Source organism: Notechis scutatus, chromosome Z, assembly GCF_049901735.1.
Source record: "Notechis scutatus isolate UNSWTSFEM ecotype Mainland chromosome Z, rNotScu1.2, whole genome shotgun sequence".
Taxonomy (NCBI): Eukaryota; Metazoa; Chordata; class Lepidosauria; order Squamata; family Elapidae; genus Notechis; species Notechis scutatus.
In genome coordinates this window covers 110,868,074-110,940,162 of record NC_142025.1, presented here as the reverse complement: position 1 = coordinate 110,940,162, position 72,089 = coordinate 110,868,074, and the positions used below count along the sequence as shown (strand labels likewise).

General features: G+C 39.1%; 1 protein-coding gene and 1 pseudogene across 1 annotated transcript; both read left to right on the top strand.

The window, feature by feature from the left end:
- The first annotated feature begins 45,208 nt into the window (after nucleotides 1-45,208).
- Nucleotides 45,209-46,847, top strand: LOC113428641 (vomeronasal type-2 receptor 26-like). Its single transcript, XM_026691191.2, has 3 exons — nucleotides 45,209-45,238; nucleotides 45,723-45,849; nucleotides 45,949-46,847. Exons 1-3 carry the CDS (start codon nucleotides 45,209-45,211, stop codon nucleotides 46,845-46,847), a joined length of 1,056 nt encoding a protein of 351 aa, XP_026546976.1.
- Nucleotides 46,848-66,074: 19,227 nt separating this feature from the next.
- LOC148129119 (vomeronasal type-2 receptor 26-like) lies at nucleotides 66,075-71,732 on the top strand (annotated as a pseudogene).
- Nucleotides 71,733-72,089: the final 357 nt, after the last annotated feature.

Below are 72,089 nucleotides of genomic sequence, written 5' to 3'. Positions count from 1 at the left end.
CTCCTCCATGTTTGCAAAGACAGGTGGGGGTGGGGAATCAGAAAGCTGCTCCTTAAGGAAACACTGCCTAATTCTTAGCAGATGGTCTCGTGAGTATGAAATCTGTAGTGAACTGCAGATAATAATAAGGAATAGAGAAACCATTAGAGAGCATTTCACCAAGGCAGCCGTCATTGGCGCCATCTTGGAAGGATAATGATTTTCTTTTCAGAGCAATAGTAACATTAATTGCTGTGGGATCTGTCATGGCCAGACTATGTCCTGGTGACTGTGAGATTTTCCAATGCTCACCTATTTGAATAGTTCATCCTTGATAACTAATGGACCCACATGGGTTACAGAAGGAGTTGGGAGATATCCTGGAGGTTCTGCTTCAAGGCTCTGTGTGGACATTTGGCCTGAATGGTTTCTGAAAGCAGGCAAGGCCCTGAAGAGGATCACATCTGGGTACCTTTTTCTGATCCATTGGTCCTGAAACTCCCCTTGGTCTACAGAGAAGGTGAAGGTGCTGAAAAGAGCCAAAGGATGGCAGAGTGCCACTGGAGGAAAACTAAGAATGATGTTGCACTGGATGAAATTATCCAATACGATGGGATGTATCATTGATTTCTTCAGGTCTAACCATTTAGTTTTGAATAGTTTTTTAATAATATAAGCTCCTATCCAACCTAGCTGACAACTTTGTTGTCCAAAAGGTAGAGGGTGAAACTAGAGGGGCAGCCATACTGGACTTAATTCTTACAAACAGAGAAGAAGCGTTAGAGGGAGTTGAAACTGCAGGAACCTTGGGTGAGAGTGACCATGTCATACTAGAATTCAACATAACACAAACACAAGCAATAGAACATAAAGACACCAGAGTCTTGGATTTTAAAAGAGCTGATTTTAATAAACTAAGAGAGAACTTGGGAAAAATTCCATGGATGAAAATCCTAAAGGGAAAAACAACTCAAGAATCTTGGAAAACTCTGAAAAGTATGTTTATAGAAGCCCAGATCAGCACAATACCACTGAGAAAGAAAAACAAGAAATCCAGCATGGCTGCACAAAGATCTCTCTGGCAAATTGAAAGAAAAAAAAGGACAAGTACAAAAAAATGCAAAGAAGCATATACAACTAAGACAGAATATCAGCAGATAGCCAGAATCTGCAAAGATGAAGTCAGGATAGCAAAGGCTCAGAACGAACAAAGACTTCCAACAAAAGTCAAAGATAATTTAAAAAGTTTCTTCCAACATATAAATAACAAGAAAAAAAATCAAGGAAACAGACCATCCACTAAAGAGAGAAGACAGCAAGGAAGTAACCAGCAACAGAGAGAAAGCAGAACTGCTTAACTCATTCTTTGTATCAGTCTTCATGCAAAAAGAAACTATAGTTCAACCCAAGAAAAACATAATTGTGAAAGATAGACTGAAAATAAAAGTTAAAATAAGCAAAAAAAATAGTGAGAGAACACCTGTCTGATCTTGATGAACACAAATCACCAAAGCCTGATGGATTACATCCCAGAGATTTAAAGGAGCTGGCAGAGAACCACTGCACCATATCTTTCAAAAATCCTGGAGCACCAGGGAACAACCAGAAGACCGGAAAAGTAAAGTAATAACTAGTAGTCAGCATGAGTTTGTTAAGAATAGATCATGCCAAACCAATCTTATTTCATTCTTCAACAAAGTAACTAAATTAGTAGACCAGAAAAATACTGTGGACATAATATATTTAGATTTCAGCAAGGCATTCGACAAAGTAGACCACGACCCACTTCTTAGTAAGCTAGAAAAAAGTGGAATAGATAGCACCACCACTAGATGGACTTGCAACTGGCTGACAAACCGTACTCAACAAGTAGTCCTTTTTTTTTTAAGTAAAAGTTTTATTGACTTTGACAACAAACAAAAACACATAAAACATAAGACATCAAACATAAAAGCATCATCCTCCTTCATAAATTTACAGACAGTGTATCGGTTGGTTTGCCACTCCTTTTTGTGCATCCATTTCATAGTCACCATTGTAATTATGTTACATAATAACTCATATTATCAATCAACAATTATATATCCTAATATCATTATTAAACAATCATTTGACTATAATTTTATTAATTCATATTTAAACGAGATAACTATAATTTACTTAATTTATTTTATAACAGATCATAAAATCATACCAAGTCTATCTTAATAAAATTTTATAAAGATGTTATCGAAACAAAAGCAAACAAAAAAATGTATATTCATTATTTCCTAGTGTGGCTATTCTGCCTTAGTATTTTTCCATAGAACAAATCCTGCCCAGCACGTATACCTCTCAGGTCAAAATCCACTGAGCTGACAGGAAAGAAGCTGACAGGATTAACTTCAGAAGTCTGTGTCAGCTAAAAGATGTGTATTCAGTATTAAGACATGTTTGCCTGAAAGTATCAGTCACAAAGTTCGTTACTTGTATCACGTAGCCTGGTTTCAATGATTAACTTTGTAACTTCTTTGTCTTCCTGCTATCCCCCTGCACCCCCTTCTTTGATTCAGCACAATAAAAGAGGACAGCGCAAAGCAATCGGGGCCGCCGGGACAATTCCATCTGCCCCAGGCGCGATGTGCTGCCTCACCTGAAGAAATCATTTGTTTCGTGTCTTTTTTTCTTTGTGCTTCGCACTCACCCTTGCTAGGGTTATGCTAAACTTCGCCCTTGCGAGGGCTCCGCTAAACCTCATCCTTGCGAGGGTCTCACTAGATTGCTTTCTGAAAGGGATTCAGCGACAAGCGGAAGATCAAACAACAGACCGGTCGCCGACGCGACAGCTGGGGCTCGTCCGGGATCCCTTGATTCGTCCGGGATCTCTTCGATTTTCTGGTTCCACGGTGTGACTTCTGTCTAGGGGTGCATCGCCTTCACTCCCATTTCTACGCACCTGGCATAGGTTTCAGCGACGTAAGTAATGGGCTCCTCACTTCAAAGTTTCGTCAGGGCAAAGGGACGATCTTTTATAATTTAGTGAAGAAGGCTAATTCCTTTCAGAAAATCAATGGTACCACTGTGTACCCTATTTCGAAAAAATCTTTAAATAAATTTATAATTTACTTTGAGGCACATTGTCCAGCCTATTCATCTGCTGGAACTCTTAGCCATTCTCTCTGGGAAAAATTAGGGAAATATTTACATGAAATTCCCAGAGCTCCCATGGACATACTCATTTCTTGGAGAGCGATAATGGCTGCTATAACAATTGTTTATCCTCCTTCTAGTCTTCCTGAAACATCTTTTTCCCCTGTTTCCTCTGATTCCCCTTCTTCTCATTCAAACACTACTAAGCCTCTTGCGGCTCATCTTGATACAATTTCTTCCTTACCACCTCCATATCCTGACATTTCTTTCCCTCCTCCTTCCGCTCCTTCTTCTCTTTCTGATCCTTCTACGATGAAACCTGTGGGAGGTATTATAACTAATCTTCTGTCATCATCTCTGCCTTTAGAAACAGAAGATCCTTCTGCTTATCCTATGACTATCATCCCTGGAGCAGCAGGAGGCAATGTTCATAGCAACATTGAGTTTAAAGTTTTAAAAAATATAAAAGATGCAGTTACAACTTATGGATTACATTCTCCTTTTACTAGGGGAATACTTGATTCTTTGGTTACAGCTAATACAGTTATGTTACTGTATGATTGGAAAATGCTTTTTTCTATGCTTATGACTCCAGCGCAATATGTTGTGTGGCAATCTGAATATGAAAAAGGTGTTGAGGCTGAAATTCGTAGGGGTTTGCCTGCTGGAGTAACTGTAGATCATTTAATGGGCAAAGGTCAATTCTCCACTCTAGCACAACAACAAAATTCTCCCCGTCGTAGTTTTGCCATTATTCATATGTGTGCTATGAATGCTTTAAAGCGAGTGGATGATTCAGATTTGCAGTCCACTCAAGCATTTTTAAAAATTATGCAAGGTCCTGATGAGCCATATGCTTCATTCATCAGTCGCCTTCAGACAGCCCTAGATAGACAGATAGATAATTCTGTTGCTAAACAAGAGTTACTTATAAAATTGGCTTTTTCTAATGCAAATCAGGACTGTCAAAAAATTCTACAGCCAGTCGCTAATAAGCCAGGAGTGACTTTGGCTGAGTTTTTACAACTCTGTAGAATTGTAGGAACAACCACTCATAAAATGGATATGCTTGCCACTGCTATCACTGCTTCATTACCTAATCCTAATTCTGCTTTCACTTCTCCTCCTGATGCTTTTGCTGTAACACGCAATGGCAATTGTTTTAACTGTGGCAAGCCCGGACATTTTAAAAATCAATGTCGTATGCCAGGGGTGGAGCTGCTCTTCGTGGCCAAACTAGAGGTCCACCTTCCTTATCTAAGCCAAAAACCATCTGTCCTCGCTGCAGGAAAGGCTATCATTGGGCTTCACAATGTCGTTCTAATCCTTCTCTCTCTCAGCCTTCGGGAAACTAATTGAGGGGTTTTCAGCTAGCCCCGCCACAAAGGCTGAATTACCTGCCACAACATTTCCTGTGGTGCTGTTAGAGGATCTTGTGTATGATGATCCTGGTGCTGTTTTTACTCTTCCTTTAACTACAACGCTTCTCAAACCTCTACCTCCTTCCATACCTTCTTGCTTATTCCCAATTCTTCCCTTACAATAGAGGGTGTGGTTGCTGCTCCTTACTTATATGATTCTTCTGCTCTCATCAAACCTTATATCCTTCCCCTTGCTTTCAATCTGTGGGGTCGGGATCTTTTAGGACAGCTTGGAGCTACCTTTCACATTCCGTGAATATCACTATGCCTGCCTCTCTTCCACTTACTCTTAAGTCCTCTATCCCTGTATGGGTAGATCAATGGCCACTCACTCAAGAAAAAGTGCTCGCTCTAACCACTCTGGTCTCTGAACAATTGAGCGCTGGCCACATTGAACCATCCATTAACCCCTACAATACTCCTGTTTTTGTCATAAAAAAGAAATCTGGGAACTTTTCAACCTGTGGGGCCATGATCTTATGTCTCAACTTAACACAAAACTCATTATTGATTAATGGAATCTTTTGCTAAAACTCTACCATGTGTCAACACTATGTAAATAATGTCTTGCTACCCTATTGTTCTGCTTTTCCACAATTTCTGGTGTACTTGAGAAGACAGGGTGGGAAGCTAAGATTGTTTGTTGCACGTAGATTTGATGATAAAGATGAGGAAGGAAATGGAAGTAGGAAGGAGAGAGATGGTTTGTGGATGTGTTGTTTGAAGGAAGGAAAGAGGCTTTGAAGAGGCCTCTGGAGTTAGCTGAAGGGATTGATGTGACAATCTGGACTGAAGCTACAGGGAAATAGAGCTGGTAATGGCATCAATTCCCTTGCTAGAAATAGAAGAGAAAATCAGAATAGGATTGGAAACCTGAGGAAAAAGAGAAAGATGAGTTGGAAGAGGAAAGATGTGTGTACAAATTGAGAAGGATGTGTGTGTCTGTGAATGCAATGAGGGGAATTCTGGATGTTTGTTTGAAAGTAAACAAGAAAGTAGCAAAGAAAAAGAAATGGGAGGGTGACCCCTAGTGGGCTGGCCTTTCCAGAGAACATAGATTGATTCCACCAAAATATCAGAGAAAGGGAGGGCAATACCAGCCCATTGCTTTTCTGAATAAAACTCTCTGTCTTTACCTTTTCAACCCACCTTGGTTCAACTTCAGCAATATCTGGGTACCATAAACTGGGCCCGACCTTTCCTGTCTTTAACCACTGATATTCTTTCTCCATTGGTTGAAGCCCTTACTTAGGAGAAAGCCTGCAAACATGGCAAATGGATGTCACTCAATTCTCACCTTTCGCCCCTTGAAATACCTTCACGTGTCTATTGACACCTATTCAGGGTTTATAATGGCAAACTCGCATAGGGAAAAAGCCTCCAAACATGTCATCAATCATTACATTCGCAACTTTGCATCGTTGGGACGCCCAAATGAAATATAAACAGATAATGGTCCTGCATACACTAGCACAGCTAATAGTCAAGGACAAGCCCTGATAGAGAGAGCCAACTTAACGCTAAAAACAACGTTAGAACGACATTTGATCAAAGGAAAAAAAAAACCCTTAGCCTCCCGGCGATGCAAGACACTTTTAATCTCTGTCTTTATACCCTCAACTTCCTCAATCTCTCCAGCACCCCTGCTATGACAGCAGCGGAGCGATATTTTTCCTCCCCCTTCCCCTGATTCTCCCAAACCACAGGTATACTACCGCCAACTGCCAGACCCTACTTGGAAGGGCCCTGCTGGTCTCTTCACCTGGGATCGAGGCTACGCAGCTGTCCAACTTCCTGATCGAGTGCTTTGGGTTCCTGCTCGCTGTGTCAGACCTTACCATGGCAAACCTGACTCTAACCCTAATCTTTCTTCTGATATCAATACTTCCTGTCTTTTGTCAATTAAGGGCATCTCCTGATGCTATTTTTGCTTTCCTTGCTGACACTGTTACCTTTGTTTTTAAAGATAATCTCCTTCCTGCATGTAATTATGTTTTCCAACACAACGGTCGTTTCCTTTCTCCTACTTCTGACATAACTGTTCACTATTACTATTCTCCTTGTTTAATATTTTTAACTATACATGTCACTCAGCTTACTATAGGTTCTTATTCTTGCTTAGGATTTTTTCACAATCACACCTATTTCAATCACACTGTTCTATTGCTTTCCACTCCTTCAGTGGCATCTCCTCCTCTATCTTCTGTTTTCCTTACATTGCCCTCTCTAGCTAATTCTGAGACAACTTTTCCTGGAGACAAACTATGATGGCATCTTCGTTGCTGCTTTCCACCTTGTGATGTCACCAACTGCATTTGGCATCATCCATCTTCCTGGGTTCCTGATCGCTACAAACCACCTGTCGTGCGAAGACGCCACCTCATCCATGATGACACTCATCGCAAGACTACAGCTCTCATTCGAGCTCGCCATCTTCGGTATCCTGCCTTCATTGATGACAGCTCCATCTCTAAGCAGTCTGCATCTCATGCTATTCCACGATTTGGCTATCGTCGCACTCCTCGAAGCATACAACCATCTTCTACAAATGAACATCAACCTCAAACTTATACCTGGACTATCCTTGATTTTCAAGGAAAAATTTTAAATACCACCACTAACTATACTAGATGGCCATGGTTTCCTCAGCTTTTCATGGATTTTGCTGAAATAGGAACAGGAGTCAAAAAATTCGCAGATAAAAAATTGCAAGCTGATACATGGGACAAGCAAGGCTCCTGCCCTCCAGCACCTGCTGACAACTATAGACTATATTTTTGCCCTGCTCATAGTACTGGTACTTCTCGTTCTGCCTGCGGTGGGGTAGTTGACAGATATTGTAAAAAATGGAGTTGTGTATCCACAGGTCATATCTGGTGGGAAGCACCTACCAAAAATGACTATATTCATATTACCCGTGCCCAAGCAAAGCATTCCTGCTCTTCATGGCCTTGTTGTGGACAGAGAATAAATCCACTCAGAATCACTTTTACTGCACAGGGAAAGACACTTACAAAAAAACAATGGATGGTTGGGTTTACTTGGGGAGGACGTCAGTGGGATGGTCAAGGAGATGAAGGGAATATTTTTACAATTCGTCTCTCGATATCCATGTCTAATTATGATGTTGGTCCCAATCCCAATTTAAAATCAACCTTTCTACAAAAACCCAATATTCAGGTGAATCCATTAGTACAGTTGGTCAATTCTCCTTACACATTGCTAGCAATTACACTTAATGATTCATCCAAAACTGATCAATGTTGGCTTTGTTTATCTGATTTGCCACCATTCTATGATGCAGTAGCTTCCAATGAACCCATTAGTAACTCCACCAGTGACACACAATGCCGATGGAACACTTCCTCCATCACTATCACTGACATAATAGGTAGGGGATGTTGCCTAGGACACATTCCTGCTAATTATTCCCAATATTGTCAGAATGTTTCATCTGGGTATCACTGTAATGTATATTTACCAAAAGAAAGATCAAACCTTAACATTGGAGGCTATGGTCCTCTATACACTACCTCCAATGGCAATATCACAGCTCGCCTCAAAGGACAATTCTTTATCCCAGGTAATAACTCTATATGGGCTTGCTCCACAGGAGCAACTGCTTGTGTTCATGGTGATGTTCTTATTGCTCAGGGATCTTTTTGCATTCAGGTAAAATTACTCCCAAAGATCACTTTTTATCCAGGGTCAGAACTTATCAATGAACTTGAACTTCCACAATTTCCCCTTCATCAGAAAAGAGAAGTCATAACAGCTGTAACACTATCTGTATTGCTGGGTCTTGGAGTAGCAGGTGCAGCCACTGGTGTAGCAGCTCTAGCTGTTGGTCATCAACAGTTAGAAACCCTCAGTTTACAAATAGATGAAGATCTCAAACGTATAGAGACTTCCATCTCTGCTCTCCAAAATTCTCTATCATCTCTAGCTGAAGTGACTCTTCAGAACAGAAGAGGTCTAGATTTGTTATTTTTAAACAAAGGGGATTATGTGTAGCAATAAAGGAAGAATGTTGTTTTTATGCTGATCATTCAGGAATTGTCAAAGATTCCATGGCTGAATGCAAAACGTTTGAAGGATAGAGAGAATGAAAGACAACAAGGTCAGCCATGGTATCAAGGCATGTTTAATTTTCTCCCTGGTTAACCACACTATTGTCTGCTTTAATAGGTCCTCTTGTGTTATTGCTTCTTGCATGTACTATTGGTCCATGTGTATTAGGACGTTTACTTACATTTTTGAGGGATCGTTTGAATACACTTGACAATGAAGTTAACAATACTCAAAAATCAGTTAGCTTTCTCACATCTATCATTGAATCAAAAGACCTTGTCAAAAAACCTTTGCTGGAATGGTACTCTGACCTAGAGTCAGAAGAGCAAATAGACACTAATAACTCCTTTTCTCCCAAAGAAGTTTTGTTAACTCTGCCAAGCCATGATTTGGGGGATGAGGACTTTTCCTCGTATGAGTTGGTTCTGCAAGGCATCAACAAACCGAAGGGTTTGTTGCCACCTTGTGGGACTACTCGGGAGGAGAAAGGACTCTACCTAGAATCTTGAGCACAAAAATAAAGAAAAGGAGGAATTGTGGCTATTCTGCCTTAGTATTTTTCCATAGAACAAATCCTGCCCAGCACGCGTATACCTCTCAGGTCAAAATCCACTGAGCTGACAGGAAAGAAGCTGACAGGATTAACTTCAGAAGTCTGTGTCAGCTAAAAGATGTGTATTCAGTATTAAGACATGTTTGCCTGAAAGTATCAGTCACAAAGTTCGTTACTTGTATCATGTAGCCTGGTTTCAATGATTAACTTTGTAACTTCTTTGTCTTCCTGCTATCCCCTGCACCCCCTTCTTTGATTCAGCACAATAAAAGAGGACAGCGCAAGCAATCGGGGCCGCCGGGACAATTCCATCTGCCCCAGGCGCGATGTGCTGCCTCACCTGAAGAAATCATTTGTTTCGTGTCTTTTTTTCTTTGTGCTTCGCACTCACCCTTGCTAGGGTTACGCTAAACTTCGCCTTGCGAGGGCTCCGCTAAACCTCACCCTTGCGAGGGTCTCACTAGATTGCTTTCTGAAAGGGATTCAGCGACAAGCCGGAAGATCGAAACAACAGACCGGTCGCTCGACGCGACATCCTAGGTTTCTAAATAATCTATTATTATATTATATTATCTAACCATTGATAAAAAGATCCCAAACTTCATAAAATTGTTTATCTTCTTGTTCTCTAATTTCAAATGTCAATCTACTCATTTAAGCACATTCCAATATTTTCTTAATAATTTCTTCCTCTGATGATATTTTCTCACTCTTCCATTTTTAGCAAATACAATCCTAGCCGCTGTTAATACATTTACAATTAAATACTTTAAGTTTTTATTATATGTATCAGGTAATATTCCCAATAAAAAATCTCTGGTTTCAAATCTATATGTTTCTTTGTCATTTTTTCCAACCATATGCGAATTCTAGACCAGTATTTTCTAGCCTCCTCACAAGTCCACCACATATGGTAATATGAGCCAGGTATCTGATGACATTTCCAGCACTTTTCAGATTTATTCTTGAACATTCTTGCTATTCTTGTCGGGGGAAAGTGCCACCTATAAAACATCTTATACATCTTAAACATCTTTATATGCTGTTGACATTGTCATTTTATAATTTTGAGACCACAATTTTTGCCATTTCTCTAAATCAATCCCATATCCAGAATTCTTCCCCCAAGCAATCATTGTTTCTTTAACTTGTTCTTCCTCTAATTTAATTTCCAGCAAATAACTATATAATTTTTGATCACTTTTTCATCAGTACCTGTCAAAATCCTATCTAAGTCAGTCAATTTATCATAAAATCCTTCTGTTTTAGAATCTTTAAGATACCTTGAATGTATTTGCGCATATGAAAACCAGTTCATCTTTATACCTTGTTCTTCTAAATTTTGCATCGTTTTAAGTTCACCCTTTTCATCCAGTATTTCCCCCTATCTAACTGTTTGTTCCTTCTTATATATTATAGGATAAGAAAAAGCTTCAATAGTTGATAACCAAACTGGGATTTTCAAATAACATTGTTTCTTAATTTTCTCCCAATTCAACCATAATGATTCCCGTATGTAATGCCTTCTAAAATAGCCCTGTGATTTAGTTCCCTTATACCATAGAAAAGCATGCCAGCCCAATAATAAATCATGTCCTTCTAATGCCAACAATCTAGTCTTTCTTAACGTTATCCATTCTTTGGCCCACATTAAGTTTGCAGCTTGGTAATACAACTCCCAATTAGGAAGGCCAAATCCTCATCTAATTCTAGCATCTTGTAAGAGTTTTAATTTTATTTTCGCTTTCTTACCTTGCCATATAAACTTCAGCACAATTTTATTTAATTCTTCAAAGTAATCTTTACCCAGCCTAATTGGTATTGTTTGAAACAAATATAAAATTCTCATAAAATTTTCATCTTGATTGTTGAAATTCTATCTATCAATGACAATTGTAGGTTTTCCCATTTTTTCAGATCAGATGCTATCTGCTGTTTAAGTTTAATATAATTATTCTCTTTCAATGTAATACATCTTGACGTCAAATGTATCCCCAAATATTTAACTTTGTTCATAACTTGAATTTTCAATAGGTCTGCCAACTCTTCTCTTTATCTTAATAGCATGTTCTTTGTCAAAATCTTTGTTTTGTCTTTATTTATTTTCAAACCAGCCATCTCACCGTACATCTCTATCTTTTCCAATAGTTTTAAAGCTGTCTCTAGAGGGTCTTCCAAAATGAAAACCAAGTCATCCGCAAAGGCTTGCAATTTAAATTCCTCCTTTTTAACTTTCATTCCTAACAAGTAGTCCTTAATGGGTCTAAGTCTACATGGAGGGAAGTAAGCAGTGGGATGCCGCAAGGTTCCATCTTAGGCCCAGTACTCTTCAATATCTTCATTAACTACTTAAATGAGGGAATAGAAGGGGAATTTACCAAATTTGCAGATGATACTAAGCTGGCAGGAATAGCTAACACCCAAGAAGATAGGCTCAAGATCTAAATGGATCTTGACAGACTAGAACACTGGGCTGTATCTAACAAAATGAAATTCAATGTAAAGAAAAGAAAAGTCCTACATTTAGGCAAGAAAAACCAAAAGTACACATATAGACTGGGTGAAACCAGGCTCAATAGCAGTGAGAGGGATCTTGGAGTCTTAGTAGGCAACCAGCTAAATATGAGCCAGCAGTGTGCAGCAGCACCAAAAAAGCTAATGCAATCCTAAATTGTATTAACAGAGGGATACAATCAAGATCAAGGGAGGTACTAATACCATTCTATAAAGCCTTACTAAGACCACAGACTCGAGTACTGCATCCAGTTTTGTTCACCACATTATAAAAAAGATGTTGAGACTCTAGAAAAAGTACAGAGAAGAACAACCAGGACTAGGAGACTGGAAACTAAAACATATGAAGAACGGTTAAAGGAACTGGGCTTGGCTAGTCTAGTAAAGAGAAGGACCAGGGGATACATGATAGGAGTGTTCCAATATTTGAGGGGCTGCCACAGAGAAGAAGGGGTCAAGAATGTTTTTTTTTTAGTTTTATATATGGTTTGTCAATTGCTTACAAGATAATAGATATAAGTAAAAACATATTTATGAATACATGGATACATATAAGAAAAATAAAAGCAACGATAGGACAGGGATGGTAGGCACGTTGGTGCGCTTATGCACACCTCCTAGAGACCTCTTAGGAAAGGGATGAGGTCAACAGTAGAGAGTCTAAAGTTAATGTTTTTGGGATTTGGGGAAGAAACCAGAGTCAGGTAGAGTATTCCAGACATTGACCACTCTGTTGCTGAAGTCGTATTTTCTGCAATCAAGTTTGGTGTGGTTTACCTTGAGTTTGTAACTATTGTTTGTTCTTGTATTGTTATGGTTGAAGCTGAAGTATTCATTGACAGGTAGAACATTGCAATGTATGATTTTATATACTATACTTAGATTGGACCGAAGGAGGCATAGTTCTAGGTTTTCTAGGTCTAGAATTTCAAGTCTAGTGGCATAAGGTATTCTGCAATGAGTAGAGGAGTGGAGAACTCTTCTTATGAAATATTTCTGGACTTTCTCACATGTGTTAATATCATATACATAATGTGGGTTCCAGACTGATGAGCTGTATTCGAGTATTGGTCTAGTAAATGTTTTATATGCTCTAGTTATTAATGTAATGTTACCAGAGAAAAAGCTACATAAGATTAGGTTAACAACACTTAATGCATTTTTGGCTATGTAGTTACAGTGGGCTCTAGCACTTAGATCATTAGAGATGAGTACTCCAAGGTCCTTGAAAGAGTTTGGATCATCAACAAGGTCTTGACTATTCAGCCTGTACTTTATTTTCTGATTTTTTTGGCCAATATGTAAGACAGAGCATTTGTTTGTTTAGAGTTGAAGTTGCCATTTGTTTGACCATTCTGATACATAGTCAAGATCTTTTTGAAGGGTAGCAATATTGTCTGTGGTGTTGAATAGCTTTACATCATCAGCAAAGGGGACGCAGTTGCTCTTAATATGATCACAGAGGTCATTTATGTAGAGTATGAAGAGAGTTGGTCCTAGAACACTGCCTTGGGGGACACCACTGTTGACAGATACAGAATTTGATAGGACGCTCCCAATTTTGACCATTTGTTGTCTGTTTGACAGGAATGCTTCTATCCAGTTATGCAGGTGTCCAGAGATACCATAAGATTTTAGTTTTAGGAGTAGTTTGTTGTGTACCACTGAATCAAAGCCTTTACAGAAGTCTATGTAGACTGTGTCTGTTGCTTTGCCTTGATCAAGTTGTGTAGTCCATATGCTTTTGTAGTGTAAGAGTTGCAGATTGCAGGATAGTTTTTTTCTGAAACCAAATTGTTTATTAGAGAGTAGGTTGTTTGTCTCTAAATGGAGGATAATGGATTGGTTAATAATTGATTCCATGTCTTTACAGGTGATGCAGCATAAAGAGATTGGTCTGTAATTTTCAACTAGGCTGGGGTCTCCCTTTTTGAAGATGGGGATGATTGTGGCTTGTGGCCATAGTTTTGGCAAGGAGCTGGTCCTGAAAGATTTTTTTAAGATTATGCTTAGAGGTTTGACTGTGGCAGTGGATAGCTTTTTTAAGAAGTAGGCACATATTCCATCCGGTCCAATAGATAGAGACAGTTTTAGATTGCGTAGTGCTTTTTCAATATTGTCTTCTGTAAAATTGATATGTACTACATCATTGCAGTTGTCTGTGGTTCGACTAGGAAATACTGGGCATGATCCATTGCTGTTTACAAATATTGAGCCAAAGAATGTGTTAAAGAGGTTGGCTTTAATGGTGTCATCATTGCAGTCTTTATCATTAGGTCCTTTCAGGGATGGAATGGACCTTGAGTCTTTTAGTTTGTTGTTTACAAAATTGTAGAAAGCACAGGTGGAATTGGTGCATAGAAGGTTTTCCTCTTGTTTAATGTGATAATTGGTGCATTCAGTCTTTGTCTGACAGCATAAATTTTTGTATCAGCTTTTGAAGTTGGCAACATGACCAGATTTGTTTTTCCACCAAAGTGATCTCTTTTTGGATTGAAGCTTCCTTATTGTTATGGGTAATCTGTTTTTTTGTTTGTTTGTTTTTGGAGTTTTTATTGGTACATATAATTTGATGACTCTTTTGATTTCAAATAAAAATATGTTCTAATGGTCTTCAACAGTATTGCATCCAGTGAATAGAAATTGCCAATTAAGGGATGAGAGATCATTGTCTATAAGATCATAGTTGCCTTTTTTGAAGTTATAATTGGGGATCACATCATTGTGTTGATTTTTATGTGGACTTATGTTGAGACAAAAGTCAATCATGTTGTGGTCACTGTTGGAAAAGGGTTCTTTAATTTGTATTCTGTAAATTGAATTCAAACTGCAGAAGATGAGATTGAGGCAGTTGTTAAGTCTAGTATTGTTGGTTACTAGTTGTTCCAGTCCTAGGTTTGTTACAGCATTGTAGAAGGTTGCATGTATGGGTTCAGTTTTACATTCGTTTAGGGTCCAGTTAATGTGAGGTAGATTGAAGTCACCAAGAACGATAAAAGTGTGTGGGCAGGATGTTGCCCACGTTAGTAGTGAATTTAGCTTGTTTACATGTTCGATATCATAATCAGGGGCTCTGTAACAAAGTAAGAATCAAAATGTGATATTTAAGGACAGTTCACAGACAATGGTCTCAGGAAGAGCAAGCTCCTGGGTAACTTGGATGATTTTTAGATGTAAGGACTTTTTATAGAAGATAGCAACACCACCTCCTCTATGGATTTCACGATCTGATTGGTAAATATGATAGTCTCTTACTGTAGTAATGGAGTCAGGGAGCGATGCATTGAGTCATGTTTCACAGACAAATATGATGTTGAATTTAGCCATATTTAGTAAGAGGAGAAATTCAGGTATTTTATTCACAAGGCTTCTTGCATTGAGCAGCTTGCATTTAAGGCCAGTTGTAGTTGGAATTGAGGTAGTTAGTTGTGTTTGTGCCTAGTTTTGAGTGATGCTGGGTTGGATGAGGTAGGGTTGGATGTGGAGTTGTGGGTTTTGTGACTTACTTTTGATACTATCTGCTCAGTAGTAAATGTAGAGATCCTTTTTTCCATTGTCTAGACATCTTTTGAGTTCCTTGCAGAGTTCACGGGAGCGGATTCTTTGCAGTATGGATAAGTCTGGTCTTGAGCGAAGTTTTTTGTGGTTGGGATTGGTTTTGCAATGGTGTTTATTTTATGAATGAATGTGTGTTTGTTGGACTCATTTTTGCATACAACTCTACAAAATTTTGGGGCCACAGAACCATCGTATTTTTACCCACGGCCATCTCTGGTTATTTCAATGATACCTTCAGGAGAGATGTTTGTTGTATTTGAGTTGCTTATGATATTAAGAACTTTGGTGATGTCATCTGATTCGTTGGTGTCTTCAAGACCAAATAAGATGGCATTTCGACGTTTCTGATCACGTTCTATGGTGTCTCTGATGAGTAAGGAGATGTCATTTGTGCAATTATTTGATGGGATAGTAATTATTTGTGGTTGTGGTTTGGTGGTTATTTTTGGTTGTAGTTGTGATTGTAGTTGAGGTAGTAGTTGTGGTAGTGGTTGTTGGGTTGGGATTTGATTTTGAGCTGATAGATAGTTGCTTATCAGTGCTGTATTTTTTTTCAAGAGAAATTAGGCTTTCTTGTATAATTGTTTCAAAACGTGTTGCTAAGCGTTTTTCTATTGAGTGCATGAGTGATTCTATGCTATCAACTGTCAGGTTTGTTTACTTGGTTTGTTTACCTTAGGGAAACATGATGGACATAGACAAAGGAATGTATCTGTTGCTTTTAGGAGATCAGCTACGTCTTTGTTTAATTTTAAGCAGGCAAGGTGGGCTTGATTATCACATAGGTAGCATTTGATGTTATTTTCACTTTCATTGATGGTTTTAAGACATCTGAAGCATGTACAGGAGTCTGGGAGGTCATTGGTAGAGATATTTTTTGTTGTTGTTTGGTAGTAGAGGATTTCGAGTTTCTGGAGTTTCTGGCTGGCATGGTCAATGACAATAGTATACTAAACAATTTCAATAGCTATTTAATGTGATAGGTAAACAGTTACTTAATGAATGTTGGTAATTAATAAATGTTAATTGATAAGTTAGAGAACAAATCAAAAGTAGGGTTACTTATTACTAAAAATCAATCAACTTATTACTAAGAATCGATCAGTCAATAGACTAGATAATCAAAGATACAGTATTAAATCTCTGTCAGTTAAATGAAACAGTAAATTAGTGGTCATTTAACAATTAATTATTATACTATTATATGATAAATCAATTATTATAGACAAAGCATTATCTATAAAAATTTGGTCTTGAGGTACTGAAATAGTGGAGGTAATAAAATATTGGAGGTTTGTTGTGTAAAGTTCCTTTGTTTTTCCTTAAAGCCACGTTTGTTGGTTTTTATTTTGCTTTGTTTTTGTTTTAAAGAGGAAGCATTGCTGTTTGATAGATTTGAATGGAGAAGATTTGAATGAGCTCACCAATCAATCAATCAATCAATAAATAAATAAAGCGCCTGTAGGCCAGACAAGGAATAATGGATGGAAACTGAACAAGGAGAGATTTAACCTGGAAATAAGGAGAAACTTATTTAGTGAGAAAAAACAACCAATGGAACACCTTGCCCTCGGAAGTTGGGGGAGCGCCATCACTTGATACTTTCAACAAGAAATTGGACTGCCATTTGTCAGAAATGGTGTAGGGTCTCCCACTTGGGCGGGTGGGTGGACTAGATGAACTACAAGGTCCCTTCCCACTCTGATTATCTGTTAATATCTGTTTCATAAGCTCCACCCAGTTGGTCTTCCTTTTGTTGACAGCACATTAATGATGCAGTATTCTTAAAATGCATGCCTAAAGAACATTTGTAATTCCAGTCATGTGCAGGAAAATTCCTTTCTAAATGAAGAAATGCCATAGAATTTAGGGATGGTTTAAACCAGGGGTCCCCAACCACCGGTCCGCGGACTGGTACCGGTCCGTGGAACAAGTCCTACCGGGCCGCTGGCTTGCTGAGCGCCGCCGTGAGCTTTTCCGGTGAGAAAGTGCTTCACCGGTGAGCACTTTTTCATCAAAAGATGGCGATGCGCCCAGCTAATGCCGTACCGGGCCGCGCCATAAAAAGGTTGGGGATACCGGGCAGCGCGTAAAAAGGTTGGGGATCACTGGTTTAAACTAATGGAAATACTAATTTTAATACAATTGGTACATGCATACATCCAAACCTAACTGCTGTTTTTCTGTGTCATATAATATATATAAATATATACATAGTTTTGAATGTTTATTTATGTATTTATTTTATCGTCTTAATAGAATAGAATAGAATAGAATAGAATAGAATAGAATAGAATAGAATAGAATAGAATAGAATAGAATAGAATACCTTTATTGTCATTGCATTCAAAATACAATGAAAATTGAAAGCTACTCCAGCACAGTGCTCCAAACACCACATCACAATCACGCTACAAAGTATTTAAAATTTAAAATAATTAAAGTAATATATAGTCTATATTGAAGATAGTAACCCTTTGAGAGCTGTTTGCATCAATTAGTGTACATTCAAAGAAGCAATAAAGTTATTACTTTATTCTATTCTTTTCTATTGTGATATGGTAGTTTATCTGATGCTTTCTCTGGTCTCTGTGGGAAGTCCTATGGTTTTAAATGCTACTTCCAAGGCTGCAAAGTATTCCTCTCTGTTATTGTTTAGTTAAAATAAAACGGAGAAGCAGAATTGGAAAAAATAAATTTGTTTGTTAACTTTGTTTGTCACCCAATGGTTGATTAGTAAAGAACTGAATCACCCTATTCCAGCTTCTAAGAGAATTAAATAAAACTGCCATTTAATTTTTAATTTAATAGTATGGTTTGGGATCTTACCAAAGCTGAATTTTTTCCTCTTTTCTATGGCTAGTAAACCAATCCCAACTCTGTTATATGCTTGTCATGCTGTCATTTGTCTGTTTCCCAAATCAAACTTTGTAAAGTACCACTCTATTGCATCACATATACCAATCCACAAAAGTAGAATTCAACCACATGAAAACCCAGTAGTGCAATAAGCATCCAGGTTTCTGGAAGAATGGATGAAAAAAAATGCAATGGAATATAAAAAATGGGGAGTAGAGTAGCGTAGCATAGTGTAGTAGACAGAAAGATTAGATAAGACCAGACAAAATATTCTAGATTAGAGAATTATACAGGAGAGGAGGGGTGTGGTGGGGTGTGGTGGAGTAATAATAGAATAGAATTAGAATAGAATAGAATAGAATAGAATAGAATAGAATAGAATAGAATAGAATAGAATAGAATAGAATAGAATAGAATAGAATAGAATAGAATAGAATAGAATGTATCTATATAACAATGTCTACATTTACCTATGAATCTCTATTTAGGGATATAGTGGTTTATTTTTGTCTTCTGACACCTGCCTTCCTGCCTCAGGAGGCCTTCACATGTATTGATGATGTTCACACATGTAACTGTCTCACTATCATTATGAAATTAGCCAGTGTCTCTCCTCCAAATCCTATGGGATCCCATGGAAAAAGGAGGAACAGACTCTGAAGGATGCTATTTATTGTCCCCATAATATCCATCCCATGGCTGGGGGGGCCAAAGCTCTGTGAGTTCATTTGATAGCATGTTGGACTCCCTATTTGTGTCTGAAAGAAATCTCAAGAAGGCAGGACAGTCTGATCTAATTCAAAGATCTTCTGGCAGACAGAGGCATTTGCACACAGAAAGAAGACACTCGTGGAAGATATTCATATTCATGGGGTTGCTGTTAATAGTATTGCCTGAAGTGGTGTGCAAGAATCCTAACCTTCAATGTTACTTTCAGGAGCCTCTTCCTATTCAGCACACCTATCATCAGCCTGGAGAGATCAACATTGCTGGTATTATTTCTGTATTGTCTACATATTCAGATCCCATTGATTTCAGTCAACATCCTTCTCGGGCACTTCAGGAGGGATCTATGTGAGTACATCATCCATTTATGGTCAAACTCTGGACCATCACACAATGCTTGAAATGTTTTCCTCTCATGACAAAGGCTCCGCAAAGAAGTATCTTAAATGAGACACCTAGGTTTATTTTATGTGAAGTGAAATTTCAGCATCCACATAAAGTTGAAAGACAGACCAAATTTCCAATTATAACAAACCACATTAAATATCTATAATTGCATCTATCTAATATCTATAACTATGGCTTAATTTATGAGGATGTAACTATCACTAAGATTTGTAGGAAGGGAATATTTCCTCTGATAACTTTTTCATTTGATATTTATGGCATCAAAATTCAGCAATTTCTTTCTGAATATAAGCCATTCCTTTTTATTCTTATTCTTAGTATTAGTATTAGTATTTGTTTTTTAATATAAATATTCCAACTTCCATTAAACAGTGTGTCATCTGGTTACAAATATCTCTGTAACAATGTTGGTTTATAGTTCCTATCCCATAATTACTGCCATTTATCACATTCTATTATGTAACCTAATTTTCTTGCCCATGCTACATTATCTCCTTCACTTGTTCCTCTTCCCGTTTGATGCCTAATAGATAGCTGCACAATTTCTTTATCAACATTTATTCTGTCCCTGTTAATATCTCATCTAATTCTGTTAATTCATTATAAAAACCATATGATTTAGCATCTTTCTCATATCTAGAATGTATCTGCACTTGCCAATACCATGTCATGTTGATCCCTTGATCACTCAATTCTAGTTTAGTTTTCCTGTCAAGCTCACATGGAAACACAACACTTAGGCATGTTGCCCTGATGCTTGCCAGCCACCTACCTCCTCAATCTTGAATCCAGTGTGAGTGCTGCAGCTGGGAGAACACTAATGGAGGCAATGCTGATCAAGGACTGTGCTGCAGGTGTGCAGAACCACCAGAGAGAACCCTCAGCTGTTTGGAGGTTCTTGTTTTGACAGCCGTCAGCTGTTCTGCACCCAGAGAGGAATGGTGATATGCAGAGATGATCAATGGCATTGGACCTGTCTGTCCATCTGCAATGTTGGGGCAGTAACGTTTCTGATTGTGCTTTAAGGATGTTGTGAGGTGTAGGAGGTGGGTTTGTTTTGGTTAGGCATAAGTAGGTGTGGAGTGGAGACGCGGGTGGATAAGGGTGGATATAGGTTAGAAGGGTGAGGTTGGGGAACTTCCGGTTTGTCGGCTTCGCGAGCGGCAGGGATTTGCGGCTGCGCGATCCCTCGCCCGCTAGCCGTTTTTGGGGTCCGACCCAGCCGGGTACGGAGCTAGGCTGCCCTGCAGGGGCAGCTGAAGGTAGGGGGATCCGGAGAAGGGTTTGGGGGTGCTGCAGACTCCCTCCCTGGCCGGCAGAACTCCCTTTTCCCAGGACGGTGCAGCGGCGGTCTGTAATGGCCGCCACAAAGAAGCTGGCAGCCGGGTAAGAATGCGCAGGAGGAAGTGGAGAAAGTGATTGAGAGGAGAAAGTTTTTCTTGGCTCCTAGGACTCTAAGACATATCTAATAAAATTCCTGAAAAGTATGACTTTCTGAATAATACCTGCCAGAAGAGGAAAAAAAGCGGCTGTTTGAAGGTGCTGAAAGGATAGCTTTCCCTCTTTTCCTACGGAATAAATAACTGGATATTAAGAAACCTATTTCTTTTAGGTGAAAATTGGTTTTAAGCGATGAGTGGGAAGAGAGAGGATTAAAAAGAAAACATTTGTATGCTAAGACTTTGTTGGAGCAGATGCCTTAAGGATTTGAAGACTAGAATATATTGCAATAAGATTTTAAACAGATTTGGACTTTCTTTCTCTTGGATTGATATTACCCCAGAAGGAGAAAGTGAGAACTCTGCCTTGGTTTGGACTGACTGATAACTTTGGGACTGTTTTATTTTTTTATTTTCTTTTGAATATTCTGGTTGTTGTAAGAAGAAAGAAGGGGAAAAGAAAAGAAAAGATTTATAATGGCTCTTTCTGTTGAGGAACTAAGAAAAGAATATGAACAAGCAAAAAAAATGGTAAAGATGGTGTGGAAGAAGCTTTCCTTTTCTTAGAAATGGCGCTTATTAATTATCAACAAACATTACAACAGATGAAGACAGCAGAGGAACAAGAAAGAAAGAAAGGAGCCATTTTTAATGAATCTCAGAACTTGATCCAGAAAGAAGGAAGAGAGAAAGAAAAGAAAAGAAGAGAAAAGAAGAAAATTAAAGGACTTAAGGACTTAAGATCTAAAAACATTTAAGAAAGGGAAAAATAAGGTGCAAAACCAATATGATGTTAGTAAACAAAAGGGAAAAGGAATACGACAGAGAAGGGAAGCTGGCAAGGCAGAGGCTAGAAGAAGGGGGGGTAGAAAGGTTTGTTGGGAGAAGAAAGAAAGGGAAAAGGTGGAGAAAAGCTACAATGTTTTGAAATTAAATGAAAAAAAAGAAATTTTTTTTGGATAATGGATAAAGTATAATTTTTTTTAAAAAAAAAAGATTTTGCAAGGTACATAAGATGAGATGGTAGTATTGTAATGATTTAAGAGTTGATAAGAGATTAAAATGTTAAAATGTTTAAAAATGATTGGCTTTAAAATTTAATAATAGGGAGGGTTTAGAATACTGTTTTAATTAAAGAGTTTAATAAGATTATGGTATTGATGTTATTATAAAATTTTTATTATAGTATCTTTTTTAATATTTGGATTTATTGTCTAATTATGTACTTAATTATGTTGGATGTATTAGTTAGATAGAATGTACCAAGCAAAATCGGATTGGGTATTAGATATTATTTTAAAGATTAATTTGATTAACTTAGAGGGGAGATAGAAAGGCATCATACTCTGATTAATGATTTCAGGAGAAACTTATTTTCTTTTTTTTTATAAGGAATGAGACAAAGGGATGATAAAAAATGGACAAAAGATATAAATATAATGATTCAAATTAAGATGATTAATTAAGATAGAAGTAAGAAGTGTGAAATATGTGGGGAAGTTAATATAGAAGGCTTAGAATGGAAAATAAAATAAGTAATGATATGTAAGATGAGCATGAATATAATTGAAGTCCATGAAGAGAGAGACACCTGGGTCCAAGTTACTTTCCAAAAAGATTTTTTTTATGTTTTGTGTGTTGTGTGTATATGTCTTTTTGGGGGGAGAATTAGTTAAAAATTGTAGAAATATAGATTGAGAATAATGGTAACTAAGTCAGAAAGAAACAGATGAAATAATAATAATGATATTGAATAAGAGTAAAGAGAAGTAAAGAGAAATCGAATAAGAGGTTTTGGTATGTTGTATGGAAATGGTTTAAAACAGAATTATAATTTATCTGACTTGTTAAATTGACAATGAAAAAAGGTTTAAACATGTAATGAATAATGACAATTTGTGTGTTTTAAAAATTAATAAAACTTGTTTTTTTAAAAAAAGAAGAAGGGTGAGGTTGACAGGCAGCTATAATAAGCGCTGAGAGGCAATAGCTCTGAGCACTAGCTTAACTTGGAATTGATCCAGAGTTGCCTTTTGGGATGATTAGATTAGATTAGATTAGATTAGATTAGATTAGATTAGATTAGATTAGATTAGATTAGATTAGATTAGATTAGATTAGATTCAACTTTATTGTCATTGCACATGAACACAGGCAATGAAATGCAGATAGCATCTAACCAGAAGTGCAAAACAGCAATGAAGATAGATAGATAGATAGATAGATAGATAGATAGATAGATAGATAGATAGATAGATAGATATAGAGATAGAGATAGAGATAGATATAGATATAGAGATAGAGATAGAGATAGAGATAGAGATACAAAATATATAACTATATATGGATATACAGAATATCTATGAATACACAGAATATATATCTATCGAAGGAATTTATATGACTGTACAGAGTGTTTATGAACATATTGAATATAAGTATAATGCACACAAAGTTTATACAGGATATATTATATATTATCAGGGGAAGTATCAGTATGTGTGGGGAGGGGTAGATGAGTTCAGTAAGGAGACCACTGTGTGGTAGAAGCTGTTCCTTAGCCTGCTGGTCTTGGACTGCAGGCACCTGAACCTCCTCCCAGATGGAAGAAGGGTAAACAGTTTATGGGCTAGATGGGAGGACTCCTTAACGATGCTGTGAGCTTTTCGCAGACATCCTTTCCTCTGATTGTCCACAATGGCAGGAAGTGGGATCCCTATAATACGTTAGGCAGTTTTCACCACCCTCTGTAATGCCTTCTTTTCTTTAATGGTGCAATTTCCATACCAGACTGAAATAAAACTGGTTAGGATGCTCTCAACTGCACAGTGGTAGAATTTGATCAGAATAGTTGGGGAAAGGTGGTTCTTCCTCAATAATCTCAGAAAGAACAGCCACTGGTGTTGTGAACTTGACTGATGAAATAAACCCTTGTTACCACAACCTATAACCGTGAGTACTATGGTTTTTCAGTGCAAATCCTCAAGTACCCAGCGAGGTTGACATAAAAGCTAGTGCTCATATTCTTTTGTTTTTGATCTTTGGAAGTATTGTATTAGTGGAAGAAATGGCAGAAGGCAGAGACCCTGGATGGAATATGGAAGGGGAGGAAGCTGAGGTGGCAGAAGAGGTGGTGGAAGATGATAAGCAACAGCAGGAAAAGGAAGAAGAAGAGGAGTCAATCTCCAGTGGGTCCCAGGCTGTGATTAAACTAAAGCAGAAAGAAGTGGTGGAATGTGGCAAGCAATGCAGGGTGGAAGAAGGAGAAGTAATGCCTCCCAGCCTGTAGTGAAGCCAAAAAGGAAAGAGGTTAGGTGAAGTGAGCCCTTTGGGAAAAAAGGACTCAGGAAAGAGGACTGGGGATTGCAGAGACAACAAAAGATACAGGCCCAAGAATGGAAGGTGCAAAGTTGGCCTGACCTTGAAATGAGTCAATAGACAGCCCCAAGTAGTGAAACCCTGGAAATATTGAGAAGGCAATTTGGGGATGTTACTTTAGGAGAGACATGACCCAACCTACCACCCAACTGTTGGAAATGTAACTATGCACAAGGAACATATTTTCACATGTGGTGGACTTGCCCATATGCTCAGAAATTTTGGAGAAATATGAGAAATTGGATTTTAAATATAACAAAACAAAATTTAAAACTTGAACCTGAAACCTTTCTACAAAGAATGATAGATCTAAACATGGAGAAAAAATATCAATATTTAATTTTGCACATCATAACTGCGGCCAGAATAACCTACGCACAAAACTGGAAACTGTCCTCTATTCGTTCAGGATATGGTAATTAAAAAAAAAATACATGAATGCTCTGAGCCTAACCAAATTGTTAAAAAATAAACAAGATAGTGATTATTATGAAATGTGGAACATTTGGTATGAGTGGTTAAAGAAAAGGTAATATTTGATATTTGGATAAGTTATGGGAATGACAGAAGACATGCATTTAATCATAAGCTATATAGAGAAATTAAAACATTAAAAGAACGAAGGATTTATTGTAACAAGGAAGATCATGTCAATGATAAAGATAAAGAAAAAAAATTAACCATTGCTCAATATATGCTGTAAAATGTATATATGTGTGTAGATAGATAGATAGATAGATAGATAGATAGATAGATAGATACAGATATAGATATAGATATAGATATAGATATAGATATAGATATAGATATAGATATAGATATAGATATACCGTGTTTCTCACATAATAAGGCCGGGCCTTATTTTTTTGACCCGAAAAACCAGCTAGGCCGTCTTTTCGGGTGACTTAATTTCCCCTCCCCTTGCATCCTCGGGTGGGCGGGCGGCGACAGCTTGGATGTTCAGGAGACCTTCCGCCACCATTAATTTCCCTTCTCCCTTGCTGCCGTAGCGTTACAGCAACGCCGCGGCGTTTGGCGCAGCCACGTGCAGCCAGTCAGGGCTCCTCCCTGCAAACGGAGCCCTGAGGAGACACTTGGCTTCAGGTGCTCCTGTGGCCGCCTTCCTTTGCCTTTGAAGGTAAAGTGAATTATTTTAAAAACCTCCGCTCATCCCATCAGGGCCGCCCGGAGCCGTGCGAGCTGGGCAAAGCCGGGAAAGCAAGCCGCGGGTGTTTCCTGGTTCTGCCCAGCCCGTGCGGCTCTGCCGCGGCCCTGGCGGGATGAGCGGAGGTTTTAAAATAATTCACTTACCTTCGAAGGCAAAAGGAAGCGGCACAGGAGCGCCTGAAGCCAAGTATACCAACAACAAAGGCAAATCCTCAAGGTGGGCTGGAGGGAGGTGGCTACGTGCCCCCGGGCTGCTTCAATGCAAGGTCCTGACTTGCAGCATCTTGCCGTTGCCGCCGCGTCCTTTTCGCGCCGCCTCCCTCTCCGACTGCTAAACTCGTGTGCTTCGCCAAACACTCCGAGCGAGGCGAGCTCTTTCATACATAGAGAGGGAAAGACGCCGACGTGCTCCGAGAGGCTGGCTCTTTTCTCTAGCCGAGGCTGACAGGAAGTGCCTCCAGGGCCGTGGCAGGCAAGCCGCGGGTGTTTCCTGGTTCTGCCCAGCCCGCACGGCTCTGCCACGGCCCTGGCGGGATGAGCGGAGGGCCCGGCGGGGAGGCACTCGTTGCCTTGGTGACATTTCGGGTGCCTCCGCCGCCTCCTCGGCCATCGCAGGTGGCGGTGGCGAGCGGCGGCGCTTCGCTGAGGGAAAAAGAAGACAGCGCAGCCACCTTGCTTGCTTTCCCACCTGCCCACCCCAGATGGCCTCAGGAGCGGCGGCAGTGGCAGCAGGCGCGCACACTCCTGCCGGCAAAGGGAGGAGAGGCGAGGAAAGAGAAGGGAGTGCGGCAGCAGCGGCTGTCACAGTATCGTCTCATAGCGGGGCAAGGCTGGCAAGCTGAGGTGGCCACACCAGAGAGCGTCACTGCCGACCCCGTCATGAGGATAAAGGAGCGGGATAGAGATTCAGTCAGATGTCAGCCTCGGCTAGAGAAAAGAGCCGGCCTCTCGGAGCACGTCGGCGTCTTTCCCTCTCTATGTATGAAAGAGCTCGCCTCGCTCGGAGCGTTTGGCGAAGCACACGAGTTTCGTAGTCGGAGAGGGAGGCGGCGGCGAAAAGGACGCGGCGGCAATGGCAGGATGCTGCAAGTCAGGACCTTGCATTGAAGCAGCCCAGGGGGCACGTAGCCACCTCCCTCCAGCCCACCTTGAGGATTTGCCTTTTGTTGTTGGTATACTTGGCTTCAGGCGCTCCTGTGGCCGCCTTCCCTTTGCCTTTGAAGGTAAAGTGAATTATTTTAAAACCTCCGCTCATTCCGCCAGGGCCGCGGCAGAGCCGTACGGGCTGGGCAGAACCAGGAAACACCCGTGGCTTGCTTTCCCGGCTTTGCCCAGCTCGCACGGCTCCGGCGCGGCCCTGATGGGATGAGCGGAGGTTTTAAAATAATTCACTTTACCTTCGAAGGCAAAGGGAAGGCGGCCACAGGAGCGCCTGAAGCCAAGTGTCTCCTCAGGGCTCTGGTTGCAGGGAGGAGCCCTGACTGGCTGCACGTGGCTGCGCCAAACGCCGCGGCGTTGCTGTAACGCTACGGCAGCAAGGGAGAAGGGAAATTAACGGTGGCGGAAGGTCTTCCGATATGAAGTGCTCCACCAACGCAGGCAGCACCATATCCGGGCATGCAACAAAGTACTTCCTAACGGCAAGCCCCCCCCCCCCATTCCCCCATTTCGCATGTTTAATATGGGCCTTAATTTGGGGGAGGGGCTTAATTTGATTTTATGCCAATAAATCATGCTGGGGCTTCCTATTGGTGGAGGCCGTATTGTTGGAGAAACACGGTAGATATAGATATAGATATGGATATGGATATGGATATGGATATGGATATGGATATGGATATGGATATGGATATGGATATGGATATGGATATGGATATGGATATGGATATAGATATAGATATGTAGATGTAGATGTAGATGTAGATGTAGATGTGTGTGTGTATATATATATATATATATATATATATATATATTCTTAAGTTTTCATGGGTACTTACATGTATGGTATTCAGCTTTGTTCGGGTATTTTCCCACGTCATTATAGTTGTGCTTTTAAAGTTGTAGCAACGTTTCGGCAGAATCTCATCTGCCATCATCAGGCTTCTGTATTGTGTTCATCTGTGAGTCAGACTTTCAGAACTGAAACGGTTGTAAAAGAAGCCTGATGATGGGGGTTTGGCTGTGTTCTGATTGGTTGGGGGGTTGGCCATGTTCTGATTGGCTGGAGGTGTGTTCTGTTCAGGTGGGGGCTTGGTTGTGCTCAGGTTGGTCTTAGTTACTGGGGGATTTGAGCTGGTGAGCTGTGATCTTGCTGTTTGGTTTCGAGTTCGTGGTCATGCTGCATCTTCATGGTGGGGGTCAGTTCGCTTCATGTATGGCTCAGAGGGGTTTGAAGTGGGTAGTGATGCAGCTGCAGTGCGGCTTCTGGTCTGTGGTCGTGTCTCATCTTCTGTGTGGGTGTGACTCTGCTTTTTACGTGGAAGTGTGGTGGTGGCATCTCGTGGGTGTGGGTCTGGTGTCATTTATCATGTTAGGTACTCGTCTGTTCATGAGGGCGGGTTTCCAAATGGCTGGTAAGCGGGAGGTGTCATCTCTTTTATTCATGCTGTGTGGGCGTTTTTCTACCTCTATGGCTTCTCTGATTATTCTGTTGTTGAAGTGTTCGGTTTTGGCAATAGTTCTGGTATTTTTAAAGTCAATCTCATGTCCTGTGGCTTTGAGGTGTTGGACCAGGGAAGAGGTCAGTTCTTCTTTTTTGATTGAGTTCTTATGTTCTTCAACACGTGCACTTATTCTTCTGTTAGTTTGTCCAATGTATGTGGTGGGGCAAGCGGTGCAAGGGATTTCGTATACTCCTTGGTTTTCTAACTCGATTTTGTCTTTAGGGTTTCTTAGGATGGTGGATATTTTTCTGTTTGTGCAGAATGCTTTTTTAATGTTGTGTTTTTGGAGGATCTTGCTGATTTTGTCTGTAGTGCCTTTTATATATGGGAGGAGGACTTTGCCGTTCTCTTGTTCTCTGTCTTGGATTTTGGTTGGGGTTTCTTTTTGGATTAGGTGGGTAATCTTCTTTCTTTGGAATCCATTGGCTGTTAGTACATTGGTGAGAGTGTTTAGTTCGGTTTTTAGGTGTTGTTCATCAGCTAAGCATTTTGTTCTGGAGATGAGTGTGTCAGCTACGGAATTGATCTGTGCTGGGTGGTGGTGTGAGAGTGCGTGTAGATAGCGGTTTGTATGTGTTTTCTTCTGGTAGATGGTGTGTCCTAGGGAGCCATTGGGTTTTTTGTATACCAAGACATCTAGGAAGGGAAGTTGATTGTTAGCTTCTGTTTCCATGGTGAATTGTATTTTGGGGTGTAGGCTGTTGAGGTGTGTGAGGAAGTTGTTCAGTTTTTCTTTCCCATGTGGCCAGATTATGAAGGTGTCATCTACGTATCTGAGCCAGAGTTTGGGTTTGTGATCATATTTTTCTAGAGCTTGTGTTTCAAAGTGTTCCATGTAGAGGTTTGCGATGACAGGTGAGAGGAGTGATCCCATGGGTGCTCCTTCTATTTGTTTGTATTTTTGTCCGTTGTAGGTGAAGTATGTATTGGATAGACAGTGGTTGGTCAGATCTATGATGTGCTGGGGGGGGTTGTATTTGTTTTGTATGGCTGTCAAGGCTTCTTTTATTGGCACTTGGGTGAAGAGGGATGTGACATCGAAGCTCACTAGTAGGTCGCTGGGTTGTAAGTTTTGTTTCTTTATGATCTCGATGAACTGGAATGAGTTTCTTACGTGTGAGTTGATGGATTCTGCATAGGGCTGTAGTTGTTTGGCGAGAAATTTGGCTAGGTTTTGTAGAGGTGAGCCTATGGAGCTGACTATTGGTCTAAGTGGAGTTCCTTCTTTGTGTATCTTGGGGAGACCATAAAGCTTAGGGCATCTGGATGATTTCTCTCTGGGTATGATTCTTTGCTGGATTTCTTCACTGATGGGGGAGGCTTTTATTTTGGATCTGGTGGTTTTTTCTAGGTAGGTGGTGGGGTCTGTCTTTAGGGGTTTGTATGTGGGGTCTAGGAGTAGGTTGGTTAACTTGGTTTGGTAGTCAGATGTGTTCATAACCACTGTCGCGTTGCCCTTGTCTGCAGGTAGGATTATTATGCTGGTGTCTTCTTTCAGGTTACGTAGTGCAGTTTGTTCTTCTTTGGATAAGTTGCTTTTGAGTGGTTTGCTAGTGCAGAGGATGTTGGTGATTTCGAGTCTGATTCTATTAGCATCATCAGGGTTGGTTTTGGTCAGGCTGGTTTCAACTCCGCATATGATGGTTTCTGTGGGGATGTGTTTGGGAGCGACAGCAAAGTTGAATCCTTTTGAAAGGACCTTGGTTTCGGCTTTGGTGAGGATCTTGTCTGAGATGTTGTGCACTGTTTGTTTCATGTGTGGCTGTGAGGGGGGAGGAGTTGGTTTCTGGCGTTGTTGTAGTTTTCTGAGTTTGTTGGTGTGTGTGTCTGTCTTGAGGGTGGTCTGTGTTTCGGCTCTCCAGACAGCGAGTTGTTTGGATTTGTCCCAAAGTAAGGGGTGAATCTTGTTGCTGAGTCTGAGGTGAAGTGTGAGGAGATCTTTGTTGATTTGGTCTAGGAGAAATCTTTTTGTGTGAAGTTCATTTCTAATTAGGGCCAATTCTGTTCTTTTTAGGATGCGTTTGGTGGCTGCTGTGTTGGTGTGGAATTTCAATTGGAAGCTTGTGGGAATTAAATTTTGATCTCGGCAGTTGCATAGGAATGTGAGGTCACATAAAATGGAAGCTCTTTGGACTTCAAGTTTTTCATAAGTCCTGGTCAGAGTAAAGCTCACATTACTCTGAGAAGCACAGAGCCAAAGACACAAGCCTGAAGATGATGAATGAGATTTCATCAAAACGTTGCCTAGATACTTCCAATTTTACACGGGAGAAAACCCGAATAACCAAAGATCCATATATATATATATATATATATATATATATATATATATATATATATATATATATATATATATATATATGGATCTTTGGTTATTCGGTTTTCTCCATGTAAGATTGGAAGTATCTAGGCAACGTTCGATGAAGTCTCATTCATCATCTTCAGGCTTCTGTCTTCGGCTCTGTGCTTCTCAGAGTGATGTGAGCTTGCAGCTGCTTCTTCCTTTTAACTGCTAGTGGGGGTGTGACTTGATTGGTTGGGGGCTTGGCTGTGTTCTGATTGGGTGGGGTGTGTTCTCATTGGTTGGGGGTTTGGCCAACCCCCCAACCAATCAGAACACAGCCAAACCCCAACCAATGAGAACACACCCCACCCAATCAGAACACAGCCAAGCCCCCAACCAATCAAGTCACACCCCCACTAGCAGTTAAAAGGAAGAAGCAGCTGCAAGCTCACATCACTCTGAGAAGCACAGAGCCGAAGACAGAAGCCTGAAGATGATGAATGAGACTTCATCGAAACGTTGCCTAGATACTTCCAATCTTACGCGGGAGAAAACCCGAATAACCAAAGATCCACATACAAATACCATGAGAACCTCAGAAAACAAATATATATATATATATATATATATATATATATATATATATATATATATATATATATATATATATATATATATATGTATGTTTTAAATGTATGTCAAATAAATGTTTTTTCTAGAATAAAAAAAAAAGATACAGGCCCAAAAATGGAAGGTACAAAGGTGGCCTGACCTTGAAGATAGTCAATGAACAGCCCCAAGTAGTGAAACCCTGGAAATTTTGAGAAGGCAATTTGGGGATGTTACTTTAGGAGAAACATTACCTCCCAAAGAGGATTTGAAGTATAGATGCAGTTATGTATCAGTTCATGATCCTCTATACAGTTCTAGCCTTATGGGGTTTCAAGACATGGAAGTTAGCAGAAGACTGGAATGTTCTGAGTTAAAGTCTAGGAGGTCAGATATAGGAAAAGGTGCTAATGCTACTCCAGTGGAGAGTCGTTATAGGGAACCTGGGGGTCCTAAATTATCTGACACATATGAGTGGACTCCAGGGGACTCTGCAGAGAGGGGTCAGACTTCCCTTGAATTAGTAATGCCAGAATGCACTATTAGAAATTCTATGGCCCGTTGGGGGGGGTGCCAGCTCAGGGTGGGTAGGACTTCCCCCCTTAACCGCATCTTTTGATGATAGTGCTGATAGAGTGACTGTTTTCCTGGGACAAGTAATAAATAATCTAGACTTGTACAGACACTATTACCCGTCTCATTGGGCCATGATGGTTGCAATAACAAGGGTTGGTGAGGCAAATGAATGGGCAGCTGACTTACATCAGCAATATTTGCTGAACTTGGTGATGTTGGACTCGTTCTCACTGCTTTGGAAGTAAGGTTTGAAGACAGAACCGGCGAACAACGAGCAGAGAAAGAAATATTAACTATTAAGCAGAAAGGATGAACAACACATGATTATATACAAGACTTTCAAAGGATTGCTGGTAAACTACCTGCCTGGCCTGAGAGGTTGCTGATACATTTGTTTAAAGAGGGATTGGATCATGACTTGGGGCAGGCATGTTTTTCTCAGATTTGGTGAAAACATTAAAGGATTGGTATCAACTAGCCATCAAATTTGATGCAGCATTAAGAAGATTACATCTTAAAAGGGGTGTGACCGCAGGAATGAGGAAGACTACTGGTCTTTTACGTCAACCCAGAGTGAGGGGCTCTTCTCTGCCATGCCAAAGTGGACGAGGGGGTTTCAGATGTTTTTGTTGTAACATGCCTGGCCATAGGGCGTTGGATTGTCACATACCACCAGTGTCCATGCCACAAACACCACAAGCAAGAACATTCATAGGCAGGGGTAGTACTGGACCCCAGGTTTGGAAATCCCATGAAGATTCGAGAGGAGTGACCCAGTTGCAAAGCAGTATTGAATCAGATAGATCAATAGAACCTTCATTCCCAACAGATGGTGGTGGACCAGATGATACTTGAGTAGAAGATCCAATGGTAAGTAATCCCATATGCCCATTTATAATTCCAATTATGGTGTGGAATACATGTATGGGTCAAGGGGTGAAATTAGGAGCTTTAATTGATTCAGGCTGTACATGCTGTCTAATAACATAAGCGGTGGTAAATAAACTTGTGTTGAGGGTTATTCCTTTGAACAACCAAATTAACTTTGAACAAGTGGATTGCTCCATATTGGGAGCCACTCATAGAACAGAATATGTTAAACTGGTGATTGGAGAGCATTGGGAGTGGATATCATTCATAGTGGTGTCCCACAAGATGGAAGCTTTAATTTTAGGTTTGGCTTGGCTAGATAAGTGAGAGCCAACTATAACATGGGAAGGAGGGTATCATAAATTATGTTTATCAATTGGACCAAATCTGTTAAATATGACAGGGCAAGATTCTACTTCATTTAATAACATCTCTGAAGATAAAGCACTGTTTTCAGGAAAATAGGCATATCCTTCTGAATATGACGATTTGGAAGACATTTTTAACAAAAAAGGGACTGGTTCATTTATTTTTTTATTTTATTTGGTTTGTCAATTGCTTACAAGATAATAGGTATAAATAAAAACATAGTTATGAATACATGGATACATATAAGAAAAATAAAAAGAAACAATAGGACAGGGATGGTAGACACATTGGTGCGCTTATGCACGTCCCCTAGAGACCTCTTAGGAAAGGGGTGAGGTCAGTAGTAGACAGTCTAAGGTTAAAGTTTTTGGGGTTTGGGGAAGAAACCACAGAGTCAGGTAGAGTATTCCAGACATTAACCACTCTGTTGCTGAAGTCGTATTTCCAGCAATCAAGTTTAGTGTGCTTTACCTAGAGTTTGTATCTATTGTGTGCTCTTGCATTGTTATGGTTGAAGCTGAAGTATTCCTTGACAGGTAAGTCATTGTAATGTATGAATTTATATACTATACTTAGATCGGACCGAAGGCGGTGTAGTTCTAGGTTTTCTAGGTCTAGAATTTCAAGTCTGGTGAAATAGGGTATTCTGCAACGAATATTCTTCTTGTGAAATATTACTGGACTTTCTCAACTGTGTTAATATCAGATACGTAATCTGGGTTCCAGACTGAAGAGCTGTATTTCAGTATTGGTCTAGCAAATGTTTTGAATGCTCTAGTTAGTAGTGTAATATTACCAGAGAAAAAGCTACGTAAGATTAGGTTAACAACTCTTAATGCCTTTTTGGCTAGGTAGTTACAGAGGGCTCTAGCACTTAGATCATTAGAGATGAGTACTCCAAGATCCTTGAAAGAGTTTTGATCATCAACAAGGTCTTGACTATTCAGCCTATATTTTATTTTCTGAGTTTTTTTGCCAATATGTAAGACAGAGCATTTATTTGTTGAGATTTGAAGTTGCCATTTGTTTGACCATTCTGATACATAGTCAAGGTCTTTTTGAATGGTAGCAGTATTGTCTGTAGTGTTGAATAGCTTTACATTGTCAGTGAAGGGAATGCAGTTGCTCTTAATATGATCACAGAGTCCATTTATATAGAATAGGAAAAGAGTTGGTCCTAGAACACTGCCCTGGGGGAATACCACTGTTGACAGGTACAGAATTTGATAGGACACTCCCAATTTTGACCATTTGTTGTATGTTTGACAGGAATACGTCTACCCCAGTTATGCAGGTGTCCAGAGATACCATAAGATTTCAGTTTTAGGAGTAATTTGTCATGTACCAACTGAATCAAAGGCTTTACAGAAGTCTATGTAGATTGTGTCTATTGCTTTGCCCTAATCGAGTTGTGTAGTCCATATGTTTTTGCACTGTAAGAGTTGTAGATTACAAGATAGTTTTTTTCTGAAACCAAATTGTTTATTAGAGAGTAGGTTGTTTGTCTCTAAGTGGAGGATAATGGATTGGTTAATAATTGATTCCATGATTTTACAGGTGACGCAACATAAAGAGATTGGTCTGTAATTTTCAACTAGGCTGGGGTCTCCCTTTTTGAAGATGGGGATGACTGTGGCTTGTGACCATAGTTTTGGCAAGGAGCTGGTTCTGAAAGATTTTTCAAAGATTATGCTTAGAGGTTTGGCTATGGCAGTGGATAGCTTTTTTAAGAAGTAGGCACATATTCCATCCCGTCCAATATATAGAGACGGGTTTAGATTCCATAGTGCTTTTTCAACATTGTTTTCTGTAAAATTGATATGTACTACATCATTGTAGTTGTCTGTGGTTCGACTAGGAAATACAGGGCATGATCCATTGCTGTTTACAAATACTGAGCCAAAGAATGTGTTAAAGAGGTTGGCTTTAATGGTGTCATCATTGCAGTCTTTATCATTAGGTCCTTTCAGGGATGGGATGGACCTTGAGTCTTTTCGTTTGTTGTTTACAAAATTGTACAAAGCGCGGGTGGACTTGGTGCATAGAAGGTTTTCCTCTTGTTTAATGTGATAATTGGTGCATTCAGTCTTTATCTGGTGGCATAAATTTTTGTATCAGCTCTTGAAGTTGGCAATGTGACCAGATTTGTTTTTCCGCCAAAGTGATCTCTTTTTGGATTGAGCTTCCTTATTGTTATGGGTAATCTGTTTTTTTGTTTGTTTGTTTTTGGAGTTGTTATTGGTACATATAGTTGATGACTCTTTTGAATTCAAGTAAAAATATGTTGTAATGGTCTTCAACAATATTGCATCCAGTGAATAGAAATTGCCAATCAAGGGATGAGAGATCGTTGTTTATAAGATCATAGTTGCCTTTTTTGAAGTTATAATTGGGGATCACATCATTGTGTTGATTTTTGTGTGGACCTATGTTGAGACAAAAGTCAATTATGTTGTGGTCACTGTTGGAAAAGGTTTCTTCTATTTGTATTCCATAAATTGAATTCAAACTATTGCAGAAGATGAGATTGAGGCAGTTGTTAAATCTAGTATTGTTGGTTATTGTGTGGGCAGGATGTTGCCCATATTAGTAGCGAATTTAGCTTGTTTACATGTTCAATGTCATAATCAGGGGCTCTGTAACATAGTAAGAATCAAAATGTGATAATTAAGGACAGTTCACAGATGATGATCTCAGGAAGAGCAAGCTCTTGGGTAACTTGGATATTTTTTAGATGTAAGGATTTTTTATAGAAGATAGCAACACCACCTCCTCTACGGATTTCATGATCGGATGGGTAAACATGATAGTCTCTTACTGAGGTAATGGAGTCAGGGAGAGATGCATTGAACCATGTTTCACAGATGTATATGATGTCAAATTTAGCCATATTTAGTAAGAGGAGAAATTCAGGTATTTTATTCACAAGGCTTCTTGCATTGAGTAGCTTGCATTTAAGGCCAGTTGCAGTTGGAATTGAGGTAGTTAGGGGCGTGCATGCCTAGTTTTGAGTGATGGTGGGTTGGATCACTCAAATTCATTACCTCCACACCAAAAACAGACTGTGCTGTTGAGTTGGCTCTTGGAGCAAAGTTGCCCAAACTGAGAATGTACTCAGTGACTCCCACCAAAATGGAGGAAATGGGGGCATATATAGACAAAAACTTGGAAAGGGGTTTTTTTACACCTAGAAGGACACATGTGGCTGCCCCAGTTCTCTTCCATGAGAAAAAAGATGGAGGATTACATCTAAGTGTTGATTTCTGTGGTCTTAATACTTTATGTATGAAACCTCTTTATCCTCTGCCTCTATTAAAGGATCTGTTGGCCATGTTGATGAAAGGGAGGATTTTTACCAAACTTGATTTTCGTGAGGCATATTACCTTGTATGAATATGCCCTGGAGACAAGTGGAAGACCACATTTAATTGTCCTTTAGGGAGTTACTATTTTAACGTGATGCCTCTTGGGTTACAAGGGGCCCCAGCTGGTTTTATGCATTAATGAATGGCGTATTACACAAGCATTTATATAAAGGAGTGTTGGTTTATTTTGACAATATTTTAATATACTCACAAACTAAGGTATACAAATTGTATACTCGTATACAATTAGTATGTCAGGTATTGAAAAAACTACTAAAGGCACAGTTGTTTGTGACGTTGTCCAAATGTGATTTTCATACTACACAGTTGGATTATTTGGGGTATTGAATCTCAGCAGATGGTATAGAGATGGATCCAAAGAAAATACAAACTGTATTGGAATGGAAACCCCCAACCACAAGAAAACAGTTACAAAGTTTCTTAAGATTTGCCAATTTTTATCGGAAGTTCATTCCACGATTTGTGGACATCGCATTACTCTTGACCAATCTCCTTCAGACTAAACCAGGGGTAGGATTCTACCAGTTCGCAGCTATTCGCTAGAACCGGTTGTTAACATTTTAAGCAGTTCAGAGAACCGGTTGTTAGAAGAAATTACTGGCCTAATCCTGTAAGGAAGGCAGGAAGGAAACATTCTGGTGTTGCTTACAGAAACTGCCTCTCCGTTAACCCTTATTACATTCTTGGTAGGACTAGACTTCCTGTCTCAAGAACATCTCTGGAGGGTTTTTTTCCTCCTTTGCTATACCAAATGTTCCAAATTAAATAGTACTCTGAGTCCTCCTTATCCTTTAATTTCAGCATGAGCCTATCCATCTTTGCACATTCTAAAATTTTGTAAATTATAATGTTTCCTTAGCGGTTTGTTCCTCACCATACATCTTGAACACCTAGTTTCTCTGCCATTTTGAAAATAGCTTTTGGGAGTGTTTTCCTAGCTATTTTATTTATTTTTCCAGTTTTATAGTCTAATTCCATATCCACAATGGTATTAAACCTCCTACTATGCATATATTTTGATATTCCCGTCCTATTATTTTCTTGTGAAGTTTGCTATAAAAGTCATCTTGGTGCATATATTGCTACTAATAATATCTGTTCATAGTTCGTTGTTATCTATACCATCAAAATCCTACTTACCTTGTCTGTAAAAATTTGCTTAGTGTTTATTGCTTCTTTTGCACAGAGAGCTATCCCTCTCTTCTTTTGTTGTGGTAACGAGGCATAAAACTTTCCAATTTTGGGATGTTCCAGAATTTTATTTTGTTGTTTCTTAATATGGACTTCTTGTAAATAAATTATATCTAATTTTACCTTTTCAAATTTAATTAATTAATTATTTCAATATTAAGCAAAAATCAAAAACATAGGGACATAACTTCAAACTGACTGGAGGGAAGTCCCAAAGTCATGTTACAAAGTATTACTTCACAGAAAGTGTACTGCAAGCTTGGAACGAATTTCCAAGCAAAGGTAACAGGTCAATCATCAGTAACTCAGTTTGAACAAGCTTGGGCTAAACACATGTCCATCATCTGACAAAAATTGAAACAATATAAAAATAACAAATAAATTCATGAGAAAACAAATAACTCAGAGGGTGACTCAAAATACCAGTAACACTTTTTCTGCCATCGGATTTCAATGTTTCTAGATGTCGCACTGACAGTCCACAAAGTGTGTTGTGCTGATGGATTGCAAGCACCATGGTTTGAAACCAGAGGTGGTATTCAGGAGATTCTGACCAGTTTTGGAGAACCGGTGGTAGAAATTTTGAGTAGAGAACTGGCAAATAGCACCTCTGGAGATTTTACAGTATCCTTCCTGTGCCATGCTCACCAAGATGCAGCACAGAACCGGTAGTAAAAAAAATTGAATCCCCCCATTGTATGAAGCAGACATTTCTTAATGTACTTTTTTTTCTTTACAGAATAGTTTTTCAGAATTACCAGCATGTCCTGGCCTTAGCATTTACTCTAAAAGAGATCAACGAAAACCACCAGATGCTACCCAATATCACGCTGGGCTTTCATATTTTTGACAGCCATTTCAGTCCAAGGTGGACTTACTTCGCTTCGATGCTGCTGCCTTTCTCTCATGGGAAATTCATCCCTAACTACAAGCGTGGGGTCCCAAAACTTTTGGCTGCAGTGATTGGGGGACCTGATATCTCTCTTCACATGGCAGCTGTATTGTCCATCTACAAAGTTCCTCAGGTAAGAGGTGCAAGAAGATATACATTATTAAATTGCCATACTTCCCCAGAAGTCTGTGTGCTTCTTTTTCTAAAAAAGGAGACAACTTTCAGATTCCAGGATATTATTTTTTGCTTGATAGGATTACCATAGTAATAATTCTGAACAGAAAATGGGGTTACAAGGCATAGAAAAACATTCCACAATGCCCGAAACTGAATTAAGAGTTGGGAGTCTTCTAGCCCAATGCCTGCTCAAACAGATAACCCTATACCATTTCATATCAATGGTTGTCCAATCTCTTCTTAAATACCTCCAGTGATGGGGTAGCCACAACATCTGAAGACAAGCCATCCAACTCATTAATTGTTCTAACCTGGTTCTCTCCTTGATTAATTTCCATCCATTGATTCTTGTCCCACTTTCAGGTGCTGTAGAGAATAGGTTGACTCCTGTTTTTTTACTTTTTCTCAGGGGACATCTTGGTTGCATTCTGGTTGCTTTCTAAATAAATAAATGCAGCTAGTTGCATCATGTTTCAGTATATAAACTCAAGGGCACCTAAAGACTCAAATGAATGTACACAGTGTCCATTTTCCACCTGCATATGTTTGTCTTCCTTTAGTTGACCTATGGCTCTGCTCCAGCCATGGAAAAAGAGACTCAAGCCGTTTTCTTCCAGCAAATGTTTCCAGATGAATCCCATGAACATAAGGGCCTCACGCTGTTATTGAAGTACTTAAGATGGATTTGGGTTGGAATTCTTGTAGCAAAGAATAAAAAAGCAGAGAAATTTGTCCAGGAAGTGGTCTCTACCTTTTCTGAGAATGGCATCTGTGCTGAGTTCATAGCACAGATACCAAATGCAGATTTCTATAGTGATTTTACTGATGTTATGGATGAATTTCTATGTATATACCATGTTCTCATGAAGAGCAGGGCCAATGTGATAATTCTATATGGTAAAATTCAGACTATAACAGATCTGAGAAGTTTTCTCCGATTTTCAGAAGTGGAGGATATACCAAAGAAGCCAAAGATCTGGCTTATAAATGCGCAGACAGAGTACACCTCACTTTCTCTTCATAAATCCTGGGATGTCCATTTCCTACATGGTGCTTTATCCTTTGCAGTTCACACAAAAGAGGTCAAAGATTTCCAGGAATTTCTTCACAATCTAACTCCAAACAATGACCATCATGATCATTTTCAGAAAGATTTCTGGGAAGAGGCATTTGGTTGTTTCTTCTCCAACTCAAAAACGGAGACATCTGAGGCAACTTGTACTGGACAAGAGAAGCTTGGGACTCTACCTACATCTGTGTTTGAAACACGCATCAGTGGACAGAGTTACAATATTTACAACGCAGTCTATGCTGTGGCACAAGCTCTGCAATTTCTGTATTTATCCAAATCCAGAAAAATAGTGAAAGGACGGAAACAGTTTCACTATCAGATGTGGTGGCAGGTAAGAAACTACCAGGCAAAATCTTGTAGGACTGAGCATTCTACTGTGTATCTCTACAATATACCCTGGGAACTATAATGAAGTGTGGTTACCTTCATTTTTTTCTCTCAAATGAATTGCCTTTTATTCCTCTGAAATGTTCCCCCTTCAATCTGGGAATCCACCTCCTTACTACGTTCCATCACTCTGCCATATGTTTAGTCTAGAAAATGTCTTTGGATATGGCTCCCTTGGCCAAGAAACAGACATCAGTACCACATCCTAGAATCAGACACAATTGGACAGGGAAATATAATGATGATAATTGCCTTTGAATTCACATTGTCAATTGATATAGTTATATAGGGTGGTACAGAGATGGTATTCAGCAGGTTCTGACCAGTTCTGGAGAACCGGTAGCAGAAATTTTGAGTATATAACCAAACAACAAAACTCTGACTGGAGTTTTACAGTATTCTTCCCCTGCCACACCCACCAAGCCATGCCCACAGAACCAGTAGTAAAAAAAAAATGAATCCTACCACCATGGGGTTTAGCAACGGCACTTTGAGCCCAGTTACCATTGTTAATTGAGGACTGCACAGGTTTTTAAGGAAGGACCTCGTGTGATCACAACTTACAACTTCCTTCCAGCTTCCATCAATCTAGAACTAAGGAGAAATTTCCTGACAATTAGAACAATTAATCAGTTGGACAAATTGTCTCTAGAAGTTGTAAATGCTCCAAGACTGGAAGTTTTAAAGAAGAGATTGGAGAACCATTTGTATGAAAAGGTATGCAGTTTCCAGCCTGAGCAGGGGATTGGACTAGAAGACCTCCAAGGTCCCTTCCAACTCCAATATCCTATCCATTTCTATTCTATATTGCTTTGCTTGTGAAAAGCCTGAAAGTAAAGTTGAAGATCGCAATCATGTGACTATGGGATACCTTGACAACCAGACATTCAGGCCAGTTGCCAAGTTTGAAAATTGTGATCATGTGACTACAGGAGTCCTGTGACAGCCTGAATTTCAAGGAAATCATGAGTACCACTCATGCTGCACCATTGCAAATTCAAATGGTTGTTTAAGAAGAGACCGCCAAGACACTGTCAGTCCCAAAGCCCCCTACAGCTAATTCGCCCCAATATACTCACCATGGCCAACTTGCCATGAAAAAACTCACCATGTCCAAATCTGTGTTGGACAACTGATTGTAGGGCAAGAGTTACCCAAATATCAAAGAAATGGTGGAATAGAATCATTAAAGAAAAGATACAAAGAACAAACTGAAATCTGAACGACAAAAATTAAATATTTCTAATTTATTTTAAATAATTAAATTGAAGTGATACATCGTTCTGTGGTGAGTTGGCCATGATGAGTTGCCCATGGTGGGGTGGCGACAGAGAGTTGGCTGTGGCAAGTTGTCCCATTCCACCCAAAGGGTAGGCTTGATTGAGAAACCAAGGGTCAGGACTAATTTTATTGCAAGTTCTATAATAACAGAATCCTGAAAATTTGAACATCGTTACCACTCCCTCACATTCTCTTTATATGAACTGAGCTTGTTTGAAATGTTTCTTAAGTTATTTTTCATTGTCCTGCCCCACGGTCCTCTTATCTAATTGGCTGTCCCTCCTGTCCTTCAAGGCTCCTAGGATCTCTAAAGATGCAGAGATTTCCCAATTCACAACACATAAGCTGGGGAGGAAGAAGCCTGAGTACCTTAGTCTCTTGCTAGTTATTATTTGTTTGATTATGGCTTGCAGCTAAAATAAAAGTTTTTATATTTTCTTTATTAAGAACAGAAATAGAAATAATAGAAATAGAAAGAAATAGAAACAGAAACAATAGAAATACAATAGAATTATTTAAATATCAATGTCTATGTTTTGAACATATATTCAATTCAGTTCAATTCTTTGTTTGGTGATTGGACATACAAAAAATTTGTCTTTTGTACATATGCTCTCAATGTACATAAAAGGAAAGATACATTCGTCAAGAATAATAAGGTAGAACACTTAATGATAGTCATAGGGTATAAATAAGTAATAAAATCACACTAGGAAACAATCAATATAAATTGTAAGGATACAAGCAACAAAGTTACAGTCATACAATCATAAGTGGGAGGAGGTGGGTGATAGGAACAATAAGAAGATTGATTGTAATAGTAATGCAGACTTAGTAAATAGTTGGACAGTGTTGAAAGAATCATTTCTTTAGCCGAGTGATGGCATTCAGGAAAAAAACTGTTCTTGTGTCTAGTTACTCTTATGTGCATTTCTCTATAATGTCATTTTGAGGGTAGGAGTTGTCTAGAATGTGAGGGGTATATAAATAAATATATTATAAATTCTTTCTCCTTCTTCTGTCCTTTTCTCTCTTTGTTTCTCTCTGCTGTCTCTATTTCAGACTCATTCTTTTCTGAGAAGTGTCAGATTCAACAACAGTGTTGGTGAGAAGGTCTCCTTTGATGAAAATGGACAATTCATTGGTGGATATGATATTATCAACTGGGTCACATTCCCAAACCAGTCATTCCATAGGATCCAAGTTGGAACGGTGGATCCCACAGCTCCAGCAGACAAGTTCTTCAGTATTTCTGTAGATTCCATCATGTGGCCAGTAGGCTTTAATCGGGTTAGCTGTCTGAATGTAGACTGGTCTGCTTTCATTTATGTAGCATTAAAATATCTTTTTTCCCCAAAAATTTTATTAATTTTTAAAAAACAAACATATACAAACAAAACACAAAACATGAAAACATAAAACATCTTTTTGGAAAGCAGCTTGATCCCGGGTTACATCTTTTTGCACAGACATAAATTCAAGTTCATGCTCACTTTTATATACCATTCCATATCTTATTTACCATTCTACATTTTCTGTATAGCTTCTCCCCTCTTTTCAGTCTCTTAATTCTATTTTATTTATTTCATCTCAATTTAAATCATTATACTTATATCCTTTGTCTGTCCTGTTTCAGCTGTCTATTATCTTTTCTCATTAACACAAAATTTCTCCTGTAATCACTGATTGGAGTATGACGCCTTTATATCTTTTCCCTAAATTTAACACTTAAAATAATACATAATTTTCATTCGGATTCTGCTTAGTACATTCTAAAGCTACGCACTATATTTTAAAATAAGAAAAAATTATAAATATATAATATAATTAAAACAACAATCCATACCAATTAAACTCTATCATTAAAATTTATTTATTTATTTATTTATTTATTTGATTTGCCAATTGTTTACAAGATAATAAGTATAAATGTATACATAGTTGTGAATACATGAAATGGGTACATATAAGAAAAATAAAAGAATAAGAGAAACAATAGGACAGGGACGGTAGGCACGTTGGTGCGCTTATGCACGCCCCCTACAGGCCTCTTAGGAAGGGGGTGAGGTCAAAAACAGCTGTCTATTATCTTTTCTCATTAACACAAAATTTCTCCTGTAATCACTGATTGGAGTATGACGCCTTTATATCTTTTCCCTAAATTTAACACTTAAAATAATACATAATTTTCATTCGGATTCTGCTTAGTACATTCTAAAGCTACGCACTATATTTTAAAATAAGAAAAAATTATAAATATATAATATAATTAAAACAACAATCCATACCAATTAAACTCTATCATTAAAATTAATATTCATTTAAGTCTTGAGCATTTTACACAGTCCTTTTCAAATAGGTATCATGTTTTTATGGGAACTCTTATAAATTTTACATAGTTACTTCCACCACATTTCACTTATATTTTAAAATTATGTAATTAAGATGTTCCCATTCCTTCTTAATTCAATTCTCTCATATTTCATTTCATTTATCTTGTTCAAAAAATTAGAAAATTTCACTAAATTATATTGAATATTTTATCCCATTTTATAATCATATGTTGTTCCAATTTTCTAACATTATTTCTAATACAAATACAACAATACAGTCTTATGTACCTTTGCAGAATCTCTTTTTGAATTATATTTTTACCCATTATCTCTAAATAAATCCTGTTTCTTTACATCTTGTTTCAAACCTTTGCAGCTTCTCTTCCCTTCCTTCCTCCCTTGCTTCTCCACTCTACCCTTTTTACCCCCTTGTCTCTTGATCTCCATCCTCTTCTGTTTTCCTCTTTTCTGTTGCTTTCTGACATTGTGTCCACTTTTCACCTTATTTTTCCCTTTTTTGGTTGTTTTTTTAAGTCTTAAGTTCTCCATTCTCTTTTCCCCCTTTCCCCTTTCTTCCCCAGATAAAGTTGCTTGTTCATTAAAGATGGCTTCTTCTTCATCCCAATCTTCTTGTTCTTGTAGTTTCTTATAAGTAGAAATCGCCATTTCTAAAAAATGAAAAACGAAGCCAAAAGAGCCCTTCTCTTCTTGTTCCTCTTATTTATATTTTTTGAATTCCATTTTCAGTTCATCAACAAGTAATGCCATTGTAGAAATTTTTTTAAACAACCCAAATGTTTTTAATCATTCAAATAATAATTTCCAAAAGTCCCAAAGACATCAAGCAGTCCAAATACACACAGGCTGTTTCATTTAATACTTTTTTCTTTTTTCACTTTCTCTTCCTGGGGTTACAATTCAGTTAGAAAGTTCCAATTAAAATGTATCTTTTAGAAGTTTTGTTACAATTTAGCTCTAGTCTTTTAAATTCCAAGCAGTCTCTTCCAGCCAAATCTTAGTCTTAATTCTTTTCCTCTCCCTTCCCACTTACAGCAAAAAAAAAAAAAAAAAGGTTTTTTCAGTGTTCAGAAATCTTTATTGTCCCCTTGTCTTTAATTTTCCAGTTTAATTACCTGCTGATGCCAAAGCAGGTTTTTCCAATTTCTCATTCACCTGCTGTCACCGTAAGGAAGGAGAGTAAGAAAAAACAAACTTTCCCTTTTCACTTTCGTTCGCTGCTTCCAGATCTTCTTTGGGAATGATGTATCCTTTGCCAAAATTTAAATTCCAGGATATCTTAAATATTGCTTGTCATCCCAGTCAGCCAAAACTTTCACTTCTCAGCTTCCTCCTGCACATACTTTCCCGCATGAGTGTTTCTTTGTGGCGGCCATTTCTGACCGCCGCTCATACTGCTTTCAGAAAAGGGAGTTAAACCAGCTGAAGAGGGGAGGTGCGATTCCCCTCAACCCTGCTGGGTCTCCCCTATATTCAGTCACCTCTATGGGTGACTATAGCCACGAAGCCGGCTGGCTCGGGGCACTCCAGCCGTGAGCGCAAGCAGAAACCACACACAATCGCGAATTCCGCCGCCACCGAAGCCCTACAAACCGGAAGTCCAAAAAAATTATCTCTAATAATTTTCTAAGAGTTGATATAGAACAGGGGAGTCAAACTCAAGGCCCGCAGGCTGGATCCGGCCCATAGAGTGCTTAAATATGTCCAGGGGGCCACGCTAGAAACATTAGAAACAGCAAAGTACCAGCCTGCAATACATCTGCCAGTGAATACAGAGTCTTGGTACCTGTGTCCATTTTCACTGGCAGAGCTCTGCAGGAAGCTGTCCCAGCCAAAAATGGAATCTGGGGGGAGTCGCCTGGGCAACTACAACTGATACAGACATGAGTTACTTCGATATGGCCATGCTCCCTGGCCCCCCACTTGAGGTAAGCACAACCCTGATGTGGACCTCAATGAAGCTGAATTTGACATCCCTGCCATAGAATATTATACTCATTAGTTTGGCTCTCTGTTAACAATGCATGGGTTTTTTTTTAATTTTATTTTAAGTATAAGAATATAACATGGTGCAGCCATTCTGGTGTTACAGTTGTGAAGTAAAACCTACAATCCAGTGTACTGAATTTCATCAATCTGGTGACTTCAAAATTAAGAAATTGAGAAAAACATCTTTAACCAGCACAAAAAATAGAAATTAGAATTATTAAAAATATAGAAAGCCATTGACAACAATAATTACATATATTGAATGAATTATTATTTTAGTTCATTTAGATCACAAAACAATGTAATCACATGGCATCTCATTATCAATACATTTTTATGCACTTGATTCCACACTAACAATATCTTTCCAAGAACTTTCTTTTTCCTCTGTATCTTAAAATATTCTTTTTTATTCACTGATAGACGTTGCCTTTATCTCTGTGTAATGATCCCTGTGAGACAGGATACAGCAAGGAAAAGTTAGAAGGAGAATCATTTTGCTGTTATGTTTGCCGTCTATGTCCAGATGGGAAAATATCAAAAAAGAAGGGTAGGAAATTTCCAAATACATTATAATGGGACTAAGCCATGAGGGTACAACATTGTCTATAATCCATTGTATAATTCCAATCAATGTCTACTTTTTCAGATGTGAATGACTGCTCTCCATGTCCAGAAGACCAATATCCAAATCCTGACAAAAATATGTGCATTCCAAAGCGGATCACGTTTTTGTCCTATGAAGAACCCTTGGGGATCAGTCTGATTGTTCTTTCTCTTTGCTTTTCTTTGAAGACAACTTTGATCATCACAATCTTCATGAAACACAAAGATACTCCCATCGTCAAAGCCAACAACCGGAATCTTACCTACATTCTCCTAGTTTCCCTCCTCCTCTCTTTCCTTTGTGTCTTTCTATTTCTCGGGAGACCCAATACGATTGTGTGTCTCCTTCGACAGCCAGCTTTTGGGCTCATCTTTTCAGTGGCGGTTTCTTGTGTCTTGGCCAAAACATTTGTTGTGGTTCTGGCATTCATGGCCACCAAACCTGGTTCCAGATTGAGGAAATGGGTGGGGGGAAGAATGGTCGGTTTCATTCTTCTAGCCTGCTCCCTTGTCCAAATGTGTGTTTGTGTTGTGTGGCTGATAACATCCCCACCATACCCAGATTTTGATGCACACTCAATACCTGAAGAACTCATCCTGGAGTGCAATGAGGACTCGGTCATGTTCTACTGTGTTTTTGGCTTTATGGGTTTTCTTGCTTTGGTTAGCTTCTCTGCTGCTTTTCTAGCTAGGAAGTTACCTGACAGTTTCAATGAAGCCAAATTCATCACCTTCAGCATGTTGGTCTTCTGCAGTGTTTGGCTGTGCTTTATCCCAACCTATCTAAGCAGAAGGGGGAAATATACATTGGCTGTGGAGATCTTTTCCATGATCTCCTCCAGTGCTGGACTATTGGTGTGTATCTTCCTTCCTAAGTGTTTTATCATTGTGATGAGACCCGAACTGAATGATAAACATCAGCTCATGAAGAGAAATTTTTAATAAACCTTTTGGAGATCTGATATCCTTTGGAAATCTTCCCTAGTAGCACACTTAAGCCAGAAAACAATGTGCAGTAAGACTGGCCTTCTATACTACCCTATCTCTAAAATTCAATATAGATCAGAACATTTTTTTCCTTCTGGAAGGCAATTATAAATGGGGACCAGTGGTGGGATTCAAATAATTTAACAACCAGTTCACTGCCTTAATAACCAGTTGGTTAGGTGTGGCTGGGTGGCTCTGGGACTGAGTGGGCTTGGCCAACTCGATGTCACTCAAGTCAAGGGGAGCTTCTCCTCGCCTGTCCTCTTGTGACTGTGGGGATGCTGCAACGGTTGTAAATGTGAAAAATGGTCATAAGTCACTTTTTTCAGTGCCATCGTAACTTTGAATGGTCACTAAATGAACTGCTGCAAGTCAAGGATTACCTGTACAAAAATACAAAAAGCTTCTTTGCTTGCAAAAAGCTGCCCTAAATGCCAATTATTAGATTAAAAATACTTGCAAGCTGGAGTTACAAATCAGGCAGGGGGCCAGAGCACCTTGAGGAATTAAAATAGTGCAATAATAACTAATAACTAGCAGCAGTGACTCTTGCTCATAAAGTGAAACCCTTTAGTAGAGAGGTCATTTAAGCTCTCCAGAAAGAGCACACTCAGGAGAAGCAATCTTTAGATCCATTTGCATGACTTAAAGATATCAGCTGCTTTCACACACCTCACAAGATATCCTAAGGAAATCATCCAGATTTACGGAAAGATCACAGGCTCCCCAGAAAGGCAATAAAAAAAAATCAGTGCCAAGCTTGCATCCGACCTCTTGAAAGTACACCTCAAAAGGACAGTGCCAGAAACCACTAAAGCAGTGAAGGAAGACCCCCTCCTCAGATAGAAAAAGAAAACATGAGGCAGGAAAAAAATTAAACACAATCCAAATTATTAAATCACAATAGTAGCTGTTGGTTCTTAAACAATTACCAGGACAAAGGAACTAGCCAGATTTCTCAACCCAGTTTCTTTTCAGAAACAGAGATTAACCATTTTCCTCCCTGAATAGGGAAAATTATTCCATCAATAAACACAGGATTAAACATCGCCAAGCACAGAATTAAACTTCACCAAAAACTAGTTTTAGACCAAAACTCAGAAAGGGTATGTAAATTCAGGTGACAGGAAGTCTAGGCATACTGCCAAGAATCTAATAAGCATTAATGGAGAGGCAGTTTCTATAAGCAGGGCAATAAAAATTAGGTTATAATCAACACCAGAATGTTTCCTGCCTTCCATTTAGGATTAGTCCTGTAAAGTGAGAAAAAAGGAGATTTCTTCCATTAACCAGTTCTTCGAACCGCTCAGAAAGTTTACAAAAGGTTCTAGCAAATAGGTGAGAACCAGTAGAATCCCATCCCTGATGCTCATCTATTTGAATTGTTCATCTTTCATAAATAATGGGTTTCAGAAGGAGCTGGGAGATATCCTGGAGGTTCTGCTGCATGGCTCTGTGGGGGTGTTTGACCTAAATGGTTTCTGACAGAAGGCAAGGCCCTGGACAGGATCACGTCTATGTGCCTTTTTCTGATCCATTTGTCCTGAAATTCCCCTTGGTCTATTGAGAAGGTGAAGGTGATGAAAAGAGTCAAAAGATGGTAGAGTGCCACTGGAGGAAAACGAAGAATGATGTTGCACTGGATGAGATTATTGAACACCACTGGATGATGTATCATGAGCTTCTTCAGTTCTAACCAATTTGTTTTGAATGGTTTTCATAAAATCTATCCAGTTGATCTTCTTTTTGTTGACAGCACATTAAACAATGATTTTTTTGATACATGCCTTAAGAACATTTGTAATTCCAGTAATGTGCAGGAAAATTCCTTTCCAAATGAAGAAATATCATCGATTTTACGGATGGTTTCAACGAATGAAAATACTAATTTTAATACAATTGGTACATGCATACATCCAAACCTAACTGTGTTGTTTTTCTCCTCTTACTAACATCTCTCCCTAAACCCATTACCATAGTAAGAGACTATCATGTTTACCAATCAGATCATGAAATCCATAGAGGAGGTGGTGTTGCTATTTTCCATAAAAAGTCCCTACATCTAAAAAACATCCAAGTTACCCAGGAGCTTGCTCTTCCTGAGACCATCGTCTCTGAATTGTCCTTAAATATCACATTTTCATTCTTATTATGTTACAGGGCTTCTGATTATGACATTGAACATGTAAACAAGTTAAATTCACTACTAACATGGGTTACATCCTGCCCACACGCTTTTATCTTTCTTGGTGATCTCAATCTACCTGATATTAACTGGACCCTAAACGAGTATAAAAATGAACCCATACATGCAAACTTCTACAATGCTGTAACAAATCTGGGACTGGAACAACTAGTAACCAACAATACTGGATTGAACAACTGCCTCGATCTCATCTTCTGCAATAGTTTGAATTCAATTTACGGATTACAAATTAAAGAACACTTTTCCAACAGTGACCACAACATAATTGACTTATGTCCACACAAAAATCACCACAACAACAGAATCCCCAATTATAACTTCAAAAAAGGCAACTATGATCTTATAAACAACGATCTCTCATCCCTTGATTGGCAATTTCAATTCACTGGATGCAATACTGTAAAAGAGCATTACAACATATTTTTACTTGAATTCAAAAGAGTCATCAAACTATATGTATCAATAACAACTCCAAAAACCAGAAAAAACAAATTACCCATTACAATAAGGAAGCTTCAATCCAAAAAGAAATCACTTTGGTGGAAAAACAAATCTGGTCACGTTGCCAACTTCAAAAGCAAATACAAAAATTTATGCCACCAGATAAAGACTGAATGCACCAATTATCACATTAAACAAGAGGAAAACCTTCTACACACCAATTCCACCCGTGCTTTCTACAATTTTGTAAACAACAAACTAAAAGACTCAAGGTCCATCCCACCCCTGATAGGACCTAATGGTAAAGACTGCAAAGAAGACACCATTAAAGCCAACCTCTTTAACACAGTTCTTTGGCTCAGTATTTGTAAACAGCAATGGATCATGCCCAGTATTTCCTAGTCGAACCACAGACATTGCACCGGACAAAATATGTGTCTGCTTCTTAAAAAAGCTATCCACTGCCATAGCCAAACCTCTAAGCATAATCTTTGAAAAATCCATCGGGACCAGTTCCTTGCCAAACCTATGGTCACAAGCCACGGTCATCCCCATTTTCAAAAAGGGAGACAGCAGCCTAGTTGAAAATTACAGATCAATCAACCTACTCTCTAATAAGCAATTTGGTTTTGGAAAAAAACTAACCTGTAATCTGCAACTCTTACACTGCAAAAACATATGGACTACACAACACGATCAGGGCAAAGCAATAGACACAATCTACATAGACTTCTGTAAAGCTTTCAATTCAGTGGTACATGACAAACTACTCCTAAAACTAAAATCTTATGGTATCTCTGGACACCTGCATAACTGACAAGAAGCATTCTTGTCAAACAGACAACAAATGGTCAAAATTGGGAGCGTCCTATCAAATTCTGTACCTGTCAACAGTGGTATCCCCAAAGGCAATATTCTTGGACCAACTCTCTTCATACTTTACATAAATGACCTCTGTGATCATATTAAGAGCAACTGTGTTCTCTTTGCTGATGATGTAAAGATATTCAACACCATCGACAATACTGCTACCCTTCAAAAAGACCTTGACTATGTATCAGAATGGTCAAACAAATGGCAACTTCAAATCTCAACAAATAAATGCTCTGTCTTACATATTGGCAAAAAAATCAGAAAATAAAATACAAGCTGAATAGTCAAGACCTTGTTGATGATCCAAACTCTTTCAAGGACCTTGGAGTACTCATCTCTAATGATCTAAGTGCTAGAGCCCACTGTAACCATATAGCCAAAATGCATTAAGGGTTGTTAACCTAATCCTGCGTAGCTTTTTCTCTGGTAATATTACACTACTAACTAGAGCATACAAAACATTTACTAGACCAATACTTGAATACAGCTCATCAGTCTGGAACCCGCATTACGTATCTGATATTAATGCAGCTGAGAAAGTCCAAAAATATTTCACAAGAGTTCTCCACTCCTCTACTCATTGCAGAATGCCTTATGCCACCAGACTTGAAATTCTAGAACTAGAAAACCTTGAATTACGCCGTCTTCGGTCTGACTTAAGCATGGTATATAAAATCATACATTGCAATGTCCTACCTGTCAATGAATACTTCAGCTTCAACCATAACAATACAAGAGTACACAATAGATACAAATTCAAGCTAAACCGCACTAAACTTGATTGCAGAAAATACGACTTCAGCAACACTGTGGTTTCTTCCCCAAACCCCAAAAACTTTAACCTTAGACTGTCTACTATTGACCTCACCCCTTTCCTAAGAGGTCTGTAGGGGGTGTGCATAAGCACACCAATGTACCTACCATCCCTGTCCTATTGTTTCTTTTTATTTTTCTTCTATATATCCATTTCATGTATTCTTAACTATGTTTATACTTATACCTGTTATTTTATAATCACCTGACAAAGTTAAATAAATAAAAAACAAACAAACTCCCATTTATTTAAGTTTTAAATTAATAATATGGTTTGGGATCTTACCAAAGATGAGTTTTTCCTCTTTTCTTTGGTTAGTAAACCAATCCCAACACTGTTACATGCTTATCATGGTGTCATTTGTCTGTTTCCCATATCAAACTTTGTAAAGTACCACCCTATTGCATCACATACACCAAGCCATAAAAGTAGAATTCAATCATATGAAAACCCAGTAGTGCAATAAGCATCCATGTTTCTGGAAAAAAAATGCAATGGAATGCAAAACAATAGACAGTAGATAATAGTTTTACATAGGGTAATAGAAGGTAAGATTAGATTAGACTAGAAAAAATATGCCAGATTACAGAATTATACAGGAGAGGAGAGGAGAAGAGAGGAGAGGAGAGGTGGGCTGAAGTGGGCTGGAATGGAGTAAGAATAGAATAGAATAGAATAGAATAGAATAGAATAGAATAGAATAGAATAGAATAGAATAGAATAGAATAGAATAGAAAAGTAAAATGTATCTATATAGCAGTGCCTACATTTACCTATGTATCTTCATTTAGTTTATTTTTTTCTTCTGACTCCTGCCTTCCTGCCCCAGGAGGCCTTCACATATATTGACAATGTTCACACACGTAACTGTCTCACTATCATTATGAAATTAGCCAGTGTCTCTCCTCCAGATCCTATGGGATCCCATGGAAAAAGGAGGAACAGACTCCGAAGGATGCTATTTATTGTCCCCGTAATATTCCATCCCATGGCTGATAGCCCCAGAGCTCTGTGAGTTCATTTGATAGCATGTTGCACTCCCTATTTGTGTCTGAAAGACATCTCAAGAAGGCAGGACATTCTGATCTACTTCAAAGATCTTCTGGCAGACAGAGACATTTGCACACAGAAAGAAGACACTCGTGGAAGATATTTGTATTCATGCTGTCAATAATATTGCCTGAAGTGATGTGCAAGAATCCTAGCCTTCAATGTGACCTACAGGAGCCAGTTCCTATACATTACACGTATCATCAGCTTGGAGATATCAACGTTGCTGGCATTATTTCTGCATTATCTACATTTTCAGATCCCTTATATTTCAGTCAACATCCTTCTCGGGCAGTTCAGGAGGGATCTGTGTGAGTACATCATCCATTTATGGTCAAATTCTGGACTGTGCTGCTAAATCACATGATGCTTGAAATGTTTTCCTCTCATGATGAAGGCTCCACAAAGAAGTATCTTAAATGAGACTCTAGGTTTATTTTATGTGAAGTGATATTTCAGCATCCACATAAAGTTGAAAGAGAGGTCAAATTTCCAATTATAAGAAACCACATCTAAATATCTTTAACTACATCTATCTAATATCTATAACTATGACTTAATTTAATTTATGAGGATGTAACTATCACTAAGATTTGTAGGGAGGGAATATTTCCCTTGATAACTTCTTCATTTGATATTTATGGCACCAAAGTTCAGCAATTTCCTTCTGAATATAAATCATTATTATTATTATTATTATTATTATTATTATTATTATTATTATTATTATTATTATTATTATTATTATTATTATTATTATTATTATTATTCACAAAAAACAACAGTGTACACAGCAAACGAGATAACTATGCTGAGTTTCGTATCACAAATCACTAGCCGAACACTTCCCAAGCATTTAGGACTGCTTGATGTATCAGCAGATTATGTGAGCAGATCCCAGTAAGGTGGCCTTCTGCAGCTGACCAATGGTGATTTTGTCAGCACCAATTGTTTTTAAGTGCTTGCCTAGGTCTTTAGGCACAGCACCCAGTGTGCCGAGTACCACTAGAACCACCTGCACTGGTTTATGCCAGAATCTCTGCAGTTCAATTTTCAAGTCCTGATATCTGGTGATTTTTTCAAGTTGTTTCTCGTTGATTCTGCTGTCACCAGGTATGGCAATGTCAATGATCCACACTTTTTTCTTCTCCACAATCGTGATATCTGGGGTGTTGTGTACCCCGGAGTCTGTATTTGGAAGTCCCACAGTAGTTTTGTATGCTCATTTTCGACCACTTTTTCAGGCTTATGATCCCACCAGTTCTTTACTACAGGCAGATGGTAGTTGTGACACAAATTCCACTGGACCATCTGAGCAACTGTGTTATGACATTGTTTGTAGTCAGTCTGAGCAATTGTCTTACAACAGCTCAGTATGTGGTTGATGGTTTCATCCGCTTCTTTGCAGAGTCTGCATTTGGGGTCATCAACAGATTTTTCTATTCTGGCTTTTAGTGCATTCATTCTGATGGCTTGTTCTTGGGCTGCAAGAATCAGGCCTTCTGTCTCTTTCTTCAATGTTCTGTTGGTCAGCCATAACCAGGTCTTTTCCTTATCTACTTTTCCTTGGATCTTTTCAAGGAACTGTCCATGCAGTGCTTTGTTACACCAGCTGTCAGGCCGAGTTTGCATTGCTGTTTTCCTATATTGATCCTTGGTTTGCTGCACTTTGAGCAGCTTCATCTTGTTGACCTCCATCAAAACTGGTTCAACACTGTCTTTCACATAATCTGCCAGAGCATGCTTCTCTTCTTCGACTGTCTGCTTCACTAGCAAAAGTCCTCTGCCGCCTACTTTTCTGGGCAAATATAGCTTGTCAACGTCACTATGTGTGTGCAGCACTTTATTATTATTATTATTATTATTATTATTATTATTATTATATTTTTAATATAAACATTCCACCTTCCATTAAACAGTGTGTCATCTGGTTACAAATATCTCTGTAACATTGTTAGTTTATAGTTCCTATCCCACAATTTCTGCCATTTATCAAGTTCTATTATATAACTAAATTTTCTTGCCCATGCTATCATTGTCTCCTTCACTTGTTCCTCTTCTAGTTTGACGCCCAATAGGTAGCTGAACAAGTTCTTTATCAATCTTTCTTCTGTCCCTGTTAATATCTTATCTAATTTTGTTAATTCATTATAAAAACATACGATTTAGCATCTTTCTCATATCTAGAATGTATCTGCACTTGCCAATACCATGTCATGTCGATCCCTTGATCACTCAATTCTTGTTTAGTTTTCCTGTTGAGCTCACTGTGGAAGCACAACACTTAGGCATGTCGCCCTGATGCTCGTCAGCCACCTACTTCCTCAATCTCGTATCTGTGCGACTGCTCCAGCTGGGAAAATAATAATGGAAGCAATGCTGTTCGCAGAGTATGCTGCAGCTGCACAGAACTGCCAGAGAGAACTCTCAGCTGTTTAGAGGTTCCCATTTTGACAGCCATCAGCTGTTCTGCATGCAGAGAGGAATGATGATATGCAGAAACGATCAATGGCATCGGACATGTCTGCCCATCTGCAATGTTGGGGCAATAACATTTGTGATTGTGCTTTCAGGGTGTTGGGAGGTGTAGGAAGTGGGTTTGCTTAGGTTAGGCATAAGTAGGAATGGGTGGAAGTGTGGGTGGAGATGGGCAGATGTAGGTTAAAATGGTGGCGTTGACATGCAGCTATAATAAGCACTGAGAGGTAGTAGCTCTCAACACTAGCTTTACTTGGAATTGATCCAGTGTTGCCTTTTGGGACTACTGTGAACTTGACTGATGAAATAAACCCTTGTTACCACAACCTATAATTGTGAGTACTGTGGTTTTTCAGTACAAATCCTCAAGTATCCAGCCAGGCTTCATTCAAAATATCTTTGTTTGATTCACTGTCCATTTTAGTTTCCTTTTTTGTCCCTTCCATTTAACTTTTATGGGTTGTGATCTGCCCAGTTCCTTATTTCTATATTTGTTTCCTGTAAATTGAGTTTTAGCTCTGCTGACATCCATATCATATCTATTCTTGACCTGTCTATGAGTCTGTTTGAATAAAATGTATCTGTCATGGCCCCGTGGCATGCTGGAACCATGACACCGAGCGTTCCGCTGTGTCTGGGTATTCTACCGCAATAGTAAGCACTTGCTGGTCGACCAACAACGGGTTGGAGTTGCTGACAGCGAGAGATGACGAGCCTCGATGACATCAGATGCTGAACTATCACAAGTTGCAGGTGGCTATCGGCAGAGTGATGAATAGGCTGACAGTTAAAAAAATGACCTCGGGGGGCGCATATACACCAGGAGGCCACAGGGGGCTTGGTGGAATGTAGAAAGCGTACTGTGGTGAGTGTATGGTAAAGGAGGGCGGTTAATTAACAGAAGAATGCACGGATCAAGGGTAACCGGAAATTAAACGGTAGCAGCCACCAGATGGTGGATAAACTCATTACGTTATTATCTGGTGGATAAATACAGCTCTGGCTGTGAGGTGCGCCAGACCTGACTTTACTATCATTTTTTTGGTGCTTGTTGTTACTCGAACCCGGACTGATATATGGATGAATAAAGACATGTCTATGTGCCATGGAGCTTTATTTCTCTTTCTTTCTGGATTTCAGCTGAACAGCTGAGAGAAAGTCAGCTCTGTATCCAATCCTTGTATGCTCCTGCCATCTCTCCTTCCCTCCGTTGGTTATTCAGTGTGGCTGCATTGAGGAGTGATGGCAGAAGGCACACATGTGGATTCGGATTTTCTGTTCGCATCCGAGGTGGATGAGGAAGAGACATCTCCATAGGACGGCGGGGTGCGTGAGTCTAGAGATGGACTTGTGAGCAGAGAATTGCCATCTACTGGTGATACTGGGGATATTCTCAAGGACAAGGATGTACAAAGAGTTACTAGACCTAAACTACACAGAGACGTGGAGGGGGAGACACAGAAAACTGTTCGGCCCAAGATGAGGGACGAAAGGAGGAGTGAGTGGGAGTTCCAGGAGGAGTGTGGGGGATGAGGTGTTCATGGAAAAACCCCTGCCTTTGCACCTCTTAATTGATTTATTTATTTTATTTATTTATTTGATTTGCCAATTGTTTACAAGATAATAAGTATAAGTGTATACATAGTTGTGAATACATGAAATGGGTACATATAAGAAAAATAAAAGAATAAGAGAAAAATAGGACAGGGACGGTAGGCACGTTGGTGCGCTTTATGCACGCCCCTACAGACCTCTTAGGAAAGGGGTGAGGTCAATAGTAGACAGTCTAAGGTTAAAGTTTTTGGGGTTTGGGGAAGAAACTACAGAGTCGGGTAGAGTATTCCAGACATTGACCACTCTATTGCTGAAGTCGTATTTCCTGCAATCAAGTTTGGTGCGGTTTACTTTGAGTTTGTATCTATTGTGTGCTCTTGTGTTGTTATGGTTGAAGCTGAAGTATTCACTGACAGGTAGGACATTGCAATGTATGATTTTATATACCATGCTTAAGTCAGACCGAAGACGGCGTAATTCAAGGTTTTCTAGTTCTAGAATTTCAAGTCTGGTGGCATAAGGTATTCTACAACTAGTAGAGGAGTGGAGAACTCTTCTTGTGAAATATTTCTGGACTTTCTCAATTGTGCTAATATCAGATACGTAATGTGGGTTCCAGACTGATGAACTGTATTCAGTATTGGTCTAGCAAATGTTTTGTATGCTCTGGTTAGTAGTGTGATATTACCAGAGAAAAAGCTACGTAGGATTAGGTTAACAACTCTTAATGCCTTTTTGGCTATGTAGTTGCAGTGGGCTCTAGCACTTAGATCATTAGAGGTGAGTATTCCAAGGTCCTTTACAGAGCTTGGGTCATCAACAAGTTCTTGACTATTCAGCTTGTATTTTATTTTCTGATTTTTTTTGCCAATATGTAAGACAGAGCATTTATTTGTTGAGATTTGAAGTTGCCATTTGTTTGACCATTCTGATACATAGTCAAGATCTTTTTGTAGGGTAGCAGTATTGTCTGTGGTATTGAACAGCTTTACATCATCAGCGAAGAGAACGCAATGTGCTCTTAATATGATCACAGAGGTCGTTTATGTAGAGTATGAAGAGAGTTGGTCCTAGAACACTGCCTTGGGGGACTCCACTATTGACAGGTACTGGATTTGATAGGACGCTCCATTTTGACCATTTGTTGTCTGTTTGACAGGAATGCTTCTATCCAGTTATTCAGTTGTCCAGAGATACCATAGGATTTTATTTTTAGGAGTAGTTTGTCGTGTACCACTGAATCAAAGGCTTTACAGAAGTCTATGTAGATTGCATCTATTGCTTTGCCCTGTTCGAGTTGTGTCGTCCATATGTTTTTGCAGTGTAAGAGTTAATGCTGGAGTATTTGAGAAGTGGAGGGAAAGGAGGATAGTTGAAGAAGATGCCTGGAGTACCTCCACCTCCAGTTTGGGAGCTAGTACTATAGAACTATTGCACATGAACTATGGAGATCTAAATATACAGGATCCCAGCCCAAAGAGTAGATGGGAGGGGTCAGGAGCTTGGACTGATGATACTTCCTATTTCAGTTTTATCCCTAGAGAAGGAAGAGAACCTAATAGTGAAAGGACTGGAAGTGACTTTACACCTGGGTTCGACGCATCATTACCTGATGTAGTTGGGCCTTCAGAACCCAGGACAGGAGGTACCAAGCATATGACTTCAAGCTTTGTTCAAGGGGATTCACCATCTCACCGTGTACAACAGGAGGGTTCCTGGGGTCAGGGAATGTCAGGCCAGTGGCCACAATGCATGGTGTGGGGACCGCCACCATTGCAAACTACATTTGATGGTAACCCAGATCGTATCGCACTGTTTCTAAGCCAAGTGGTCAATCATCTAGAATTATATGCCTCTTGCGATCCATCACAATGGTCCATAGTGGTAGCTATCATGGGGGTTTTAACTGGGGATGCAGCAGACTAGGTCGTGGAACTACACAATGAACGGGCCAGAGAATTGGTAGATATAAGTCTTTTTTTGGACTCACTCCACAATCATTTTGAGGACAGGTCTCGTGTCCACCAAACCGAGGGAGCTCTCATAGTGTTGAAGCAAAATGGGAGGCCACCAACTGAGTATGTATGGGAATTCCGACATTTAGCTGGGAAATTAAGGTCCTTGCCTGAGCGTCTGTTGGTCCGGAAATTCCGTGCCGGGTTGGATCGTAGTTTAAGACAGGCATGCTTATATAGAGGGGTCCCTCAACGATTGACAGAATGGTACAGAATTGTGGTTGAATTGGATGTTGGACTGAAGGAATTCAGAACCAAGCCTGAACCAATCCGAAAAGTACCTAAAGCTGATATTGGAGTTATGGGAGGTCAGAGCAGGCAAGGAGATGGACCCCTGGATGGTAGGGGATGACCGGCTATTAGGTGTTTCAGATGTAACCTAAAAGGTCATAGGGCGTTGGAATGCCCTGAGCTTGCCAATGAGTACATGAAACAAATGGCAAAGGCATCTGTCGGAGCAGTGACAAAATCCAGCTTTAGGAAACAGGGAATTGGTGCCGAAAAATCACGAGGACTGACTTTGAAAACGAAGGAAGAAGTATCACCATCAAGTCAACATCAATTGGAGGAACGGAGTCAACCCAGGGTTGTTTCAGGATTATATGATAGTGGTGAGGAAAGCTACAATGATACTATGGTGAGTGCTCCAGTACGTCCTTTCATGATACCAGTCATAGTGGAAGGTTTGACCATGGGACAGATTGGTAGATATGGGGCATTGATAGACACAGTCTTTACCAGGTGTCTCATTAGCCAATGAGTGGTGGATGAATTAAAGTTACGGATGGAAACATTCCCTACACCAATGAATTTCAAGCAGGTGGATGGGTCCCTGCTTGGTGGATCCCCAGCTATGGTGATGACTACTCCTGTTAAACTAGAAATCAGAACTCATTGGGAACATCTACGATTTATTGTTGTCCCATGGGAAGGCATACCACCAACGGCCCTACCGTCCGTCTTTGTTCTCTATTTTTTATTGTTGTATTTTATTATTAAATAAAAACTTATTATCTTGTAAACAATTGGCAAATCAAATAAATAAATAAAATAAATAAATATGCATGAGGCACTGATATTAGGACTTGTATGGTTGGATAAGTGGGAATGCAGGAGATGAGGAATTATTTGGATAAAAACCTAGCTCACGGCTTTATACAACAAGCCAGAAGTGGTATTCAACAGATTCTGAGATTCAACAGAATCAACAGATTCATGGAGAACCAGTAGTTGAAATATTGAGTAGTTTGGAGAACTGGCAAATAGCACCTCTGACTGGAGATTTTACAGTATCCTTCCCATGCCATGTTCACCAAGACACACCACAGAACCAGTAGTTAAAAAATTGAATCCCACCATTATATGAAGCAGACATTTATTAATGTATTTTTTTTCTTTACAGAATATTTTTTCAGAATTACCAGCATGTCCTGGCCTTAGCGTTTACTCTAAAAGAGATCAATGAAAATGACCAGATCCTTCCCAATATCACGCTGGGGTTTCATATTTTTGACAGTCATTTCAGTCCAAGGTGGACTTACTTTGCTTCAATGCTGCTGCCTTTCACTCATGGAAAATTCATCCCCAACTACAAGTGTGGGATCCCAAAACTTTTGGCTGCAGTGATTGGGGGACCTGATATCTCTCTTCACATGGCAGCTGTATTGTCCATCTACAAAGTTCCTCAGGTAAGAGGTGCAAGAAGATATACATTATTAAATTGCCATACTTCCCCAGAAGTCTGAGTGCTTCTTTCTCTAAAAAAAGGAGACAACTTTCAGAATCCTGGATATTATTATTATTATTATTATTATTATTATTATTATTATTATTATTATTATTATTATTATTATTATTATTATTATTATTATTATTATTATTATTATTATTATTATTTAAACAAATTTTATTAATTTTTAAAAGCATACAAAACATACAAGATAAATATAAAACCTTTTTTCTAAAAATTTCTAAAAATTATTTGAAAGTTTTACAACATTAACACATTTCCTTACAATCACATATTTTCCCTTTCTAACTTGCTTTATTTTCTTCTATCTTTCTCTCCATTGTCCTTTTCTAGCCTTTCTCCAAGGTTTTATTAGCTCATTCAAACATAAATACATAAGAATACAAAACATATAAACATAAAAAAAAAAATCTTTTCTGAAAGTTGCTTAATCCCGGGTCAAAACTCTTTGTACAGACACCAACTCAAATTCATATTCATTTTATATGCCATTCCATATCATATTACCATTTTCAATTTTTATATAGTTTCTTCTCTCTCTTAGATTCTCTTAATTTTATTTTATTTATCTCATCTCAGTTCAAATCATAGTATTTAGTATTCTTTGTCTGTTTATCCAGCTATCGATTTATCTTTCTTCTTTAAAAAAAAACTTCTCCTGTACACTAATTGGAGTATGGCGCTTTTACCTCTTTCCCCTACAATTATAATACTTAATATAAAATACCTAACTTACATTGGGATTCTATTTGGTACATTCTAAAATTATACAATATTATCAATACCAATACTAATCTATTCATTAATATTCATATTCTTTTATATCATAAACACTTAGCACATTACTTTTCAATTAATTAACATACTTTTGTGGGAGCATCTACTTTCCATAATTATTCCCCCACATCACATATTTTAAATCATTATTTCATTAAGGTATTCCTGCTTCTACTACTTCAAATCTCTCCTTTAAAAAAAAAAAATTTCCACTGAAATAACACAATAATTAATATTGACATTCATTTGTATCTTTCTCTCCAACTCCTTTATATCTTAACCATTTTATCCATTTCAATTAAATAAAATGCTTTTGGGAATACTTATATTTTCCACAATTATTCCCCCCCACATCATATCTCAAATCCTTATTTCATGAAATGTTCCCTTTTCTTAAGACAAATTTCACTAAGTTATATTAAACATTTTATCACACTTTAAATTACACATTACTTCCAACTTTCTAAAATTATTTCTAAATACAAATATAAAAACAATCTTATGTACCTTTAGAATCCCTTTATCAATAAAGTTTACCCATTATCTCTAAAAAAAACTCTTGTTTCTTTACATCTTGCTCTCTACTATTGAGGCTTCTCGTCCCTTTCTCCTTGCTTATTCTTCTCTCTGTCCTCTTTACCCCTTTGCTTCTCAACCTCCCTTTTTCTCTGCTTTCCTCCTTTCTGTTGTCTTCTAACATAATATCTCTTTTTCATCTTGTTTTTCTCTTTTTTGATTGCTTTTATAGGTCTTAAAGTCTCTTTTTCCTTTTTCTCTTTCTCCTTTCCTTCCCCAGCCAGTCACTTGTTCATCAAAAATGGCTTCTTCTTTATCCCAGTCGTCCTGTTGTCCATTCAATTTTACATAAGTGTAGACCGCCATTTCTAAATACTGAAAAAGAGTATCAAAAACGCCTTCCCTTCTTGCTTTTCTTTTGCATATTTTTGATATAAAAGTTTCAATCTGTCCACAAGTAATGCCATTATAAAGAGAAAAAGTTTTCCCAGACAACCACCCAAGTGCTTTTAATCAGAAATAATTCTCAAAAGTGGTAAAAACACCAAGCAATCCAAGTAGGTTAATTCTTTTAAGCACTTTCTCCTTCACTTTCTCTTTCTGGGATTGGAGTTTGATCACAAAGTTCCATTTAATATATATCTTTCAGAAGCCTTGTTAGTATTTATAGCTCTTTAAAAATCCAGGCAGTCTTCTCCTTATTTTCAAATTCCAATCCAATTTTCCCTCTCCCTTCCCACTCACAGCAAAAAATTTTTTAAAGTCTTTTTAAAAAAAAAAAATCATTCAGAAATCCTTATCTCTTCAGTATTTAATTACCTAGATTTTCAGATTTCTCTTGTTATTCCATCCGCTGTCACGTTAGGAAGGAGAGTGAAGGATATTATTTTTTTATTGATAGGATTACCATAGTAATAATTCTGAACAGACAGTGGGGTTACAAGGCATAGAAAAACATTCCCCAATGCCTGACTCTGAATTAAGAGTTGGAAGTCTTCTAGACCAACGCCTGCTCAAACAGATAACCCTATACCATTTCATATCAATGGTTGTCCAATCTCTTCTTAAATACCTCCAGTGATGGGGTAGCCACAACATCTGAAGGCAAGTCATTCAACTGATTCTGTCAGCCTTCAAGATTTTCTACTATTGCTTTGCATCTTTCGGCTGTCATAAGTAATGGGAGGAGGAGTGATCCAAGCCGATGCGAGTGATGTGGCCATTGGAGCGGTGTTACTTCAAATAAATGAGAAAGGGATTTTACAACCCTGTGCCTATACTTCCCGTAAACTATCTGAAACCGAAAGAAGGTGGGCCATCTGGGAAAAAGAAACTTTTGCAGTCCGCTGGGCTCTACTGACTTGGAAATATTTCTTGGAAGGAGCAAAACACCCGTTTGAGGTATGGACTGATCATAAGAATTTGGAGGCCTTAAAAATGCCCCAAGCAAGTTCGCTGGGCCCAGTACTTTAAACGGTTTAATTTCTCATTGAAGTACATACCGGGGGGAGGAACTTAATGGAGGATGCTCTATCTAGACTACCTCAATATAATACTACTCGCCAGGAAGTAATACGGCCGATTGTCTCAACCAAACAGCTAGCAGCTCCAGTAGTTACTAGAGCTCAAAAGAAGAAGCAAGATGTGGATTTATCGAATGGTTTGACTGCACAACTGAAAGAGGCTCTAAAACTTGATGAGTGGTTCCAGGCTCATTCGAATAACTGTACAGTTAGAGATGGATTGGCCTGGGTGGGAACCAAGTTGTACGTGCCAGAGAAACCGAGGAGCCAAATATTACAACAAGTTCATGATTCTAAAGCAGCTGGCCATTTTGGATTTGTGAAAAACTTACACCTGGTTAAGCGGCAATTCTGGTGGCCCACATTGAAGAAGGACATTGAAACTTATGTGGCTAGCTGTTCAATTTGTGCATCAGCAAAAAGACCTTCTGGTAAGCCAACAGGGCTGTTACAAAATGTGGCTAGACCAACGGCTCCGTGGAAGGAAATCTCTATGGACTTTATAGTGGAATTATCCGAAAGCAGCGGAAACACAGTTATCTGGGTGGTAACCGATTTGTTTTCCATACCTTGTTCGAAGATTCCATCTGCAAAAACATTGGCTAAACTCTTTATTTTGCATATCTATAGATTACATGGGGTTCCTGAGTGCATAATCTCGGGCAGGGGTGTTCAATTTACCTCAAACTTTTGGAAAGAGTTGCTGAAATTATTGGGCTCTGCCCAAGGCTTAAGCTCCGCCCACCATCCCCAAACCAATGGGGACTGTGAGAGAACTAACACGGTATTAGAGCAATATCTTAGATGTTACATAAATTATCAGCAAGAAAATTGGGCTGACCTATTGCCATTTGCTGAAGTGGCTTATAACAATTCTGTACATAGCAGTACTGGATTTACCCCATTCAAGGTGGCATCAGGACAAGATTTTGTACCCATACCTGAACTTCCTCGTGAAAGGCCTAACATTCAATCATTAGATGAATGGATAACACAACTCCAGCTTAATTGGCCAGTCACTCATAATGCATTAGATGATGCGCATCAAGCTCATAAGAAGTTTGCAGACAAAAAGAGAACTCCCCAAAAACCATATCAAGTAGGCGACAAGGTTTCCTTGTCCACCAGATATCTACAAACTACTCAAAAGTCAAAGAAACTTGGTCCTAAGTATGTTGGTCCTTTTTTGATTGAAAGGATTGTAAACCCTGTGGCAGTCCAATTGAAATTACCAAAAACTCTTCGATGTATTCACCCGGTCTTCCATGTTAGTTTGTTAAAACCTGAACATAGTTCCAATCTGAGGCCAACCCAAACTGATCCTCCTGTACCACTGCTGATTCAGAGTGAACAACATTTTGAAGTTAAAGAAATTCTGGACTCTCGTAAATGGAAGAGTCGACTGCAATATTTGGTTGCTTGGAAACATTTCCCTTCTTCCCAAGCTGAATGGGTCAATGAGAAAGATGTTAGAACCCCTAGGCTGATCAAAGCATTTTGTACCAAGTATCCTGATAAGCCCTAGACCTATGTTTATTGTTTGTACAGGGTTATTAATTAGTATCTTTTATGTTTCTTTCTCTTATAGGACTAACGTCTTTTTTCTAGGAGGGCTGAAGGTCAGCCTTCAAGATTTTCTACTATTGCTTTGCATCTTTCGACTGTCATAAATAATGGGGGGAGGAGGGGGGTAAAGCCTGGGAAGCGAGCTGGAGGTGTTACATTCTAGTGTTGTATAAAATGAGGAGGGAGGAGAGGACATTCTTGCTTAGGTTTCTCTTTCTTGCTTAGCTTTCTTTCCTCTGCGCAACTGCAAACTTTTATCAAAGTATGCCAAGGTCAATGGACAGAAGCCTCATCATCACCTGAGGATGTCCACATGATAATATTCACAACTTGTAATTGGAAGACTCATCTGAACTATTGGGGGTGGGAACATTTCCATCACTTTGTATATGTGGTTTACATGCCTAGTTCCTCAGATTCAGAATCCTATTGTTGCTACCACTTCATTTCCAGTAAAAGATATCTTTTCTCTAATTAAAAGAGTCTAAGTATTTCTTTCTTGGATTTTGAATGGAGCACTGCCTGACAGATTCATTGTTTTAACCTGGTTCTCTCCTTGATTAATTTCCATCCACTGATTCTTGTCCCACTTTCAGGTGCTTTGGAGAATAGATTGACCCCTGTTCTTATCCTTTTTCTCAACCTCAGGGGATATCTTGGTTGCATCTTGGTTGCTTTCTAAATAAACGCAGTTGCGAAGGGCACCCAAAGCCTCAAATGAATGTACCCAGTGTCAGAAGTTCACTTTCCATTTGCATATGTTTGTCTTCCTTTAGTTGACCTATGGCTCTGCTCCAGCCATGGAAAAAGAGACTCAAGCGGTTTTCTTCCAGCAAATGTTTCCAGATGTATCCCATGAACATAAGGGCCTCATGCTGTTATTGAAGTACTTAAGATGGATTTGGGTTGGAATTCTTGTAGCAAAGAATAAGAAAGCAGAGGAATTTGTCCAGGAAGTGGTCCCTACCTTTTCTGGGAATGGCATCTGCACTGAGTTCATAGTACAGATACCAAATGCAGATTTCTATAGTGGTTTTACTGATGTTATGGATGAAGGACTACATATATACTATGTTCTCATGAAGAGCAGGGCCAATGTGATAATCGTATATGGGAAATTTCAGACCATATCAGTTCTGAGAAGTTTCCTCCGGTTGTCAGAAGTGGAGGACATACCAAAGAAGCCAAAGATCTGGCTTATAAATGCTCAGACAGATTATGATTCAATCTCCCTTCATAAATCATGGGATATCCATTTCCTACATGGGGCTTTATCCTTTGCAGTTCATATAAAAGAGATCCAAGACTTCCAGGAATTTCTTCACAATCTAACTCCAAACAATGAACCATCATGATCATTTTCGGAAAGATTTCTGGGAACAGGCATTTGACTGTTTCTTCTCCAACTCAAGAATGGAGACATCTGAGGAAACTTGTACTGGACAGGAGAAGCTTGGGACCCTTCCTACATCTGTGTTTGAAACACGCATCAGTGGACAGAGTTACAATATTTACAACGCAGTCTATGCTGTGGCACACGCTTGGTAATCTCTGTATTTATCCAAATCCAGGGATGCAACAATAGTGAAAAATGGAAGGAAGCAGGTTCTCAACCAAGTATGGTGGCAGGTAAGTCCTATAAGCAGATTAGTGCAATGACAGCCATATCTGTATGTCTGTGGAGATTCTCGGTCATCCAAGTCATGGTTGTTCCAAAGATGCTTTTTCAAGAGGCAACTGGACTTCTTTGCTTTTCTTTGAAGACCTCCAAATGTCCTCAATGACTCTCATAAAGCATGTGAATGACCAGATGACTGCAAAGAATATAAATCCTTCTATTTCCCACCATTCACTTAGAACTGAAGAAGCTCTTGGATGAGAACTGAAACCTCTTCAAGGAAATCAATAAAGTCCAGTTGCCTCTTCGAAAAGCACCTCTGGGACAGAGGCGTAATTCAAGCGGTTCACACCGGTTCATGCAAACCAGTAGCAATGATTTGGCATGGATTGCCTAACCAGTGGCTATCCCTGGCTGGCCATGCCCCCCGACCCGGTTGCCTGGTCTCCCAGTCTCCCAGTCACTCACTTGCCCCAGTCGCTCTCCTAGCTTTCCCTACCATGTGGTGGCTGCAGTTCGGGCGGATGTCCTGCAGCTGCTGCACATGTGCACTGTGTTTGCAGCTTCTACACATAAAGTGCACATGTGCAGTGGCCCCGGAACATCCGCCCACCTGCCCGCCCCCCTCCTGGAGCATGCTTTCTTCTTCTCCCTGTGGATGCGCCTCTTCCAGCAGGTGTTCACATGTCCAGCTGCCCCTTTTTAAATGCAACAATCCTCCCCCAACCGGACGGCTGCTCTCCTCCTTCTCTGCCTGTTTGTTCTGTATGGTCAAGGAGGAGAAGAGCAGTCAGCCGGTTTTGGGAGGCTTCTTGCATTGCAAAAGAGGTGGCTGGAGACCAAAAAATAGCTGCCACCAGCCGCCTCTTTCACAGTGCAAGATGCCTGCCCCAACTGGCCAACTGCTCTCCTTCTCCTTGGCTACACAGAACAAACAGTCAGAGAAAAAAGAGCAGCTGGCCAGTTGCACTGAAAAAGAGGCAGCTGGGGGTGACTCTTTTTCAGTCTCCAGGCACCTCTTTCGGAGTGCTGCACCACTCCACTCAGACTTGCTTGGGCAAGGCCCTCTAGTGCAGTGGGCTCAATAGGGTGGATCTGCATGGCCAGCACCAAGAACACAGCTGTGGCGGTGCATTGGAGAAGCAGAGCAAAGCCACTGCAAGAGGCCTATAGGCACCGCATACATTTTTGTGTTAGAGGAAGGTAAGGTTTCAGGCAGTCAGGAAAGCTGCCTAGCCCAGAACTACCTGGCGGGGGGGAGAGGGGAGCAGGTAGCACATGCCTTGCTTGAATTTCCCAGCCCCAAAAGAGGGAGGGGAGGATACGGAAGTCTTGCCTGCTGGCTTTTTGGGGCAACACGGAACCAGAGACTGCCTGGGAGGAACCCTCATAATGAGCAATGCTGCTGAACGCTTGGAAGCATGTGTGTGTGTGTTTGTTAGTTTGTTTCTTTCTTTCTTTCTTTCTTTGTTTCAGGTGGGTCTCCTCTCCTAGCTTTAGAAGGAGAGAGGGAAGGAGGAAGGGAAGGGATAGAAAGAGAGGGAAAGAGAAGGAAAGAGAGAGAGGGAAACAGGGAAAGAGAGAGGGGGAAAGAGAGAGAGAAAGAGAGGGGGGAGAGAAAGAGAGAGAGAAGAAAGAAGAAAGAAAAGAAAGAGAAAAGGGGAAGAAAAAGAGAGAGAGAAAGGAAGACAAGGGAAAGAAAAAGAAAGAGGGGATGAAAGGAAGTGAGAGAAAGAAAGAGGGAGGGAGGAGAAAGTGAATGAGATATATGGCTGAATGGATGGATAGATAGATACATGGAAGGACAGAGGGAGGGCAAGAGAAAAAAAGGAGAGGAAGGAAGGACACAAATCCTGGCTTCAGAAGACTCTTTGAAACAGCACAGCAATCTAGGACTGGAAGGGTTCTAGGAGGATATCTTCTAGTCCAAGGGTTTTCAAACTTGGCAAGTTTAAGACTTGTGGACTTCAACTTCCAGAATTCCTGAGCTAACATGACTGGAGGAGGAATTCTGGGAGTTGAAGTCCACAAGACTTAAAGCTGTCAAGTTTGAAGACCCATGTTCTAGTCCAACGAACTGCTCCAGCAGAAGATCCTTACAGAATCATAGAATAGCAGAGTTAGAAGAACCTTGGAGGCCATCTAGTCCAACCCCTTGCTCCAGCAGGAGACCTTATATCATCTGGAATCTGGATTATTTTGGTACCTCTAACAGAGAGGAAAATTGGCAGAGGAGTTTACTAGGACAAGGCTGCCATGCAGAGGAAGGCAGAGATCGTCCTTACTTATGACCACAATTGAGCTCAAAATGTTAGTTGCTAAGCAAGAGCATAGTTAGATGAGTTTCACCACATTTTACTCAATCCATGACATCTCCTGGGTCTAATAGTCATGTACAGACTAGGGAAGTAAATCTGAAGGTGTGTGCAATGTTCTAATGTACAGAGGTTTTAGTTAAATGTGTGGCAGAAAGTGGACTATGGCTGTGTTTTTCCAAACGCAGTGAGAGTGAAAAATGTCACCCCAAAAGCAATCCCCAAAGCAATTAATCCAGGCTGTGCAGGAACACAAGGCTTGAATCACTTACATTGCGAACAACACAAGGTAGTGAGGGGAGGGGGAAAAGGTGGAGAGGGAAGCTTGTTCCACTCACCCCACGGGCCTGGCCTGGCCACCAACGTGTGGCCTGGCCACCGAGGTGCTTCCTTCTGCTTCTTTCTTCTGCTTTTGGCTGCACACAAGGAAAGCAGCAAAAGACTTTCTTTCTCTCCCCCAAATTCTGCCAGAAATGAGTCCTTATTGGTGACACACAGTGATTTTTCCAACTTCTTTCTTTATTATTTTGCATCTATTGGCAAAATCTTGTAGGACTGCCCACTTTACTGTTGGTATTAGCAATATCCTCTGTTAACCATAAGGAAGGGACTCCATTCCATTATAGATAATATATTCAAATGTATGAGACAATAATAGGATAAAACATAATGTAACTGGAAAATGTATTTGCTTGTGTGTATGAATAAAGTATATACATAGATAAACATAAACCTTTTCAATTACATTTATCTTGTTATCATCTTCTTTCTGGTCTGCAATATTTCAAATCAAACCTTAGCGTGGCTACAGCAAGTATAAGGCTGTTTACAAGTAAGAATAGCATTAAACTTTTATAGCACTATACATCTACCATTTCTTATGCATTTATTAGAAGTCATCCAGTTTATGAGGCTTTAGTAATTAAATGAATTGTGAATTAATTTTTTCTGGGTTTTCTTTTATTTTGCTATTCTACATTACTTTTTTTCAGTAACCTGATATTTAACCTCTGCCTCTATATTGGAAAGATTGTTATGTTATATTTGTTTGATACTGGCTTACAACTAAAATATAAAAAAAGTTTTAACATTTTCTTTGTTTAAAGAAACATCTATGTGTATATTTTGAACATATGAATTTAATCTCCTCTCTCTCCTTTTCTCTCTTTGTCTCTCTCTGGCTGTCCCTGTATTTCAGGTTCATTCTTTTCTGAGAAGTGTCAGATTCAACAACAGTGTTGGGGAGAAGGTCTCCTTTGATGAAAATGGACAATTCATTGGTGGATATGATATTATCAACTGGATCTCATTCCCAAACCAATCCTTTGTTAGGATCAAAGTTGGGATGATAGATCCTACAGCTCCAGCAAATATGTTCTTCAATATTTCTGTAGATTCCATCATGTGGCCAGTAGGTTTTAATCAGGTTAGATGTCTGAATGTAGACTGCCCTGCCTTCATATATGTAGCATAAAAATATCTTTACTGATTAAAGTCTTACAGCATCATATCTGAACTAGCCTAAATACCAATGTTCTACGGAAGGAAAAAATTGTCTTAGGAAGGATTATTTTGCAATAGTTGATATAAAATATTGTATTCTTTACTTTGGGCCTTTATTATTATGTACAATGGTTTCATGGCTTTGAAGTAAAAGCTACAATCCAGTACACTAAATTTCATCAGTCTGGTGACTTCAAAATTAAGAAGTTGAGAAAAACATCTTTAACCAGCACAAAAATTATCTTTGGAAACTGGGGTTGATAGTCTTAGAAAGCCATTGATAGCAATAATGCTAAATATTGAATGAATTATTATTTCAGACCAATTAGATCTCAAAATGATGTAATCACATTACTTCTCATTATCAATCCATTTTTATGCACTTGATTCCACACTAACAATATCTTTCAAAGAACATTCTTTTTACTCTGTATCTTAAAATCTCCTTCATTCACTGATAGACGTTGCCTTTATCTCTGTGTAATGATCCCTGTGAGACAGGATACAGCAAGGAAAAGTTAGAAGGGGAATCATTTTGCTGCTATGCCTGCCGTCTGTGTCCAGAGGGGAAAATATCAAAAAAGAAGGGTAGGAAATTTCCAAAAACACTATAATGGGACTAAGCCATGAGGGTACAACACTGTCTATAATCCACTCCATCAATTCCAATTGATGTCTTCTTTTTCAGATGTAGATGACTGCTCTCCATGTCTGGAAGATCAGTATCCAAATCCCGACAAAAATATGTGCATTCCAAAGCGGATCATTTTTTTGTCCTATGAAGAACCCTTGGGGATCAGTCTGATTGTTCTTTCCCTTTGCTTTTCTTTGATGACAACTTTGGTCATCACAATCTTCATGAAACACAAAGATACTCCCATCGTCAAAGCCAACAACCGGAATCTCACCTACATTCTCCTAGTTTCCCTCCTCCTCTCTTTCCTTTGTGTCTTTCTATTTCTTGGGAGACCCAATACAATTGTGTGTCTCCTTCGACAGCCAGCTTTTGGGCTCATCTTTTCAGTGGCGGTTTCTTCTGTCTTGGCTAAAACCTTTGTTGTGGTTCTAGCTTTCATGGCCACCAAACCTGGTTCCAGATTGAGGAAATGGGTGGGGGGAAGAATGGTCAGTTTCATTCTTCTAGCCTGCTCCCTTGTCCAAATGTGTGTTTGTGCTGTGTGGCTGATAACATCCCCACCATACCCAGATTTTGATGCACACTCAATACCTGAAGAACTCATCCTGGAGTGCAATGAGGACTCAGTCATGTTCTACTGTGTTTTGGGCTTTATGGGTTTTCTTGCTCTGGTTAGCTTCTCTGCTGATTTTCTAGCTAGCCAAATTCATCACCTTTAGCATGTTGGTCTTCTGCAGTGTTTGGCTGTGTTTTATCCAAACCTTTCTAAGCAGAAGAGGAAAATATACATTGGCTGTGGAGATTTTCTCCATGATCTCATCCAGTGCTGGATTATTGGTGTGTATCTTTCTTCCCAAGTGTTTTATCATTGTGATGAGACCCGAACTGAATGATAAACATCAGCTAATGAAGAGAAATTTTTAACAAATCTTTCCATTTTCCTGATATCCTTTGGAGATCTTCCCCAGTAGCACATTTTAGCCAGAGAACAATGTGCAGTAAGATTGGCCTTCTAGATTGCCCTTTGTCTGTGATTTAAGATAGGTCAGAACTTTTTTTCCCTTCTTGAAGGCAATTATAAATGGGGACCAGTGGTGGGATTCAGATAATTTAACAACCAGTTCTCTGCCCTAATGACCAGTTGGGTAGGTGTGGCTGGGTGGGCATGTGACTGGGTGGGCTTCGCCAAATCAACATCACTCACATCAAGGGGAGCTTCTCCTCGCTTGGCCTCTTGTAACTGTGGGGATGCTGCAATGGTTGTAAATGTGAAAAACAGTCATAGGTCACTTTTTTCAGTGCCATTGTAACTTTGAATGTTGTAAGTCAAGGATTACCTATACAAAAATACAAAAAGAAAATATTGGAATGTGCTGAAATGAGTAGATTGACATTTGAAATTAGAGAAGAAGAGGATAAACAATTTTATAAAATTTGGGATCTTTTCTATCAATGGTTAGACAATAAAATACAGTAATGAAATATGTAGACTTTTAGAAAATAATAAATATATAAAGATGTACTTCTTTCTTATTATATCTACAAAATGATTTTAGGATAG

Excerpts from the sequence above, each read along its gene's own strand:
- LOC113428641 (XM_026691191.2), top strand. The coding sequence starts at position 45,209 with ATGGCCATGCTCCCTGGCCCCCCACTTGAG. Across the intron at positions 45,239-45,722 it reads TCCCTGGCCCCCCACTTGAG|ACGTTGCCTTTATCTCTGTG; the intron begins GTAAGCACAACC and ends ATTCACTGATAG. Across the intron at positions 45,850-45,948 it reads GAAAATATCAAAAAAGAAGG|ATGTGAATGACTGCTCTCCA; the intron begins GTAGGAAATTTC and ends CTACTTTTTCAG.